The sequence below is a fragment of the Oryza glaberrima genome, chromosome 2 (genome assembly GCF_000147395.1).
Source record: "Oryza glaberrima chromosome 2, OglaRS2, whole genome shotgun sequence".
NCBI lineage: Eukaryota > Viridiplantae > Streptophyta > Magnoliopsida > Poales > Poaceae > Oryza > Oryza glaberrima.
The window spans coordinates 14,779,838-14,851,926 of record NC_068327.1 but is presented as its reverse complement, the minus strand read 5'-3'; the positions used below and the strand labels follow the sequence as shown (position 1 = coordinate 14,851,926).

Below are 72,089 nucleotides of genomic sequence, written 5' to 3'. Positions count from 1 at the left end.
TGTCGGATTCTTGCTATATTCGGTTAAAGAAATTGATCTACTAAAGGAAGTTTATCCAGAAGAGACCGAGTTCAAAGAGAATACGGCATGGCAAGTTATCTACTAATTAGGAATAGTTTGTTAGTTTCCTTTTATCTTTAGGAAGGTGTGTTTAGTGTCCTATAAGGACTTTATCTTTTACTTTTATATTTAGGAAATTATTTAGGAAATTTTCTTTCTTGTCCGACAAGGACTTGTATCAACCCATGGGTATAAATATGTACACTCAGGGTCTATGTAATTTATCTCTACGATCAATACAATTCGGCACATCGCCACCTTTTATCTTTTCTACTTTATTTTATCGTCCGGCGGGATTTGGCACCTGACGTGGGGCTGCATCGGTGTTCGATCTCTGGCTAAGAGGTAAGTCCAATGTTCTGTCGGTCCAGGCAATTGTATCGTCTACGTCAGCGTCATTCAAGGTTGCATCAGTATATTCGACCTATTGGATTGCTCTGGTTTGGATGATATATTTGCCTACCTATTTATCATATGTCTTTGTTAATATAGTCTTAGCATATCAATTTAGTTCTATCGGCTGCTTCTCGTTTTAGGGTTTCTGCCAGTATCGGCTTAATCGCGTTGCTAGTTAGATTAGCTTAGACATCTACCACCCTGAAAACTCAGTCAACGGCTTGATTGTCTAGATATTATGTTCCTTTTCATACTTAGTGCTGCATCAGTTAAGTTTGATCTACTAAGTCGTGCTTAGAACCATAATCTCTAGCATGCTTCTTGATTGCAAATAAGGGTTTCATCGGGGTTTCAGCCGGTGAGTTATCTGGACGTTGCATCGGCTCGTAAGGATTGCATATACATATAAGTTGGATTTAGCCGATGACAATAAAGGTTTCACTATTTAATCTAATCTTGTGGATTTCATGACATCGGACCTCCTGCCGTTGTGTGCTTTAACCTTCGGATCGATGCTTATTTATCATATCATTATTTGCCGATTAGTTTATACTAGATTATATTGTTATTTTATTACATCATCATCAATCGATTGCCTTTATATCATTATCTACATTGGACATATAGCCGATAGCACAAAACCCTATCACTATCGGCTGGTATCGGCATCGGCTATTATCGGCTATCGGCTGGAACTAATCCATCGGCTTGTCAGCCGATCGGCTGTTTTAATCTACTATTTGCATATCTTGTCAGTTGCAGGATCAAACTGACTGGCACGCCCGCATCTCATCATATTTGGACCTACACAGGAGCTAAGCAGATCTCTCAGGCCAGTGTGTTCGATTTTTTCATCAACAAAGAGCAATTATTCATAATATTTGCAACAATAATATTTCTTGTGCCGAGAAGAAAATCAAGCCACAAGAATTAAATTGGTGGCTAGATTAAAAGAAATGATTTGGATATTTGGATCGAGAATCAAAGGATGGGTTAACAAATAATTCCAATAACATTGGAATTGCAAGGATTTGGTTTGAAGGATTTTCCTTGGACCTCAATTCACAAAAATAAAAAAGGGTTTTCAAACTAAATTTGAATAAAAGGAATTTTTCAGAATAAGGTTTTAAATTAAAACCAAATCAAGAAATATCCCAAGATAATTTTAAATGAAAGTCACAAAAGCTTTTAAATATCAAAAAGGGATTTTATGCAAGTTAGTTTTAGGAGGTCTCTCTAATTATATTTTCCTAGGTTTAAAAGGTTAATAAGAACATAAGAACTGGCATGATGCATAATTAGAAAATTCTAAATTTTCAGTATGTTACAAAATGTTCACATCTACAAGGCACGATTGGTGGCGAAAGGTTTCAGACAAATTCAAGGTGTTGATTATGATGAAACTTTCTCGCCAGTCGCCATGCTAAAATCTATTCGGATTGTTTTAGCGATTGCTGCCTATTTCGATTATGAGATATGGCAAATGGATGTCAAAACAGCTTTCCTCAATGGAAATCTCGATGAGGATGTGTACATGACACAACCCAAGGGATTTGTTGATCCACAATCAGCTAAAAAGATATGCAAATTTCAGAAATCCATTTATGGGTTGAAGCAAGCATCTTGGAGTTGGAATATTCGTTTTGACGAAGTAGTCAAGGTGTTGGGCTTTGTCAAAAACGAAGAAGAGCCTTGTGTATACAAGAAGATTAGTGGAGCGCACTGGTGTTTATAATCCTATATGTAGATGACATATTATAGATTGGGAATGATATTCCTATGCTTGAATCCGTTAAGACATCGTTGAAAAATAGTTTTTCAATGAAGGACTTAGGGGAAGCAGCATATATTATGGGCATAAGGATCTATAGAGATAGATCAAAGAGACTAATTGGATTAAGCCAGAGTACATACATTGACAAGGTGTTGAAGAGGTTCAACACGCAAGATTCTAAGAAAGGTTTCTTACCGATGTCACATGGCATTAATCTTGGTAAGAATCAGTGTCCTCAAACGACTGATGAGGGAAACAAGATGAGTGTGATTCCATATGCCTCAGCAATCGGATCCATTATGCATGCTATGCTATGTACACGTCCAGATGTTTCATATGCACTTAGTGCAACAAACTGATACCAATCAGATCCAGGTGAGAGTCACTGGATAGCTTTAAAGAATATCCTTAAGTACTTGAGAAGAACTAAGGATATTTTCCTAGTCTATGGAGGACAGGAAGAGCTCGTTGTAAATGGTTACACTTACGCAACCTTCTAAACTGACAAAGATGATTTTAGATCGCAGTCTAGATTTGTGTTCTGTCTGAATGGAGGCGTTGTGAGTTGGAAGAGTTCCAAGCAAGATACAGTGGCTGATTCTACAACAGAAGCCGAATACATTGCCACTTCTGAAGCAGCAAAGGAGGCTGTTTGGACAAAGAAATTCGTTTCTCAACTAGGTGTGATGACTAGTGCTTCTAGTCCTATGGACCTCTACTGCGATAATAGTGGTGCCATTGCGCAAGCCAAGGAGCCTAGATCGCATCAAAAATCTAAATACATTTTACGGCGGTATCACCTCATTCGCGAGATAGTGGGTAGAGGAGATGTGAAGATATGCAAAATACATATGGATTTGAATGTTGCAGATCCATTGACAAAGCCACTCCCTCAGCCTAAGCATGAGGCACACACTAGGGCAATGGGTATAAGATACGTTCATGATTGACTCTAGTGCAAGTGGGAGACTATTAGTGATATGCCCTAGAGGCAATCATAGAGATGATTGTATCACATACTATGTTTACATATTTATTCGACTTTGTTCCTTGAAATAGATAAACTCATTATTGGTTAATGAATATGTGATTCTTTCATGAGACTCTTTATGTTATGTGTTGCTATTTCTAAAGGATCCCTAATCAAATATCATGTGTGGAACAAATATGTTTAGATGATCAGCACATGTATTAATTGATGATCATGTCTCAAGGATCATGGTATAGAGATACCAAATTAGTAATATGGACACATGTTAGTGAACATGTTGTTGGATAGACCCAACATGAGACACTGCAAGAGCCATATGTGTTGTGTCATCAGTGATCTCATTTAGTGTTGGTGTTGAATCCTTAGACCTGAGATTATCATGGTTCCCAACATATGTTGTAGCTTACTTAGGGACTGCTAAATGCTACTCCGTAATTGGGTTGTTATAAAAGTAGTTTTCGGGTATGCTATGAAACATGTATTGGATATGAATAATCAAGATGTGATTTGCCCCTCCTATGGAGAGATATCTCTGGGCCCCTCGATGTTGTAGATTATGGAAGTGCATGGCCATGCCAAAGGTGATTGAGGAGTCAATCACAAGTTATATAATCTATCAACATGTTCGAGTGAATGATTGAGCTATTAGAGGATGGCACATATCTAGCCTTGAGCTTAATCGATATCATGAGGCAAAGGGGTTCATACAAGTATACACTAGAGGTTCAGCCGATATGATCTTTATGTATGCCCGGTGTGTCAATACGTTCTGCTAGGGGCCGCTGTTGACGTGTGGACCGAAAAAGAGTTTTCGGGTTACAGCCGAGTATACATGAACCTACAGTGTCGGACGCTTAATGGGCCGGAATAAGGGGATTGGATGGAGATCCAATATGAGCTTAATTCGGATAGGGATCCGAATAGGAGTCCTATGGGCGTTGGAGGCCCAAGTGATGGATCCTATATATTCGTGAGGGGTGTGGCCGGTGGAGGCATTGCATCACGCGAGAAACCCTAGTCGTCACTTCCTTCCCCCGAGCAAAACCCTAGCCGTGCGTGGGTGCTAGCACATCTGCGCGTGGCGTTCCGTCCCTATACGTGTGGATACCGGTAGAGGCACCGCTGGTTTGCGGTGCTAATCGGCGTGGGAGTACGGCGAGGAGAACGCACGAGGAGGAGAAGGTCGAGCCGGTGTGCTTCTTCGCGAGAGTTCCTTCGACTTCTCAGCGTCTTCTTCCGCTGCGCAGCGCGTCGAGTGGTAACGATCTATAATCTAATACTTGCATGGTTCCTGGTTTACGCGATAGGAAATTTTGATTTATGCTATCGTAGCCTATGCGTATGCCAACATCTTCTGCTTACTACCTTTTTGCGTGGGCTACAAATCTATAGTATTTTCAACCACTTGTGTTTAGGCTATTTGCTCATGCATGCATACACTTGGTGCAGTATCTTCTCTTCTTATCTTTTCTCTTTTATACTTTATTAGCGATCTTTAAATCACTTTTTATTCTAAATTACTTATCGAATATGCTATCCAAGTGCGCCGTTAAATTCGTTATAATTAAATCTTTACAACAAGATCAGACTCGGTTATATTTCGGATAAAAAAATATATTGAAACATTTTTATTAGATACATGAATCATCAAGTTGTAACCATTGAAACATCACACAATATTTACTTAAACACTCAAATAATACCGTGTGCAATCGTTATAAATGAGCTTGTGAAACATTTCTAAATACTTTAAGCTTATCCAAAAACAACGCATGCATTATTTGCATTTGAAACAAGTGAAACAGCAAAAAGTACTTCTTGAAACATCCAAATAACACCATCACTACTACAAAAGTCATTTTCGCTGATGGCCAAAATGGATTTACATCGACGACTGACAGCAAAAAAAAAAAACTATTTTCACTGGCGGCAAGATAAAGACAACCACAAGTGAAAATATTTTTTGGATTAAAAAAATGGAAAACAGTATCCAGATTTCGAAAAAAAAATGAAAATCGAGCTACATGATACCATAGTCAGCGGTAGGGAGGACGGAGGTCAACGACGAGGTGGGTCACCAACTCCAGATCTGCTCTCCTGCTGGTTACGCTAGGCTGTCGCTATCAAGCCCGGCCACCACAGGTCTGAGGAGCCAAGCCGCCACCACCATGTTTACACCCAAATTTGGCATCTAGAGATAAAATAGGGAAAATTGCCAAAATTTGGATGTCTGCCGGTTTTCCTTTGTGAGAGCCGGTTCTGACCACCGTGTGTTGGCCGGTCAGACCGCCGACAGTGGGCCAGTCAGACCGGCGGTGTGTGGCCGGTCTGACCGGCAGAGCCCGAGCCCGAGTCTGTTTCATCGGGTTTCGAGTTTCCTTGCTAGGGAAGGCTATGTTTCGTGTTTCCTTTGGTTTCTATCCCGAGTTGGACGTGGAGAAGGGCCTGTGGAGGGCAAGACCAACCCCTATTTAAGGGATAAGGACGGTTCATTGTAAAGCCCCGAATATAATCTACTTGAATCGTTCCTTTACCATGTTTTCTACTTTACCCTAGTTTTAGTCTATCTTTATCGATTTGCGCTGTAAATCGTCCGCTGCCGCTGCGAGAGTGCGACACCTATTTGTAGGTTTGTCCTTCCGTTTTGCCCACGAGACGCGTAGTTATCCTCATATCGATCTAAATTGGCCTAGAGGCTGATTTTGATCTCTAAATTGGCTCCGCTAGCCGGTTTAGCCGTTTTTCTATAAAACCCATCTTGATTTGGCCATTTGGCTAGATCGAGGTGGTTGGCGACTCCATATCACTGCAAGACGTTTAGATGCTGCGATCGTACTTATCGACTTATCAAAAAAGTTGCCAATACGATTTTTGAGCACTCCCGGGGGAATCGATCAATTCGGTCATATTACGGCCGAATTTGGTTTACTCTAGTCATCTCGTCAAATCAGTTTGTTTCCGCCAAACGGCCGAAATTAATCTACACCTTAATTGTTATAGCCGCTGCACTGTTCTTATCGCTAGATTAATCTATTCGGCGGCAAAGCTATTTGGTAGTCATCAAATTCATATAGCACTTGCCGTGTGTACCGAAGTTAATTATCAGGAAGCAGCAGCCGGCTTAGCAACGTTTCCTTTTTGTTTCACACGGCAACAAAGAAAAGATCAGGCTACTAGAGTCGATCTACCGATCAACAGCAGCAGGTATTGCTGTACACGGCAGGAAAATTTGAATCTTACTCAATTCGGTTTGCTGAGTATACGAGTTCTAACAAAAAAAAGAGAGATCAGGCTATCAAAAGCCGATTTGTTTCTGCCCACATACCGAAAACAAAAAAAAAAAAAAGCATAGCAGCCGATCGAATCTAATAGATCGGTTGATTTTTCGGTATATTTGCTACAGTACCGAGTACCCTGTATCAATCAACAAAGGCTAGTTTTTGACAAAATTGGCTAAACACAGTGACATATCAAGAAATCAAATTTATTCGATCAAAGATTTCAGCTATGAGCTATATGGCCGAAATTAATGAAGGAATTTCTTCATCAACTATGACGAGCGGAAACGGGTTCAACAATATTACTACACAATACATTAGGACCGATCAAGGCGTCGTGAAAAAAAACGTCCCGCTACCTCAAGTTGTAGTTTCACCAAAAGTAACCTCCGATTCGCCCAACTCGTCCTTTGCTATTCAAAAGGTTAATAATCGTTGTGTAGATGCATATGCTACTTCTAGTTTTGCTCCTATACAATATGCTTATAATGCTATGGGGGTCAATGGATGTTTATACAGCCGATTACGCAGGAATCGGCTATATGCAGAACCTAGCTAACGACATGACCGGTCATGACACCGGTCTAACCGCATCCTATGCTAGTCAGACCGTGCCCACCATGGCCGGTCAGACCGTGTACTACGCCGGTCAGACCGTGCCCTATCCTGGCCAGATAGCGCCTCCTGTGGCCGGTCTGACCGCACCACTGACCACCGGTCAGACTGGGCCATGGGCCGGTCAGACCGGGTGCTTGGCCTGTCAGACCGGGCTACTATAGCCGGTCAGACCGGTTCCCTGGAAATTTCTCCAGGTTTTCATACCACGACTAGCAGTACTGATTTTAATTATTATAAACCTATTAATACCGTTAGTCATACTACTCCACACATCCCTAATGCTTACAATGATCCTAATAGAGGATATTCTCATGATACTAGGTATGGCCAGTATAATAATATTGTGCCGCAACAACCACCCCTTAGGCCACCAAACCCACCACTAGATTCACCGAGGCCTGAAACTGTGGAGGATTGGCTTAGAAATATTATCAGGGAAAATTTCGCAGTTGAGCCAAGGAATCGTGCTAGAGAGTACCAAAAGCCATATCCTGATTATTATGATATTCTCCCATATCCTCGTGATTATAGAATTCCTGAATTTACCAAGTTTAGTGGTGAGGATAGTAGGACCACATGCGAGCATGTAGGTCAATTTTTAGCGCAATGTGGAAGGGCTAGTAATATGGATACATGTAAATTGCGTTTGTTTTCTTTATCTTTGTCCGGTACTGCTTTTACATGGTTAACTTCTTTACCGGCAAATTCTATTCATACTTGGGCTCAATTAGAACAAAAATTTCATGATTATTTTCGCACTAGTGAAACTGAGCTTAGGTTGTCTGATTTAACATCGATTAGGCATAAATACAATGAATCTGTTGCTGATTATATTGAAAGGTTTAGAGATATTAAAAGCCGATGTGTTAGTTTGAAAATATTTGACAAAGATTTGGCCGACATTGCATATGATGGATTGCTTGATTTTATTAAAGAGAGATTGAATAGCCAGATATTTCTTGATGTTGATCATGTGTTGCATGAAGCTCTGGCTCAGGAAAGCCGAGTGGATGACAATAGCTTAAATGCTAGTTTAGATGATAGTGCAATTTCATGTATTGCCGAACCAAGCGATGGTTCAGATTGTGCTAATAATTTGTGCAATGGTGCCATAATAAGTATAGCCGAAACAAATGTTGGTTCGGATTGTTTTACTAACTTGGATAACAATGCAATAACCAATATAGCCGAACCAAGCGATGATTATGATTATGTTACTAGTTTAGACAATGATGGAATAGCTGAACCAAGTGATGGTTCGGATTGTGTTGCTAGTTTAGACAATGACACCATTGAGAGTATAACTAAACTAAATGACGGTTCGGATTGTTTCACAAGCGAAACTGAAATAGCATTGTCACCTAAGACCGAATCACAAATCGGTCATGTGGATGTTGGAAAAGATGATGACAATGTCTTGCGGTATAGCAGTGAAATAGAATTGTAAGTAGCTATGCATACATACCAAAGGCCATATCCTAAACACGTAGATTCGGTCCCATACCCGCAAGGATTTGAGGTGCCCAACTTCACGAAATTCACAGGTGAGAATGCTATGACTACAATGGAGCATATTGGCCAATTTACTGATCAATGTGGTAAGGTTGGTAGTAATGATTTGCTTAAGTTAAAGTTGTTTCCTCTTTCTTGGTCAAACTTTGCATTTACATGGTATAGTTTACTTGCTCCTAGTTCAATCTCTACATGGTCACAAATGGAGTATGAGTTTCATGATTATTTTAAAGATGCTAGCTTGATGGAGCAAAGGTTGATTGATGATTCATCGGTCACTTGTGGAACTATTTCGGTTACACCTATGCCTAAGATCGGAATTATTAGTGATCCTCTCTCTATTAGTCCTATTGATGTTGACAAAAAGAAATGGAAAAGTGTTATTATTAGGGATCCTCGGCCCAAGACAATTAGGATCAATAATGCAAAGGCCGAAGATCATAAAGTTGCAAAGGATGAGTCATCTAGTTCCCAAAAGACTAAAAAGCTGAAGTTCACTTTTGAGATGCTTATGGCTAAGTACAAGAAAGGATTAGCTGGTCAACGATTTCATAACCAAACTAGTGATTCAAAAAGATCAAGATCATCTCGTAGGAAGAGATTTGGACAAACACCAAAGCAATCGCAGCCATCAACTATACCAACTCCATACAAACCTCTGGTTGTGATGCCATGGTATCCATATCCAATGTCACCGTTTGGTTATCCTTTCATGTATTACATGCCATGGATGCCTCAATTCTCTACGCCGTTTCATCAAGGATGGAAGGAATCACCTAGGTCAGTACCAAGTCATTCATCTAATTCAAGACAAGACCGTTTCTCGTAAAATAATCGGTCTGGTGGATCAAAGGTGAAAAAGGTAAAGAAGGTGTGGGTGAGAAAAAAGCCAAAGCTCTGGCGGTCGTTACTATCAAGGAGGAGTCTCAAGATGTTCAAGTACTTACTGTAGATGCGGTGGAAATCATACAAGCAAAGGAGATCGAAGCCGACACCGTGATTACCGTGATTGTCAAAAGCGGAGGTCTGACTGAGGCGTCTGGCTGGTCTGACCGCCAGACTACGGCCGGTCTGACCGGGCCCAGAGGCCGGTCTGACCGGGCGGCATTAGAGAAGAGTAAGAAAATTGAGAGTAACACAGGAGCTTCTACTTTAACCAAAGATATCAAGAATCATTGCTTGGCTCCTGGAAAAACAACCACAGCCGTAGTGGATACCTTCTGGCTTATCTCGCTCTCAAAAGAGGAGGCTACAACGTCTTCGGGCCATAGGTAAAAAAGAAAAGGAAGCCAAAGATGTGGAGAACAAAACATGTAATAATCTAGAGCCTCGAACAGCATCTAAGCAAATGTGGAGACCTAAAGAAGTAAAAGTTAAGAGACTGGTGATTTCCCAAAGTAGTGATAGATTTAATTTGGTGAGAGAAGAATCATCGGTCATTAGAGAAAAGTTGCCTTCACATGATGCTATGGGTGTTAGTGCGGTATACATCTTGCCTTCGAAATCGTGCAATCAAGAAAGTCGATTTTACTCGGGGGGCAAGACATTAATATGGTCATGAAGAAATCAAGAGAAGATGAACGGTGATGGATGTAACATTTCATCTTTGAGCCGCCGTTTGTTGGATGCTAATGCAAGGTATGGGTTTATTGTGTTCATCATTATATTATATGCCTATGCCATGTTAGAACATTGCTTGCTATCTAGCACATGTGTTTGCTTACCAAATTCACATTACACATACATGTGTTTGCTTACTAAAACTCAAATAGTCATATATGCTAAGTGTAACTGTCATATATTAGAACCCTACACAATCTTATATGCTAAGTCCAATTACAAATCTAATAATCTTATACTAAAACTCAAATAGTGATATATGCTAAGTCTAGGTGACGTATATTATAGGACCCTAGCTAGTCAATTATTATATACTAAGTCTAATTACAAATATAATAATCTTATATTAAAACTCAAATAATCTTATACTAAAACTCAAATAGTCATATATGCGTAGTCTAACTGTCGTATATTAGAACCCTACACAATCTTATATGCTAAGTCTAGTTACAAATCTAATAATCTTATATTAAAACTAAGTCTAAGTGTCATATATTAAATCTAATAGTCTTAATTGCATTAAAAATATAACAATCATATATATAATTATGTCACTTGCCTGCGCGAATTCCTTCGAGGGCTAGCTACCACTCCGGCTTGAGGGACGACGACGATGTCTTTTCTGCAACATACAAAAAGATGTATTAGGATAAACGCGAAGTAACATATATTGCATTTGACGTTCACGTTTCGTTCACGATCGTTCACGTTCGCGTTCTCGTTAAGGTCACGTTTCATTCACCTACGTTCGTTCGTTCACGTTCATTCACCTACATATATTGCATTTCACGTTCACGTTCGTTCATGTTCACGTTCGTTAGTTCACGTTCGTTCACGCTCGTTCGTTCACGTTCGTTCGTTCTTTCACGTTCAATTCTCGTTCACGTTCATTCGCTCGTTCATGTTCTCGTTCATGTTCGTTCACTTGTTCTCGTTCACGTTCGTTCGCTCGTTCACGTTCTCGTTCGTTCGCTCGTTCACGTTCGTTCACGTTCACGTTCACGTTAATTCGTTCGATCACGTGGCGGCAGCGGAGCGGCGGCGGGGCGGCGCGGCGGCGGTGTGGCGGCGTCGTGGCGCGGCGGCGGCGTGCGGCGCGCGGCACGCGGCTCGGCGGCGGCGTTGTGCGGCGGCAGCGTGGCGGTGCCGTGCCACGACGGCGTCGTGGCGTCCCGGCGTGTCGTGCCGCCGCGGCGTCCTGGCGTGGCGTCGTGTCGTGATGACGTCGGCGTCGGTGTCGGCAACGAGGCGGCCGGCGGCAACCGAGAGGGAGAGAGAGAGATCGAGATCGGAGAGAGAGAGCTGAGAGGGAGGCGGCGGCGCGGCTCTCACCCCAGAGATGCGGCGGCGGCGGAGGAGGCGGAGGTGGCGACGACGACGAGCGCGAGACGACGGCGAGATACGACGGCGGCATCGACGCGGGGATGCCCTAGGCAGTGGCGGCGAAGGAGAAGCCGAGAGAGATCGATCAGGCAAAAACTTCTAAGTGTTGGTGGAGAAGACGAGGGCGCGCATCGGGAATATATATACCCCTAGATCTTTAGTCCCGGTTGATGAGAACAACCGGGAGTAAAGATATCTTTACTCCCGGTTGTTCTCATCAACCGGGACTAAAGATATTTTCCCGCTATTTCGAAATTCTTTTTAAACCCGGTTTGGGTTAAGAACTGGGACTACTAATAAGCGCACTGAATATTAATTTCCATTACATATGTGTTTCAAAAATAGAAAATAATGCATTAAAATTATTTAATGTAGAAAAATTAATGACAATTACTTCGAAAAATTATTGTTGTCTGTAATAAATTCAGTGGATAAAACGTAATAAGCAAATATATGATTTAAAATTAATAAAAATTCTAATAATCATATATACTTAGCATATGAATGATATTAAATTGTTAAAAACTCTAATTAACATATGTATATACATACGCCATGCATGATTTAAAATTAATAAAAATTGTAATAATCATATATAATTAGCATATGAATGATATTAAATTAATTGTTAAAAACTCTAATTAACATATGTAAATGCCACATGCATGATTTAAAAATTTTAAAAATTCGAATAGTCATATATAATTAGCATATGAATGATAGTAAATTAATTGTTAAGAACTCTAATTAACATATGAAAATGCCACCTGCGTGATTTAAAACTTTTAAAAATTCTAATTATCGCATATAACAAGCAGCATATACATGATTTAAAATTGTTAAAACCACTAATAATCGTGCGTAATTAACATATACCATACAACAATTGATTTATATGGATAATCAATACATCCAAAATAGTTTACATCGTGTACACAATAATTACGGCAATACATCGGCGGTGACGGTTGACCGCACGTACTTTCTCCTCACTATTGTTCCCTCCTTGTGATCGCTACGTGAGTAAGGGGTGTCTTCATTTGATAGGAGGATGCTAGGGTCAATCGTCACCGTGAAAGGGGATTGCCCATCCAACTGATCGTAATCCTCGTCAGTCTTGTCCTCAACTCCGACGATTTTTCTTTTGCCTGGGAGAACCACGTGACGCTTAGGCTCGTCAGGCCCTCTGCCCTTCTTTCCTTTGCTAGACATATCCTTCACGTAAAAGACTTGCGTTACATCATTAGCAAGGACAAAAGGTTCGTCCGAGTATCCAACCTTGTTAAGGTCAACCGTTGTCGTCCCACTGTCATCAATCATTACACCTCCACCAGTCAACCTAACCCATTGGCACCGGAACAGAGGGACCTTGAGAGGACCATAGTCAAGTTCCCATATGTCCTCGATGGCACCGTAATACATGCCAGTTGTTCCATCGTGTCCCATGGCATCGACACGAACAACGCTATTTTGGTTCGTGCTCTTCATGTCTTGGGCTCTCGTGTAGAATGTGTACCCATTGATCTCATATCCCTGGAATGTCACGATCGACCTAGACGGTCCCCTCGCCAGGAAGGCAAGTTGTTGGTTGATCGACTCGTTACCCATGAGATGTTGTCGTAGCCACGCGGGGAAAGTATCAATGTGATGCCGTGTAATCCATGCATCGGACTTACCGATGTTCCTGGCGCGAACTAGAGCAAGTGCTCCTCGATGTAAGGAGCTACCAATGAAGATTGTTGCAGAACCGTGAAATGGGCTTTACGGAATAAATTGTTGTCTACCGTCACTATTGCTTTCCTTCCGAGAGTTCCCTTTCCCCGTAGTCTCCCTTCATGGCGTGATTCAGGTACCCCGATTGGGCGAAGGTCTTCAATAAATTCTACGCAAAATTCGATGACCTCCTCTGTTTGTCCTCGTCCCACACGGGGACACCTTCCTTCTTCCACAACTGTCACGTCCCAAAACGACTCTAAAATATATCCTTTAAATTATGCCTAGAATAATTAAAATCCGTGTGAAAGCCTCCAAAAATTAAAATGTGCAAAGTAAAAGTCAAATAAGGCTTAGAGGATTTTTGTATATTTCCTAAAAGCCTAAAATGTGTAAATAAATTTTAGTGGAATTTTCAGAGCACAAATAATAATTATTAAGAAATAAACAAAGTTAAAAAGGTTTTATAAAAAGAAAAACCCTAAAAAGTCCCCCTTCCCTCCCTTGGGCCGGCTCGGCCCATCTCCCTCTTCCCCCTCTCTCTGTCTCCTCTCCCCCGCGGCCCATTCAGCCTCCCTCCCCGCGCGCGCGCCGCTGTTGGGCGGGCCCGCCCGCCACCCTCGCTGACGGGTGGGGCCCACCAGTCATCCCCGTCCTCCCGCCGCTCCCGCCGCCCCGCCCGCGCCAAGCGCCGCCGCCGCCGCCAAATCCGCCGCATCCCGCCGTCCCCGCGTGCAATAAAGTGGGGGGAAATACTCCCCGTGATCCCCTCTCCCTTTCCCCCCATTTTTCCCTCTCTCTCTCGCATTCAAACGGGCGGATTTGGCCCCGCAAATCTCGCCGGCGTCATTGATGGCGGCCGGACCTCCTGCGCCGGTTTCCTTCCTCCGTCGCCGCTGTCGCCTCGGGGTGAGCCGTGGACCGCCGCCTCGTTTCCCCCTTTCCCTCCCCTCTCTCGGCCGCCGCTCCGCCGCGCCTATGGCCGCCGCCGGCGACCATAGGGGCGCAGGCGCGCCGCCTCCCGCCGACCGCGTCGGCATGGCCGCCTTCGGGCGCACCGAGTGGCTGCCGCGTGGGGCCCGGCCGTCAGCCGCCCGCGCCCCCGGGTGCGGCTGACGCGTGGGGCCCACGGCGCCGGCCGGTGCGAGCCCGGGTGCGCCCGGTCCACCGTGGACCGTGAGGCTGCCGCGTGGGCCCCACTCCCGTGGACCCGGTCCGCGCGCCCCTCCCTCCGTCGGCTGATGCAATAAACCCTTTTTAAATTAAAATTTAAATGAAGAAATTCGCAAATATTCATTTAAAGAGCATATAAACTTCAAATGGCCATAACTTGGCCATTTGAACTCGGAATTGGACCGTTCAAGTCTCTAATTTTTCCTTAAGAAGTCAAGAACCCATTTTTGTGCTTTGTTCCTGCTTGTTATATGGAGTTTATTAGAGTAAAAGCCTTTTCTTTTCCGTTGGTCGTGTAGACGCTGCAGCTTCGGAAGATCCGCTCTTCGTGGAGGTTGAAGCCGACGTTTGGGAAAGCAAGCAAGGCAAGTCACATCATCCTTGAACATATTGAATCCCAGTTTATAAAATTATTTTGATTTAAAATTATTGCATTACCGCTTTACTTAAATTCCCGCATTATCACTGTTTTGTTTAGCCATGCCTATTTACCTTTGTTATGACCTTATTATTGTTGTTATTGTTATTATTACCTTGTTCACCCTAGAATAAACAAAACCTCAACTAGTGGGTACTCTATTTATGGTACCACTAGTATGAATTTAGGTAGATGCTTCGCTGGTTAATTAGGCAACATTAGGTGGTTTTACAACTCTAGACTTTGGGAATCTTCTCATCACCTGGACATTATGGAATGGTTGAACTATTGTGGAATTGGATTCACACCTCCCCCTCTATTCAAAACCCTCAAAATGGTTTTAGGCTGGGCTCGGGGTGCATGGTTTTGATAGTAGCACCTTGGGCATATAAGGACCGGTCTTCGGGCCTCTGTTGCAAAGCACTACCGTACTTCCACATGTCTAGTGGGTAAGGCTTAGTTTGTGGCTCAGTCTGGTTATAAACAAAAGTACACGGATGGAGATGGACGAAGTCGGGGGTCGATGGACATCTCTAGGGCAAATGAAGGCTACACGAGCTGCGGCTCGGTAGTCGAGATGTCATGGCACAGGGCTGGTGTCCTACTGCTAGGGGCTCAGTCCTGCCTACCTGTCCCGGAGGTTCCGGCCGTAGGTGGGGTTGGGTCGGTACTCTTGTCTATGGCTAGGATGAGTTGGAAACTATGTCACGTCTTCCGTCCGTATACCGTGGTGGTATGTGGCACGTGGTTACACGTGAGGAAGATGTGTCTTGTGGGTAAAGATGTACACCTCTGATCAGAGTATAATCTATTGGAATAGCCGCGCCCTCGGTTATGGGCAAGCCGAGCAATGTACCCAAGTTAGTGTTTTAATTCTTAAAACCTGCTTAACAACTAAAATGTGGAATGGTTGGCCTGGGTTAGCTTGGGACGAGCTGGGACCCAGGGTCGGGTTGCCAGTTCGGTCTGAATCATCATAGGCCTTGGGTTAAGGCAGGTTTGTGTGGGTTCACGGCCTTGATTAATAATCTTGTATAGCTCTAGGAGCGTATTTACAAAATAAGCTTTGAGCAACTAAGTGTCTTTTAATGCTATTTACTGCAAACCCTAACCCCTTATATTATAACTCCCTTGTACTCCCTTGCATTTATTCTGCACTTGTGGGTGTGTCTTGTTGAGTACGGTGGTTGTACTCAGTCTTGCTCAATTTTTCCTAAACCTAGAAGAGGAGTTCCTGGAAGATGAAGGCTTTGGTGTCTAGCTCGTGCCTGCCGTCAAGCGCCTGTGGTCGTCGCCCTAGTCTTCCGCTGTTTTTCGTTTGTCTTCTTGTGTGCTGGGCCTTCGCCGCCCATGTAATAAATTAATTATTTACGCTTCCGCTTGTTAAACTCTGAATTGTATCAACTTTTGGTGTACCTTGCCTCCTGGGACAAGGAATAATACACGCACGTAAGGAACGCCCGTTGGGTTATTTCCGGTCGTGACAACAACAATTTAAGATCTTCGACCAGTGGTCTTAGGTACACATCAATGTCGTTACCAGGTTGCTTGGGGCCTTGAATAATAATCGGCATCATTATGTACTTCCTCTTCATGCATAGCTAGGGGGGAGATTGTAGATACACATCGTAACGGGCCAAGTGCTATGGCCGCTGCTCATCTCTTCAAAAGGATTCATGCCATCCGTACTCAAACCAAACCGTATGTTTCGTGTGTCCTTTCCAAAGTCTTTAAATTTTCTGTCGATGTTTCGCCACTGCGAACCATCGGCGGGGTGTCTCAACATCCCGTCCTGTTGACGCTCTTCAGCGTGCCATCGCATCATTCTAGCATTCCCCTTGTTCTTGAACAAATGCCTTAGCCGTGGTATTATAGGGAAATACCACATCACCTTAGCAGGAATTCTCTTCTTTGTTAGCTGCCCGTCAACTTCTCCTGGATCGTCTCATCTAATCTTGTATCGTAGTGCTTTGCAAACAGGGCATGCTTCTAGGTTCTCGTACTCCTCACTGCGATATAGGATACAATCATTCGGACATGCGTGAATCTTCTGAACTTCTAGTCCTAGAGGGCAGACTATCTTCTTAGCCTCGTACGTTGTCTTGGGCAATTTGTTTCCCTCCGGAAGAATGTTCTTGACGAGTTTCAATAAATCGCCAAATGCCTTCTCACTCACCCCATTTTTTGCTTTCCATTGCAAGAACTCCAGAGTGATATCCAACTTTTTGTGCCCCTGCTCGCAACCTGGGTACAACGACGTCCTGTGGTCCTCTAACATCTTGTCCAATTTATGGGCCTCCTTTTCACTTTCGCAGTCCTCCTTGGCGTCCTGCAACATCTGACCAAGATCATCCGCAACGTCATTACCATCAGCATCCCTTTCCTCCTCGCCCGTTTGATTTCCTTCAAATCCAACGTACTGAGCAAAGTCCAGAATATTGTCGTCTTCCACTTCATCTTCTTCAATTTCAACACCTTGCTCTCCGTGGGATGTCCAACAATTATAGCTTGGCATGAACCCCGACTCAAACAAGTGGAAATGAATAGTCCTGGATGCAGAATACTCCTTCTGATTCTTACACTTATTGCATGGACAACAAATAAAACCCTTTTGCCTGTTAGCTTCGGCCACTCTCAAAAAATAATGCACGCCGTCAATAAACTCTTTAGACCGCCGGTCAGCGTACATCCATTGCCGATCCATCTACATAACATGAAAAAAAATCATACACAAATAATTATTCTTACAATAATGACAGTCATACAATAATTATAAGATAATTACAAACTCTTTCAACAGTCATACAATAATGACATATCTTTATTCATACAAAAATCATAAAATATTACACCAAATAATTCTTATTTACTATTTCTAAAGTTTTAAACTAATATTAATGTGTTTTACTTCTTTTAATTTTCATTTTAGTTTGTTTTCTATTATTTAAGATTAACTTTCACTATATTTTCCTTCTCAACTATTTTATAAAACCTTCTTTAGCAAATCAACTAAATTTCTATATATTCTTTCTTCCCCACACAAATTTTCTCTCTCATCAACTTACAACTAAATTTTGGAGACAAAAGTGTGCAAAACATAGCTCCAAATGTAATATGACAAAAAAAACATTGGAGGATGAAGTTGCAAACCTTTTAGGCACCTCCGATTTGTATGTAATCACCAAAATAAATTCATTAGAAATTTTGGCATGACCTCCCCTCTTTTTTGAAGAAATTTTGAAGCTTGCTCGGGCAGCTGGAGGAGGAAGAAGACATATATGTAGGGGTGGGACTTTAGTCCCGGTTGGTGTTACCAACCGAGGCTAAAGATCCCCGAGATCTTTAGTCCCGGTTACGATCTTTAGTCCTGGTTGGTGTTACTAACCGGGACTAAAGATCCCGGGGGGGCCTGACAGGCCCTGACAGCATTTGAACCGGGACTAAAGATCAAATATGCCCGTTACCCTTTTTAACCAGGACTAAAGATCATCTTTAGCCCCGGTTTTTATTGCATCCGGGACTATTGTGGAATTCGGCCGACCGACGAAAGATGGTTTCTCCACCAGTGTAGGCGCTTTTTCCCATCGATAAAGCTGGATTAATTAGGAGATCTCGAATATCTTTTTGTTAGTATATAAAAAGGCATGTGATGTGGGGTTGGTGCAAGATAAAAGTGAAAGTAACTTATCGACGTGTTATATCTTAATTTGCAATCAAAGCCGGATATGATGTGGAGTGGTGGGAACTTGGAACAGTGACGCCTAGTGTTATATATTTAAAAAAAAGTATATGTGAATGAGGCTAGCTGCTGCTTGTTAATTACTCCCTCCGTTTCAAAATATTTGACACCGTTGACTTTTTAGCACATGTTTGACCATTCGTCTTATTAAAAAAATTTGTGAAATATGTAAACTATATGTGTACATGAAAGTATATTTAACAATGAATCAAATGATATGAAAAGAATAAATAATTGCTTAAATTTTTTGAATAAGACGAATGGTCAAACATGTACTAAAAAGTCTATGGTGTCAAACATTTTGAAATGGAGGGAGTAACATATATAGATGATTGATCGATGAAACAATCACATTGGGGGCTCCATGCATGAAACAATCGATCGATTTGGGGCCCGGACATCAACTTTTGGCGCCCTTTCCTGAGCGAATCCATGCATCCATACCTACACTACAACAAATATACCTTATAGAGACATTTTCCTAATGCTATAGAGATATTTTTAAAATGCCTTTATAGTGTTATAGAGACATTTTGAAGAGTGTCTCATAAGTGCCTTTTGGTCATTTGTCTCTACGAACTAAGAGGCGTTTTATAAGATGTCTCTATGCAAATAGAGGCATTTTGTAGAGGCATTAATTAATATGTTGCAGCAACTATAGCAAATCAATATGAAAAAAAAAGAAAAATAGTATCCCTTACCAATCCTTGAACTCATGAACTCTTGAGTAGACCATTTTTATCTTCAATGCAGTAACCATCTCAACCTCATACAATTACATGTAAATATGTGATTTGTGTTACTTATATCTAGTTACTTGATATATATTAATATTTGGAAAAATGCCTTTACATCGTTTTAAATGCCTTAAGAAATGCCTTTACATATGAGGCAAATTTTAAACTGCCGAAAAGATGTCTCTACAAGATAAATTTAACAAAGTATGCTAAAAATGTCTCTAAAGTGTCTCTAGAGTCAAAATATTTTAGGCAATTTTGAAAGTGCCTCTAAAAGTGTCTTTAGACTATAGAGCTTTAAAACTTAGAGGTATTTTAAAAATTATCTCTACAAAAGAGCCCCTACATAAGGTTTTTGTTGTAGTGCTAATGAAGACCAAACGATTGAACACCATGATGACAACGATGGTTGATGAATGATGACGTTTTTGAGATGATGAATAATGATTAGTCTGGAGATGCACTTGATAGTGTAGTGACAAAAGATACACTACTGGAGAAGTGATCTTTAGAGGGTCGGGCGATTTCCACATTAGTCCCAGTTCCAAAAAGAACCGGGACCAAAGTGGTTTATTAGTCCCGGTTCTTAACTTCAACGGGACAAAGGGATCTTTAGTCCCGGTTGGTAATACCCGGTTCGGCCCCTAACAGCGCATGTCAATCCCCTGTTGGGGGGCTGGGGAACTTTAGTCCCAGTTGGTATTACCAACCGGGACTAAAGATCGTCTCTTTAGTCCCGGTTGGGGATACCAACCGGGACTAAAGTTGCACGACTTTATATACCCCTTCTTCCATCTCCAGCCCGAGCCATTGCTTCAAAATTAAGCTTTGAGGAGGGAGGTGCTACCAAAATTTTAATCGAATTTTTTTGGTGTTAATATAAAAGTTTGAGGTCTCCAAAAGGTTAGCAACTTCATCCTCCTGTATTTTTTGCTTAGCATTTACATTGAGACCTATTTTTTTACACATTTTTCCCTCTAGGAAATTTGAAATATATGCAATATGTTTATTTAGACTTTTATAAATATTGGTTTCAATAATTACATATATTTTTGTATGAATGGTTAATTATGAAACTAAGTTAATTTAAAATTAAAATAATAACAACATATTGAATATTTGTTTACAATGTAATTAAAACATAAATAATATGTATAATGGATTTAATAAAAATGATTGTATGAATAATTATATTCAGGTATTGTATGATTATTTATTTAGTTCGTCAATCTTGGATTTTTTATATTTACGATTTATATTCATTTCATGTAGATGGATCGGCAATGGATGTACGCGGACTAGCGGTCGAAAGAATTTATTGACGGCGTGCATTATTTTTTGGGTGTGGCCAATGATAACAAGCGTAACGGTTTTATAAGCTGTCCATGCAACAAGTGCAAAAACCAGAAGGAGTATTCCACCGCACGAACTATTCATGCCCACCTGTTTCAGTGGGGGTTCATGTGTAGCTACAATTGTTGGACCTCGCACAGAGAAGTTGGGGTTGCAATGGAAGAAGATGAAGTAGAAGATGATAACATTCCGGACTGGGCTCGGTATGGCAGATTTGAAGAAAACACAATGGGCGAGGAGGAGCTGGATGTTGAAGGTAATGAAGGTGCTGATGAACTTGGTCAAATATTGCGGGACGTACAGGAGGACTGCGAAAGTGAAAAGGAGGTGCAGAAACTGGAGCACATGTTAGCGGACCACATAACAGCGTTGTACCCAGGTTGCGAGCAGGGCCACAAAAAGTTGGGTACCATCCTAGAATTCTAGCAATGGAAGACTAAAAATGGTGTGAATGACAAGGCATTTGGCGAGTTATTGAAACTCGTAAAGAACATTCTTCCGGAGGGGAATGAATTGCCCGAAAGTATGTACGAATCTAAGAAGGCGGTCTGCCTTCTAGATTTGGAAGTACAGAAGATACACGCGTGTCCGAACGACTGTATCCTGTATCACGGTGAGGAGTGCGAAAACCTGGAAGCATGCCCTGTTTGCAAAGCACTACAATACAAGATAAGACGAGATGATCCAGGTAAAGTTGACGGATAGCCTTTGAAGAAGAGAATTCCTTCTAAGGTGATGTGGTATTTCCCTATATAATACCAAGGCTGAAGCGGTATTTCAGGAACAAATCACATGCTAGAATGATGTGGTGGCACGCAGAAGAACGTAAACAAGACGGGATGCTAAGACACCCCGCTGACGGGTCGCAGTGGCGAAATATCGATAGAACATTTAAAGACTTCGGCGAGGATGCACAAAACGTGAGGTTCGGTTTAAGCATGGATGGAATGAATCCGTTTGGAGAGATAAGCAGTGGCCATAGCGCCTGGCCGGTCACCATGTGCATCTACAATCTGCCCCCTTGGCTATGCTTGAAGCGAAAGTAAATCATGATGCCGATTATTATTCTAGGCCCGAAGCAACCTGGTAACGCCATTGATGTGTACCTAAGACCATTGGTAGAAGATCTAAAAGTGCTGTGGAGGAAAGATGGCGTCCCCATGTGGGATGAGGACAAGCAGGAGCAATTTAACCTACGAGCGTTGCTGTTCGTTACTATTAACGATTGGCCTGCACTTAGTAACCTATCCGGATAGTCAAACAAGGGGTACAACGCTTGCACTCACTGTATGGATGAAACTGAAAGTACGTATCTGAAGCATTGCAGGAAGGTTGTTTACATGGGCCATCGTCGATTCCTTGCTGCAAACCACCCTATACGGAAAAATAGCAAGCACTTCGAACAGAAGGCAAACCATCGTACTAAGCCTAAACATCGTAACGGGAAAGCAGTGTTCGAAACAGTGAAGGATCTGAAAGTATTATTTGGAAAGGGGCCTGGCAGCCAACCCATAGAGAGTGAAGATGGTCACGTGGCGATGTGGAAGAAGAACTCTATTTTTTGGGAGCTACTGTATTGGGAGGTCTTGGACGTCCGCCACGCAATCGACGTGATGCACCTCACTAAGAACCTTTGCGTAAACCTGCTGGGCTTCTAGGGTGTATATGGTAAGTCCAAAGATACACTCGAAGCACGCAATGATCTGAAGCATATGGAACAACGCGAGGGCCTTCATCCGGAACTGAATGAGAAAGGAAGCCATTACTTGAGCCCGGCGAGCTACACCCTGAGCAAGGAAGAGAAGGAGAGTATGTTTCAATGCCTAGAGAGCATCAAGGTACCGTCCGGATACTCCTCGAATGTAAAGAGAATAATAAGCACGAAGGATAAGAAGTTCACAAACCTAGAGTCTCATGACTGTCACATGCTTATGACACAGCTGCTTCCTGTTATAATTCGTGGTATCCTTCCTGATAATGTCCGGGTAACAATAAAGAAGCTTTGTGCTTTCATGAACGCAATTTCACAGAAAGTCATCGATCCTGAAAGTTTAGCCGCCCTTCAGCAGTACATGGTGCAATGCCTTGTCAGCTTTGAGTTGATCCTTCCACCGTCATTCTTCAATATAATGACGCATCTTCTATGCCACCTTGTGAAAGAGATCGGTATTCTCGGTCCTGTGTACCTATATAACATGTTTCCTTTCGAGAGGTACATGGGTGTTCTAAAGAAGTACGTTCGTAACCGTTCTCGTCCGGAAGCAAGTATCGCGAAGGGGTATGGAACATAGGATGTCATTGAGTTCTGCGTAGATTTTATTGAAGACCTCCCGCCAATCGGGGTACCCGAATCAATCCATGAGGGGAGACAACGGGGAAAGGGCACACTAGGAAGGAGAGCAATTATGACTGTAGACAACGATTTATTCCGTAAAGCACATTTCACGGTTTTGTAACAATCTTCGTTGGTTTCTCCTTACATCGAGGAGCATCTGGCGATTGTTCGCTCAGAAAACATTGGCAAGTCCGATGCCTGGATTGCACGCCATCATATTGATACTTTACCCGCTTGGCTGCGAGAACACCTCATGGGTAACGAGACGATTGACCGACAACTAGCCTTCTTGGCTAGGGAACCCTCTGGCTCGGTAACTACATTCAAGGTTATGAAATCAATGGATACACATTTTACACAAGAGCCTAAGACAAGAAGAGCACGAACCAGAACAGTGGTGTTCGTATCGATGCCATAGGACACGATGGTCCAACTAACACGTATAACGGTGTCATCGACAACATATGGGAACTAGAGTATGGACCCTTGAAGGTCCCTCTGTTTCGGTGCCAATGGGTTAGGCTGACTGGTGGAGGCATAACGATTGATGACAGCGGGATGACAACGGTTAACCTAAACAAGGTTGGATACTCAGATGAACCATTCGTTCTAGCCAATGATGTAACGCAAGTTTTTTACGTGAAGGACATGGCTAGCAAACCAAAGAAGGGGAAAGGGCCCGATGAGCCAAGACGCCACGTTGTTCTCCTAGGCAAGAGGAAAATTGTTGGAGTCGAGGATAAGACTGGCGAAAATCACGATCTGTTTGAGGGGCAACCTCCGTTCGCAGTGACGGTTGACCCGAGCATCGTACTATCAAAGGAGGACACGCCGTACTCACGCAACAATCATAACGAAGGAACAATAGTGAGGAGAAAGTACGTGAGGAAGACAGTGACATAGGTTGTTTGATGGAAGATGTAAATTATTTGTATTGCATTGAAGGTCGAACAATTTGGATCAATTTGTAATATATTATTCTCGACTGCTTAATTTTTAATGTATTATGATTTTTCAACCATTTAAATAGTTCATATGATATTTATAAATAATTACTTCTATTTATTTACAATTTGAATACAATTAAATAGGCCATAGCTTAATTATAAATGATTACTTCTATTTATTTACACTTTGAATACAATTAATTAGGCCATAGCTTAATTATAAATGATTACTTCTATTTATTTACACTTTGAATACATATAATTAGGCCATAGCTTAAGTATAAATGATAATTTCTATTTATTTACACTTTCAATAGAATTAAATTGGCCTTATGTTAATTATAAATGATTTTTTTTCTATTTATTTATACTTTGAAAGCATTTAAATAGGCCTTATGTTAAATACATACGATTATTGGTATTTATTTGGACTTTGAAAACATTTAATTCGGCCATATGTTAATTATATTGGATTTATTGGTATTTATTTGAACTTGTAAACAATTTAAATAGGCCATAACTTGATTTTGTGTAAACATCTTTAGTCCAGGTTATTAATAGTAGCTGTGACCAATATAAATTTGGTAATAGCGGGAAAATATCTTTAGTCCCGGTTCGTGGCTCCAACCGGGACTAAAGATATCTTTAGTCCCGGTTGGTAGTAACAACCGGGACCAAAGTGTTGTTCTTTAGTCCCGGTTGGAGCCACGAACCGGGACTAAAGATCCCCGGCTATAAATAGCCACTGCATCGGCTTCCCCGCGCCACATTTAGACACTTCTCTCCCACGATATTCTTCCTCGCACGCCATCACCGCCCGAGACGCCACCGGCCGCTGCCACCGTCGTCGTCGTCGTCTTGCTCGCCGCGCTCAGCCGCCCTCGCCAATGCCACTGGCAGCGTCGCCTCCCTCAAGATGAATCTTGCGCCTCCGATCTCTCCATCTCTCTCTTCACGTCAATCTCTCTCTTTCTCTCTCTCTCGATCTTGATGACGCTGGCCGACCGGACTTCACCGCCATCGCCATCGCCGCCACCACCGCTGCCACCTCCGCCGCCGCCTCGCGCCGCACCCGCCGCCGCGCGCCAACTCCACCGCCGCCACCTCGCCGCGCGCCGACTCCACCGCCACCGCCTCGCGCTGACTCCACCGACCTGCACAACACCGCCGCCGCACAAACGAACGAGAACGACGATGTTTTAGCGAGAACATTTGAACGAAAACATAAACGGTCGAACGTTTGAACAAGAACGTTTTAGCTAGCGAACGAGAACGTTTTAGCGAACGAGAACTATTAACAAACGAGAACGACGACTTAGCAACTTTCACGAATGACTTAGCGACTTAGCGACTTTCATGAATGACGACTTAGCGACTTAGCGAGAATGACGACTTAGCGACTTAGCAACTTTCACCAATGACGACTTAGCGACTTAGCGACTTTCACGAACGACGAAATGAGATCAACGACTTAGCGACTTAACGAGCACAATGACTTAGCGAATTATACATGTATATTTGTAGGGTTTAGACATATGACCTTTATATGTCGATTGTATTCCAATTTCAATGTACATGACCTCACTGTCTTTTTTTCTTTGCACACACAGATGGCAGACCGCGATGACGAACAAATCCTGTTAGACGCGATCGTAGAGGGCAGCAATCAGTACTGGGTGGATGAGGAGGGGAACGAGGATCCCAACCAATACCTGAACGAGGAGGGCCACGAAGAGGTTAACCAGGAGGCTAACCAGAAGGGGACTGATAGCCAACTGTCGGCCGGACAGAACAGCCCACGCGGGAAAAGAGGTCCCGCGAAGAAGCTGGAGGGAAGGCACATTGTTACTGAGATTGCCCCAGACAGCGAACCAGTAGCCCCGGCAGGTATAGGCCGAAAGTTTGTGAATCATAGCGATTGGGTCGTAAGAGACAACATCCCCATCAGCATAATGTACTGGCGTCGAACAAGGCCCCGCGGGGATGAAGATAGCTTTCTCCCTGACACAGAGAAAGATATGCTGTGGATAACCATGCTAGAGACATTCACGATCCATGAGGCAAATCGTCCAAGATGCAAAGAATGGACCCTCAAGAAAATGTCAGAACTGTTCCAAAGCTACAAATCTGATTTGTACAAGAGATACATCGTCAAGGGCTTGACACCTGATTTCAAACAGCATAAGAAGCTAAGGGATCACTGGGATGCGTTTGTGGCCTATAAGACTGGAGCGCAAGGGCAAGCACAAATAGAAAAGAACAAAGCCAATGCAGCTAGGACGAAATACCATCACCGGCTAGGGTCAGGTAGATATGGAAAGGCAATCCCCAAGTGGGACAAATTGGAAGCCGACTTGATAGCACGGGGTATCGAGCCGGCAATGGCTAAATGGCCTGAGCGATCAAGGAACTGGTTCTATGCACATGGTGGATCTCTCAATCCAGTTGATGGCTTCCTCATATTCGGCGATGAGATCCGAGAAGCAGCCCACCAACTTCAGGATGCAGTTGAAGCCTCTATGCAAGGGACTTTCAGGCCAGACAGAGAGAGAAGGACGAGCTCACCCATGCACTACAGAATCCTGAGCATCCAGGACGAACGCGAGGCAAAGGCATCGTTCCTTGGAAATATGGATTCAAAGTGGACATCCACACGTATAGGAGTCAGATTAGGAGCAATAGGGATACCGAGGCTAAGATCGTTGATCTTGAGTACAGAGTGTCCACCTACGAGGCAAGGATGCAAGAGGAGGTTACGAGACAGGTGGACCAACGCTTGGCCGAGCAGAGCGAAATGGAAACACAGGCGCCCGTCATGTAGAGCCCCTCAGGCAACCGCAGCAGCTGCGCATCAACGGGCCATGTTGGATCTGAGGGCATTGAGGCCGTGGCAGCTAACGAAGCAACCCACTTCCCCGTTGATGAGATCACACAGTGGACACCCTGCAATATGCATACTCCCTTCAGGAACTTGTCTATCAAGGTATGCGAGATATATATTTATAAACTGTGAAATTTTTTACATGTAAATGTTGATTACTAATTAATGAACTCGATGTCTTAGGTGGCGTCGGGCATGGCCATACCCACGGACCCTTCGGGTACATACCATTGCAGGCCCATTCCACCTGGATACGCGAAGGTAGAGATAGAGCTGGTGGAATGAACATACGAGGATCTCGAGCTTGACATCCCCGGAGGTGACAGGGAGACGAAACTTGGAGACACAGCCCACGCCATCATACTCTGGCGGAAGAAGTACATCGTGTTTCCTGGGCAAGAAGGTTCGTCCGCTCCTCCTTCCCCACCGCAAGCACCGTCTCCTCCGCCTCCTCAGTCTCCTTTGGCTCCTTTGGCTGCACCGTCACCTCCCGCTCCTCCGCCTCCACCACCTCCTCCATGTGTACCTGCTGCCAAGTCTGCACCGTCGGGTCCGCGGAAAACGACTCCTCGGCCTGCACTAGCTACCAAGTCTACACCGTCAAGGTCCCGCCCGTATGAGCCCATGCTGTCAAGACCGAAGAAGAAAGCCAAATCTGACGAGCCAAGGCTCCCCGCTCTCAAGAAAAGGGCATATGACTTGACTCCGAAGGAGCTCGATGAAGCCGTTAGAGCGGAAGTTAGGGAGCAGTTGAAGCCACAGAGTCCGGAAAAGAAGATCCCTATACCCCCGGTGGTTCAAGATCACTTTATTAAGATGGCCGAACCGAGCAAACAGGTCGTAGTTTCTGACTACGATCGAACATTGAGGAAGGCTCTTAAAGCCAAGCCAGTAGCAGTGAAGTGCAAAAAGGAAGTCCCTCAGCTAGGGCAGCAACCACAACAAGAGGTTGAACCGTTCATAAATCCAGAACAACTTGAGATACGCAAGTTCTTGAGAGAAACTAGACTAAGGATGGAGCAGTTGCTAGAGGACACACCTATCGAAACGGCTCCGGTGAAGTACATGTTTAAACTCGGTGAACCGCTAGTCACGGCTGATAAGATAAGAGAGCTACCTACACAGATGTACCGGTTTCATCAATGGTACTTGGACAAATCAGGGATGGGTAGAGAGATGTTCGGAGCGAGGGTGCGAAACTCAGTTTATTACCAAGGAGATGATGTTCTTTGGATCCATTACAAAGATGTCTTTGACTTATACCACCGGGACGCCCTCGACGTCTCTCTTCTCAGCACGTGGACTTTGTAAGTATTGTTTATTGCTTCATCCTTTGAATGTAGCTCATACAAATTCCTTTTATGCTTTTGTAGAATGGAGATTCAGTTGTGCCGTTAGCACAACAAATTCAATATAGGATTCATGGACCCCCACAAAGTGAACACGCTGATGCTGCAAAACTACGAGAAACAAACCGAGGACAATATCCTCCATTTCCTAGTGCAGCAGCATTATAAGACGTTCATACTACTTCCCTACAACACATCGTGAGTTCCTACAATCATAACTTCAATTATGTTCCTTCCTATAAATATATATCATCTAATGCAAATTGCAGATTCCACTGGGTCCTTCTTCTTTTCGACCTTGAGAGATCCAAAATCCATGTCTACGATTCAATGGATAAACCGGAGAAAACTTTCGCACATATTTTCGAAGTAATAGATAGGTATTATCATATATTGCACTGTCATTATGAATAATTCTACAAGTACTATATGGATCTCGGATAATAAATTAATCCTTCCTAACATGTAAATAGGGCATGGATTCGGTTCCGTACATTGGTCCGCGGGATTTGGAATGAAAAACTCACCCGGATGTTCAATTTTCCGGTTAGTACATGTTCCAATATTATATTGAATACTTCTTTGTTCTAAATCAGATATGCATATTTAATCTCTCGTTGTTTCTCTTTTAGTGTGCAAAGCAAGAACAGGGGACTAACTTGTGCGGCTACTACGTCTACCATTACATGCACTGCTTAGCACACCAAATCAGGACTGGCCAGGACCTCGAAGTACATAAAATTATTCATCCGTCAATGATTATTTACTGGTTTCATATATATAATCCCATTTTTTTCCAAATGACAGATGATTTACGTGATAGATAGCCTCACCCACGATGATTTCATAAGGGCTGTTCAAGAACAGATGATGGGATTCATCAATGAGCAGATTATCGATCCCACGGGAGAATTCTATTACGATGGAAAGCCTATTCATCAAACCAGTCCTTCTTCCGATGCCACGAAGTCGTAGTAATAGAAACAAAGATTACAAAGTCCGAAGGAATTGTACTACATGTATATATTTATATATGCACACATGCATTTACTTTTGTGTACTTGTTTTGGTAATATATGTGTATATTTACTTACTTGCAAACTCATATTTTGTTAATATTTGCATATGGCCTCTAATTACTTAAGTGCATAATATTTGTATATACATATGTATTTCTACATATGTATATATTGACATTTCATATATATGTAGATATATATATACACATATACATACATATATATATACATATACATACATATAGATATACATATACATACATATATACATATACATACATACATATATATATATATATATATACACACACATTAGCATAAGATTAGACCGCCGTTGTTGCCCACATCCACCTGGACAGCCACCCTCGTCCACGTCTGTTGCGGCTGCCATGCATAATCTCCCGCATCCGCCAGGCCGCTGCCCTTCCCCGTCACTTGCGTCCTCCAGGCCACTGACCATGCAGCTGCCGCCTTCACTTGTTGCAACCGCCCTCACACACACCTGCCAAATCGTCGCCCTCGCCTCATGCATCTGTCACCGCGTCTGCCAGGCCACCACCTTCAACCCTTGCATCCACCACGTCTGTCGTTGTCGTCTATCGCGGCCTTCACTGGCTGTTCGAGTTGGCATCGAATAAAATAAGAGATTGTAATGAAAAGAAGGAAGAAAGAGAAGAGATGGGATGCAGAAAGAGAATAGATGGGAGAAGATGGTGGGGCCTATGAAGGTAATAGAATATTTGTGTTACAGTAAACATAAGATATGTTTGTTATACATATTGGCAATAATGTTTCATGTAGATGACATGGCCATCCATTGCAATTAGTAGTGGGCTCTCTTATTTATCTTGCTCTAATCAAATGGTTCATAAAGTAAGGTAACAACGGAAAAGATACATATGGGCCAATATGGGTCAAGTATTGATTTAGATATTGGGTAGAAAGTTAGATTTATAGGTAATTTGTCCTTGGGTTTTGCCGGCAGCATTTTCACAGGCCGTCGTAGGCAGCCACCAGTGATAATACATATTATTGGTGGTGGTTGTTTAACGCTAACCAGCTACGAAAATGATGTCATTATCATAGGCAGATGTCCTAACTAGCCCCTACGGGAGCATTTTCACATGTGGCTACATAATACCGAGCTTGTTATAATGTCACCCACAATTTATTCCTGCCCGAGCCAGCTCATTTCCATCCCGAGTTCTCTCTATTGTAAAAGTAAAAAAATAGGGGGGATTTTTAACTTGAATTCTTTGGTGGATCTTGGCTATGTAAAGTTAGATTCTTCATATCCTACAATGTTTTCAAAGTTTGTTTTCAAATTTATGCATTCAATGCGGATAATTTTGTTGAATTATCTATGCTATCTAAGCTTCTTTAGTTAGAGCTAGAATTTTTAATTTGCATATTGGAGCTCAAATTGGACCAAATTTTCAAGGCAATCTTTGTGCAATGTTAAGGTATCACATACACCTAGGTGGGCTGGTGCTCCTTTTTAACTCAATCGGAAACGCCCCAAAATGTTTGGAAACTAGCCGTGCCCCCCGCGCGATGCGCCGACATCATCCAAGATAATCTTAATCATAAAAGAAAAATCATAATAATAAAAAATAAGCATGATTGAAAACAACATAGCACATAACAGAGCTACACAATAATAATAATAATAACTCGATCAGAAAGAGAATATCACGATGTTCTCAATTTTGAGTGATTTAATTGGACCATAATATTTTTTATATAATCAATGTTACACGAACAACGGGTATCTCGGTGCATAATACAATTACATCAACAAAAGTAAAATAAACAACATTAGTATTTCAATACCTAGCAGAGTAGCAGTTCCCAGGAAGACCAATCAGTGGGCGATGATTAATTTGGAAGGATAGTCAAACAAAACTATGTCCACAGCACATCACAGTTGTGCCCCCTGCGCATTGCGCGGGCATATGAGGCAACCTATAATAACTCAAGATCAGAATTGGGCATATCACAAGATAACATGCAACACTGTTCCACAGTAATAGCGCAATATCAAAAAGGGCATATAATCTAACAATGTTCTCAGTTTTGAAGTGATGTAATCAAACCAAAAGTTTTTTTAAGAGCAATCTTACACTAACAAACATGGATCTCGGTACATAGTAGACAACATTCTTAATTCGATACCAGCAGATCCTAGGAAAAACGAATCCTTGGGCGATGATTAATTTGGAAGGACAACGGACATCACATCATAGATATGGCAGTGGCAACTCATATTGTATATGTTTTACAATCTATACAAATTGGCCATTAGCAATAACAAATAGAAATTAAGGTTTACTGCTCCATGACCCAGAACCAGTGATTTTATAGCCAATTCTGGAGATATGAGAGTTCAGTATTCTCGCCAGCTTGTCATTAATTAGCATCGATCTATTTTAGCCACCAATAAGAAAAGGAAAATACATCCACATTTTAACCTTGATGAAGAGCATGCATATCCCACACTGTACAAACAACAAAGCATAATTTCAACAGAATAAAACAGTTTCTAATTTCCTAAAGCATGCTGAGTAATATAGCATCAGTATATAATAGCATGAGAAAGTTGAAATTACCCGGACTGGCGGTCACAAAAGCATCAGTGAAAGCCTGTAGGAAGCCATAAACCCATGAGCTATATAAAATACGCAACAAACCACTAAAATGCCATCACAATATTCAGTTATCGTGTTAGCTAAGGTCCAATGTTTGCCTCATATTGTGGTCTCTGCCATGCGCCCATGCCTGAAAACGAAAATGGATGAAAGTGGTCAGTGAGATGCTGCCAAATATAAATATTGACCCATGCAAAAATATATGCTACAGTTTAGCCGAATACCGGTTTATATGATAAAAAATAGAGTAGGGAAGGTCGTTTATCAAAACAACTAATTAAATAATGATCATGCATAGGGATATAACAATTGGACAACAAATAAGACTTCCCAAGGAACTACCCAAAAAACTGAAATAATACCAGGCAATAACAGGTAGAGAAACCCTAAAGAGCAATTGCCAAGTAGCTGGAAGCCTTGAACCTGAAATATGAAAAACATAGGAATTAGCAAACGAAGCCACTCAAAGAAGCAAGTACACTATTAGAAAATAAAAAAAGATAAATGAAACGAAATATGCCCATGTGTTGTTGTGGATGATTGAAAAATCGTATAGATATATTTGAGATAGGATGATGGCACATAAATATGTAGCTAGGTATTTAAACAAAAGGAGAGGGAAACTGTGTTGCATATATCTGTTTTAGTAGTAACTGAGCTACTCATCATATAGTATTGGGATCACATGTACCAAAACAAAATAAAGTTACATACCTGAGGCAAGGAAAATAGAATATGCATTTAAGCGTATGGCAGGATGATATGAAAAATAGCTTTTAAGCAATACTACACTACAACAGGAAGCAAGTGGATTTGACAAACTTTGGTAGAGATAGGACAGTACTCTTCATCAACTTTACATTGAAATCATCCATGCATTTCTTGGGCATAGAACAATGGCCATGTAAATTATCAATGGTAGAGTAAAGGATGGTGAAATAAATTAATTGGACAACATAATGATAAAAGGGGATCAGGGAGCTGACGAACCACTGTCCTGGATTAAAATGAAGATATGCAAGGAAAATAAATAAAATATTCATTAGATATTGATGCCAGACATTAATATTGTTTTGGCAGTGAGAAGTGGCCAAACGGCAACAATCGGAGGACTTCTTTTTATTGAAAAATCGTATGACTTCTGGCTGGATGGGCCTAGCCCAAACCTGAATCAAGATTAGGGCCTAATCCAGATAGAAAATAATGGGGAGATCATACCTCACTGTCCCAAGGAAGGTGACGGCAGCACAATGGCTAGAAGAACACTTGCTCCACTCCATAGCTTGTACCCAAACCCTAACTGACTCACAAGATAGGTCATCCAAATTGACGCTGCAAAGGATAGAAGCAAGGATGCTGAAGATGGAGAAGCAGATTGAGTTAGGGCTTGGCTTGCTCTGCTCTACTCCATACCCATACCCTAACTACAGATAGATTCATCACAAAATAAGTCATCCAAATTGATCACTGCAAAGGATAAAAGCAAGGTTGCTGAAGATAAGAAGCAGATCAGGCTAGGGCTTGGCTTACCAGACTGCATATGTTGTCAACACCGTGCAAAGAGGTGGACGAAGGCAACTATGGCAGCGGGCGTGCACCCTTCGTCCACCTTGAGAAATTGGCCGGTCGAGCAAGCGAATCAAGCAGAACGGTGGCGGCGCTTGCAGGTGGCTCGCAAGAAGGCGACGACCCCGGCCGCTAGCTCCGCAAGAAGGTGGCGGCGGCGGGCTTCGCCACTCGCGAGGGGAAGATGAAGATTTGAGTATTTTGGGAAGGGAGGCGCAGAGGATGTCGAGGATCGAGGGGATTGGGGAAGCTATGCCGTGCGCAGCGATGTGCATGTGAGGCGTGGACGGTTGGATCAAATCAACGCGTGGATATCGGACGGTGCATGCTGGGTGATGAACTGTAGTACTGTAGCATCTTTTCCTGGGCTGTGGTTGATCAAATCACTGCTAGTAGTGGGTTGTAAAAACTAAGGATTTAATATGATGTCCATGCATGTTTATGACCTTACCTGCAAAACATGCTAAACCCACAAAACTCATGCAAATTTATTAGTCTAAACTAAAATGGTGTAAATGAACTAGGAAATCACTAGTTTATTCACATATGTTTGGTAGTCGAAATGGTATTTAACAACAGCCAACACATGTCATAGGGGAGAATAATATGAAAGGCTAATATATGTACTGTTTAATTGTACTTTCCATGTGCACTTGATCTGCAATGTGAGTGAGATTTGGGTGAATATGATATTTATATGAAGTAGTTATCAATTTACCCCTTATTGTCTCAAAATTAATCACTAACATGTGAGCACAATGATCACGGGAAGAACTCACGTGGAGATATGAAGGAAAAATAATTAAAACCAACTCTTTTAGAAACAAAATACTCACTTAATTAGAAATGTGTCGAGCGGCTATTCCTGATTATAAACCTTGACCTCCGCTTGCTACACTCACGACTCTAGTTGACCCGATCTTTCGGTGAGTTCACGATAACTATGTTTTGGGAAAAACATTGACGATTCGACTACAACTGTATAAGACGTTGTTGTGTTGCGTCTTAGCGATTGATAAACCTCTTCATGTGTTGTTGATCTTGTCAGTTCAGATCAACCTTATTCTTACAAGCAAATTGAAGAAATAAGCAAGAAAAAGATAAAAGCAATCTATTATTGCAAATAGCAATCAAATAAAAATGGTAAGCTAAGGTTCTGAAGAAGAGTAATTAGGTGGTCTGGCCAACACACGTAACTACATGGTAAAGTAGCAATGGCTAAAACTTTAATCTAACAAAACTCGAGAAACCCTGAAGGGGTACATAGTTATTTAAAGAGGTGGGAGGATGACCAAGGGGTCCCAAGGATTGTGCTCCACCAGGTTGGAGCGCATCCCACATGGGCCCCATTTGGGTTGGGTCCCAAATGAAGGTATAAGCCCAAATGCCCAAGACAGGTGGCACAACACCTTGTTTCTTCAATTGCGGATGACTGAGATGGAATTTGGCAATGAGGCTGGATCTGTTGGAAAGAGGATTCCGAGCTAGAACTTTTCATCAGGTACTGATGGCTCACAACGGAGCTTGTATGCACATTTGGCTACCGTTTGAAGTCAGCACTATAACAGATTGCCGGATTGGATTCCAGCACTTGGGCGGCTTGATCTTGATATCTTCTTTTTTATGCATGATGTGAACAATGGTTGTATTTGTGGTAGTCATGGTCACATCATCCTCCCCTTCTTCACGTTAAACCGTCTTCGGTTTTTCCATATGGTGCTTGTCGCGTAGTGCATGATCTTTCCCATAGAAATGTCTACATGAAACATACGCAACAAACTTTCATTATGTATTATCATCAGTTCTTTAGCAAACAAATTTAATATCCAATGAAACAAATGTACCTGATATGGATGCACAACAGATAACATGGATAGCACATTTGAATGTTTCACTTGCTGCTCATTTTGCTCTCCCCTTCTTCAAAAGCCAAGTAATGACATGATACTTTTTCAATGGCATAAGTTCAACCCACATCTACAGGAGGATTTTGATTAGTTGCAGCACCATTTAATTTTCCTTTGATGATTTCTTCAGATGATGGAGGTGCATCGAATTTGAGTATGAACAATGGAATGGCGGCTCATTCATGTCTCTCTCCTCCTTTTCATGATTATACACTTCCTGCAAATGGTTAGTAATAGGAGGCAAAAATATAGCATGTTTCTTTTTTATGTCCTTCTCTATTTTACTTTCAATATTGCAAGTAGGGTGTAACAAATGAGAAAGAGATCTATATCTTTGAGAAGAAAGCATGTCCTAAATTTCTTTGTTAAGCCCGCATAAAAAACCTCAGTTCTGTCGCTTATTCGCATTCATATAAACCACAGCGTAATAAACAAGCATTCATTTCATGATAGTATGAAACAACAGATATGGTATCTTGTTTTAAGTATTGCAGTTTGTTGAGCAGAATGACAGTATAATATATGAGAACATAGACATCTCTCAAATATCGTTCAAGGTCTTTCCAAGATTGTGGTTTTTTTTATGGCTACAAAGATATTTCCAATCAGAATAAGCATTTTTAACTAAAACACTATAGGCACACATAACCATATGTTTCTCAGACAAGTTATACTTTTGAAATTCTCTATCAACCGTTAATTCCCTCAGGGCCTTAAGCTATAGAGGATATCGAAAGATGACATTAGATGGGTCGCCAGACAAGCAAGAAATCAAATCACCGGACATCTACATTTGAAGGAGCTGACCTGCGGGCCATAGACGTGGTTGGAGGCGATGAACTTGTCGACATTAGTGTCGTACCACTTTTTTTTTTGGGGGGGGGGGGAGGGGTTGTCCCGGGCGTACACCTTCTTGAAGTAACCGAAGTTGTGCGCCTTCACGCCCTCAAAGTGCTCGCCAATCCCCATCGCTGTTGTCGTTGTCGCCACCGCATTTGGATCGTTTCGACGGTGAGGTGTGGTGGTGTCATGTGGCGTTCGGTTTCGCTTCTACTTGGACAAATTGAAATTGAAATTACCTCAAAGCAATTCTCTTTTTTTGGGAGATTTAATTATAATTAAATGTTAACTACTGAAGTAAACATCAACTGAACTAGTCTGCCATTGCGAACGCTCACGAGTGCAATCGAATCCCAGGTTTCGCTTCTACTTGGACAAGGATGAGGAAGAGTAAGTGGGCAACAAGCCAACAGGATGAGCCCCGCCGCACGCAGAACCGGCCGTTGAAGATTCGCGGAAGCCCATACCAGACCACCGTCGGGGACCCGACGGGCCCTTTTCATCGAGACAGCAGCGCAGGCAAGTGAGGATGGAGGCAGACCTGGGATGGAAGATGTACTTTCACCGGTCGATGGGAGACAGCGGTGGCGTCGATTTGGCGAGGAGCCGCCTAGCGGCTGTCTATTTTTGGCCGAATGTCGCGAAAGAGAAGAAACGGAGAAACATGCTGCATATACACTTCCTCCCCCACCCACCCACCCACCCAAACAAGTGATAACTTACTAATACTAAACACATTTACAGTCACAACTCACAAGTCATAACTTGCATCTTACTAATACTACTACTTCATAAGTTCACGTTTGCAATTTTAAATGTGGATGGAGGTTCGTGGGCAAATAGAGAACATCTCACATTCCGTGGAGAAGGCAACCAATCGATCATTGGCCCAATCGAGAAAATCGTTACATAGTTACATCTGCCGGCCACTGTTATGTACATTCATTCCGTTAAGAATCACCTAATGTTGTGCGGACTCTCCCTAGCAAATGAATATGATGCAGCCCCTCGTATTGACAACCTGCGGTATAGAGATCAACCCGTGCATAATAACTAGTCCTACAGATCACAGATTAAAAAATATATATATAGCTACAAATGGAGCAAATCTAGATAGAGCCGCATAATTCCATGTGTGCAGTGTTGCTATTTATATTTGAAGATCATCCAGCGTCAGTTCATCGACTGACATCATCTTCAGTTTCTGCAGGCAGTAGCAATATCTTGAAAAGCTATGCAGTCGAGCTTTCAGGATGAGATTAGAAACAATATAAAGTACTTACCGTGATGAACTGGGGAGGATCATCCAGACTAGATGAACCAAGTATGACTTCCCGCTTTAGCTTGGATGTAAGCTTGTGCACAGCACGTAACTGCAGATATATATTACCGGTTAAACCTTGCTATTTTTTTTAACGAGGTTAAACCTTCCAAATTGGAAATTCTTGTAACGAATGATGAATATCCAAATTACGAAAGCAAAATAAATCTCAAAGCTACAACTTAAAAGAGGAGAGGCATGCAATTAATAATATACCTCCGACCGAGTGGCGCCACCAATGACAAACACAAATATACGCTGACCAAGCTTTTTGAAGTCACTCGACGAATGCTTCAGCACTGAATCACTGCAAATTTTCCATATACTAGTTATATGCCCGTGAAGGAAGACAAACAGTGGTTATGTACACAAATGCAAACGGTGTGGAATAGCTTCTCTTGTTCCAAAAAAACGTGATTTTGTTATGGAGATTAGTACGGTATCACTGACATTACATTGTACCACATCAAGATGATTAGGAGAGTTTACCTTCCTAACGTAAATAATATGTATTGCCTAAATATTATTTAGTGTCCTAAAATAGAGATAAGTTATTTGATATCATACCTAATACCTCCATCCCACAGGCTTAATTTCAAGCTATGAACTTGGACAAATACTTATCCAAGCGCATAGCTAGAAATGAAGTCCTTTTAGCACAGAGATAGTAGTGGTTAGAAAGTTATCGATAGTTAGGGATTAGAGATCAGGTTTGCTAGGAAGTAGAGATTGTATTCTTTCGGGACAAGTTGTTCATGTAGATAGTATCCGTGGTACTATAGCATGATTGCACGAGGACCCTCACTATATAAGGGACACATGTACTGATGTACCCCATTATAATCAAGCAATACAAAATAAAAATGTTAGGTCTAGCTTGATCTGAATCTCCTAGCAATCAGGACAAGCTTGGCGTCAATAAGAGTGATGTCGTCTTTATCCCGATCTCCAGACCCTTACCCTATCCATGAATCGACATGCGTAACACGTTTTCCCTTATCGATAACGACTATCTCGGGAACACAAAACACAGACAACGAAGAGTCTCTACCACTGACCTTGAATACCCATCATCAGAGCCACGTGGCCGAGCCCATGTACCACCTGTCCGTCTGGATCTCATAGAATGAGCTGGTTGGTGAGCTGGGCTAGTTCTGACTGAGCTGCTCATTGGCAGACCGTGGAAACTTGGGCTAGGGTCGTTCATGCAATAGTATTCGTCTTTTGGTAATTCTCCCTTGCTAAGCTTCTCAATCAAGTCCTGTATAAAAGGTACAAGTTAACTATCGTATATTTTAGTCAAATGAAGGCAAAACAAAATATATGCATTAGTACATCCTCGCTTTGGAGACTATGCCAATATCCAAGATGCCTATTATTTGTGACTTAATGCATCTTGTTAGGGGCATCATTAAATATCATCGACAGAGACCAGATGATTTCCCTAGTTGTCAAAGTTATATTTGAGAGACTATGGCAATATCCAGGGTAAATATATGGTGGAAACCCCAACTTAGGTGAAAACCCATGTAAACCTCAACCAAAAGGTCATCTGAATTCAACAAAAAAGAACCACACATGTAGATGAGATGATACTACACAACCATGTAAAAAATCTTGTCCAAACGAAGTCAAGTTTGGACAAGATATTTTACATGGTTGTGTAGAATTCTCATCTACATGTGTGATTCTTTTGGTAGATTTAGATGACATTTTGGTCAGTGTTTACACCCAGAAAGTTAATAATGAGATCATCATTTCAGGAAATGATACGGAACTACATAGTGATATTGATCCGGAAGAAGCTCAACAGGCACTTGAAATAGCCGAAGCTAACATGAGTAGAACTGAGGGTACGAAAGAATTGGTTGAAGCGAAGCTAGCTCCCAGACGAACTAGGATACGAGTCAAGGCTGTTAATTGGATTCCCCCATCTAATTGAAGACAACCCAACGGTTTAGTTGATACAAAGAAAAAGGGAAGAGGGTAGCGAAGCGAAGTAGGTCCAAAGCTATCTAGTAATTTTTCTACCTACCTACCTACCTACCTACTATTGGATTTGAATCAATGACTCAATTCAAGCAATACTTCAACCACTGAGTTAAGCACGCAAGAGTTTTCACCTAAGTAGAGTTTCCACCACATATTTACCCCAATATCCAAGACTTCTTATTTGTGACTACAGGTATCTTGTCAGGCGCATCCTTTCTGAAAAGTACTAATCAGACATGATCATTCCTGCAAGTAATATCAAAGCCATTCTCCTTATATGTATGTCTAGCTTCCCTGGTGCAATCACTGCAATCCTGGTCGTGCCTTCAGGATGCACCACCAGGGTCACAGGGAACGACAGCCCATACAGAAATTCTATCCACACCAAAATTTATACGGAGAGGAAAATATCGATGAAAACTATTCAAAAAAAATTGCAGATATCACTATAATATTGCTCTAATATATTTATACCTCTAGAACAGGATAAAATCGGGAAAGTGCCCATGTAGATTCTTCCCCAGTTCGCTCCTTTCTAAGTCCATGCTTCTTCTGTTATCAGTAGGAATAAATTAATACATCATGAGATCAGGTTGGTAGCAGATAAATGTTCAGAAAGAACCAAAAAGAAAGCAATAATTCATTTACCTTGTGAACATCAAATTTAAGCGTAAAACCTCCTCCCGAGGACTTTTTGGTGTCAGGGCCACATAAGCAACGCATATTACTCACAGCAATCATGTCATCAGTGGATAATCCTGCCAACTGTTAGCAAGCGAAATTTCTTACTGATTCCTGGCCAAGCATATACTCAAATCCAAATAATGTCCAAAATGGGCTCCTATCAATAATTCTGCACAGTTGCTTTACGAATTACTCCCTCCATTCGAAATTGATCTACATATAATTTTGTTGAGGTTATTCCTAAATGATCTACATATTTGTGTTCATTTATTAAGTCTATTCGTTATTTGTGCATTGGAGTAAATGGACATTGATGCATGAATCCATACACACAAGTATTTATAACCCACATGCAATATCTTGATTTGCTATTGGCTAGGAAATAGTGGGGATGGTGCATGCATTGAGTTTGTTGCTAGAGTAAATATAGTATGAGAGAGTTATTAGCTTTTCTTGGTCTTGGTGTACCTATGAAATATGTAGATCAATTTGGAATGGAGGGAGTAAAACACTATGTCATATTGTTCACCTGTGTTACACCAGATATTTAATGCCAGCATAGAAGTCACGCTTATCCAATATGAAAAGAAACTGCATGTTTCATTCATGCACGTTTCATGTATTCAATTATTATCGCATTGATGATAGAGAGTAAAGGGTAGACATACTTGGTGATATTTCATGAAAAGAAAATTTACAATAAAGCAAAAGGGAAACAGTGGAAGGTGAAAAACAACAACTTATCTAGCCAAAAAGTTGCACAGAAAAGTATACAGATTAAGCATAAAACATCTTGGGTTTGTTGAGTACGAATAGAAAAACAGAAAATTTTACCTGCATCAATTTTTCACCCTTGTCACTTTCGAACTTCTCTGGGTTGATTGCTGCATAGATCATCAGCAAACGCAACTTGTTTTCACGACTTACACCCTGCATTAAGTAGAGTAAACAATGTCATTATTAAGTCAGTAATATCAAAACACAATGTTGAAGAACAACCAATGTCATTCTAAAAAGTAATTCAAATATTAAATACCAATTGTGTCCTCAAAAAATTGATTAATTCTTTAGTTCCAGCATCACCAAATACAAGATCTTGCTCTAGCTGTCCAACATCTCGAAGACCTTGCTCCCTTATTATGCTATTGAGTTTACCTGCAATCTGTACAAAACTGAGTAATACAAATAGAATGTCCAACTATTTGATTTATGCTTCACATAGTAAACAAAAATAGAATACTCATGATATGTGAGGCAATTAATAATTAAAAAAAATAGCTCAAAAGCAATTCAGTCAATCACAGAATAAACACAGCAGCTTATTTAAAGTTTTTAATAGCTTGGAGCAAGCAAAAATATATAGGTACCATCCTTCTGGCCATGCCATTGTGGCTCACATTGCAAGCACCACAGATAATACTGCTGTGCCAGAACTGTTGCACCAGCAACAGTTGTTTGCACGCCAGCCACAGTCAACCCATTGCAATGGTATGCCTGTGGATGTGTCCCGCGAGATAATATGGTAAATATGTTAACAGCTTGCGTTTAGTAACAGTCATGCCATCACAGTTGTTACTGTGTACTACATCCTAAATAATGTGTTTCGCAAGGGGCCTCATCTTTTCGCTTATGCTCATCAGCTAAAATTTGAATTTTCAACCTTAAATTTGAAGCTGATTTTGAGGTTTTTTCGTCGAAGTTTATTTTTCAGCCTCTCGCTAAGAACACGTATATAAAATTTTTATTCACAAATTACTTTTCATTTGCAAATATGCTGTGAAACGATGGCTCCGAAGATGTTTTACAGCACAGAAATAGTCGTGTTACAGATTCATAACAGCATTGCATTGCCTCTACACATGGTAGAGGGGTGAGAAAACCTAGGGAATCAGCACATAGGATGACCTAAGGTGGATTGTGAAGAGTTTACTTTAACTGAGGTGGGTCCATGGGAGGTGGGTTAGGGCACACTCGGGAGGGAGGTGGGGTGTAGTGCTTTTCTTTTCTTTTCTTTTTCTTTTTTGGGTGATCATATTAATATTTTATTGTCTAAAACCAATTTGAAAACCTTATAAAACAAATGGACACTTAAGGCAGGGAAATTAAAAAATACCATAAAAAACTATCTGATGTATGACCCTCTTTATTTTGTTATTTAATCATTTTGACTCATGCAAATATCTACCTTCCAGTAAATCTTTTAAACTTTTAGGAAGACATCTCTAATCTACACCCCTCCTATAGAATAACTATTCTACACCCCCCACCCCCTCCCCTTCCCACTCAGCCCGCACCTCCCTTCCGTTCTCCCGCGCGCCCACACTTCCTCCACGCTCCACCCCCCCTTCCCCCTCTCGCTCCCTCCTCCCGACGGCCCCCTCCTCACCCTCTGGTTTTTCTCCTCCCTCCCTCCTCCCGGCGCCCCCCGCTCCTCTGCCTCCCTCCGATTTTTTCTCCTCCCTCCTCCCGAAGCCTCCTCCACCTCCCTCCGTTTTTTTCTCCTCCCTCCTGGTTTTTCACTTATGCGCCTCCCTCCTCCCGGCACCCCCTCCTCTCTCCTCCTCTGCCTCCCTCCGGTTTTTTCTCCTCCCTCCTGGTTTTTCACTTCTGCGCGCCCCCTCCTTTCTCTCCCTCCGGTTTTTCTCTTCTTTTCCCGATCTCTCTAATCTCCCTCTGGTTTTTTCCTCTCAAGAAATCTCCTCCCTCCCTTCTATGCAAAAATGAAAAATAATATTGTTGAGAACAAGATTTGAATTCATGACCTCATAATCCCTACGTTGTTGCCCTAACCAATAGGACTTGTAAGATTTTGTGATTGAGTAATACTTTCTATTTGTTTTGTACCTTCTTTCAAATCAAGAATTAGGAACCCAACCCTAATCATTTTCATTACCACAATAGGGGTTGTAGTAAGAAATCAACTATGTTACTGCAAAAGTTATTGATCGTTACTATGTTCCCGTAGTAACATCATTATGGAATTGTAGTAACAAGACATGTTACTACGAAACTTATAGGTAGTAGACTTTTTGCGGTAACATCGGGATAGAATGGCAGTTACACTGAACAATGTGGCAACAATATTTCTGTAGTACTGCTTTGTTTAGAGAAAAAAACTTTAAAAGTTTCAATCTTTAGAGAGTAATATTACTCGCATCATATCTTGTTTTTCTAATCCGTTTGCACCATGATGTTCATAAAAAAGTGCTTAACGAACCTAGATCCATCATGACTATATTTTAACGTCGTTACTGTAGAAAGCAGCCATGTTACTACACATTGACCATCACGTTACTACAATGTTCCTGCGACACAAACCAAAAAGGGGTGGGCGTGGGGGGAGGTCTCTCATGGGCCAACCCACCTCCCCCTCCCTAGGGCCCAAAACCCACCTCCCACTTCGGTCAAAGAACGGTCAAAGCCCCCTCCCACCGGTCAAACCCGCCTGCTACCTCCCCCCACGCCCACCTCTTTTCAATTCTCGTCTCTCAAGAATGGCGTAGTAACGCGATGGTCAATGTGTAGTAAGATGAGTGCTTTCCGCAGTAACAATGTCAAAAAATAGTCATGATGGATTGGTGCAAACAGATTAGAAAAACTAGATATGATGTGAGAGATATTGCTCTCTAAAAGATTGAGATTTACCTCTTTTCAGTTCTCGTCTCGGACACGCTTGTCAAATGTGTGGTAACACGATTGCTTTCCGCAATAACGATGTTAAAAGTTAGTCACGATGGATGTAGTTTCGTTAAGCACTTTTTTACGAACGTCATGATGCAAACGGATTAGAAAAACAAGATATGATGTGAGAGATATTGCTCTCTAAAGATGAGATCTAAAAGGTTTTAGCTCTACAAAAGCACTAGTACTATAGCTCCATAGTTACTATTACATGTTCTCTGTTCCTGTAATTTTCATCAAGATGTTACCGCCAAGAGTGCAGTAACCCATAAATTTTGCAGTAAATTATCATGTTACTACCCTTCTATGATAATGTTACTACCGAATCATTGTAACAAGGTATGATTCCTACAGTAACATAACTGATTTTGTTCACACAATTTGAACAGACATTCAACGCAAGCAAACAATGATCTCTAATCACATAGCTCATAGGGTGAATCGTTTATGAGAGCTTGCCACGAACCATGAGATCAAATTTATTTTTAATTTTTCTAGGTTAAGCCAGTTTCCTTGAGAGAAAAAATCGGATGAGGGAGGGAGGAGCGCTGATACAGGAGAAGAGAAAAAAAAAAGAGAAAAATAAGGAGGCAGAGGAGGGCGATATGGGAGGAGAAAAAAAGAGAGAAATAAGGAGGGAGAAGAGGGCGCCGATAGAGGGGGATGGAGGAGGGAGATCAGGAGGAGGGGGAGCGAAAAAAGAGGAAGAGAGAGAAACGCACGGAGGGAGGAGGGAGGGCAGGGTGCACGAGTTCAGGGGAGGGAGCGCGGGGGTGGGGAAGAGGAGCGGGCTGGTATGAAGAGGAGGGAGTGGGCCAGGATAAGCGAGGGTGTAGATTAGTGTGTGTGACAATTGGTATATATACCAGTTGTTTTATTCATGAACCAAGGTGTGGACATCCTAATCAGTGGAAAATCCAAAAACCAGTCCAAATTATGAAATATGTATGTTAAAGAAGGGCCACTTTCATCAATTTTTTGTGCTGCTATTAGAATGCAAATTTTTAAAGAAGATGAGGTGTTTAGAAAAATTAATGAATTATGTGCTTGATTAATCTGGAACCTTAAGAATGCCTTATTCTAATCAAATATGCATTGAATAGCATGTGCCCTTTTTTACTGGTGAAGAAAAAGTTGACATTCCATGGTTTGACACTAACAAAATTAGATGAAATTTGCAAAGTATAAGGCAGAGATTTTAACTTCACCATTTTGGAATAACATGAGCAGACAAACAATTCTTGAGAAGGAAAATAGTGAAAAAGTAGGGAATTTTTTAAGCTAAACAAAGAAAATATAACCAACCTCAACATGAAGAGAAAGCTTCTCAATTTGATCGCTGTACTGTGGAAGAGCTTGAACCATTTTTTGCAAATCTCTATTGGATATCTCTCCCCCAGTTCTGGTAATTTAAACATGAAGCAATGACCATTAAAATAATAAGTCAAGAACATTACAAACAAAATGGACTCATGCAACTCAACATACATGTCCAAATAAATATATAGAAAACTTTATGAATTTTTTTCTGGCATTCACTTTCCTAAAGAAACCACTCATCCATTAACATATTTGTGTTTCAGGGTTAACTCAAAAATTGTGCAGCTATACACAGCTATGCAGATCATGTTGTATCTACAGTAGTTCTCCCTCCATTCCCAATTGATAGCTGCATCAGGTTTGTGCAGCGATACCAAGGGAGAAATAAATCAAGCAGTAATTAGCAGCGATACTGGTTCGGTGGCCCACACATGGCGCATGACCATTCAACTTTTGATGGTAGATTTAACTAATCTTGAGATAATCACTCAGCATGCATGCATGTGATAAAAAAAGGAGGGGATTTAACTAATTTCCAGAAAATCTCTTCACATTAAATCCACGCATACATGCACCGGATAAACAAGGAAATCCACTGGCTCCCAATGTTGTGCGACAATCAAACCAGATTTTTTTTTCGTTTCAGTAATATGATGATCAATTAGGAATGGAGGGAGCATTTAAGAAACAGCACAGTCAACTCAGAAGGGTTGCGTTACAACTAACTTTTGTACATATATAAATCAGTAATCAACCTAACACATTTTGGACCTTTTAGTTTCATTAGCTTACAGTGTGTACTGGTGTAAGATTATGATTTCTCAAAATGACATACCCACCAATTTTATGATATTTTCTTCTAAGCTCCATTGTGATGCATGAGTATTTTGCTAATTGTTTATAACAACGAATGGTCAAAAATCACAACAGAGCAATTTCCCTACTTGGTTGAAACAATGCACAGACCTTGCTTGCTGCAGTTGAGCAGCTTTATTCTTGGACACAAAATTGCTCATCTTGTCATGCAGTCTTTCGCTTGCCTGAAAGTATGATGGTTAATTATAAAGCTATCAAACACATGAATCGCAAAGAAAGGTACTGAGGAGTAATCTCACATCTGCTATGTGGGCATGCCGGAGCTCAACCCATATTGGATCATGATCCTCCAATAGGACATCCTTCTTTTCAGTTGATGAACCATTTTTACTCGGAACCTTTTCTTTCAGTCACACATAAGAATGGAATAACCATCAAATGAAACAACAGGGAAGAATGTTACATAAAAATATATAAAAAAGAAACTCTCTCACCTCATGGACATACTTGTTGCCATCCATACATAGAAGATCATGGCACATCGCGTCATATGTCCATTCATGAATGATTGGTGCAATCTACGGTGCCAAAGAAATTATGAAGCAGCAGCATATATAGACCATGCTCAATGTAGCACTAGGATAGATGTCAAAACTGCGTATACAGGTATGTTTACAATGTACCTGGTCTACTGAACGATCAACTATAAGTAGCTCACATGTCTCAGTTTGAGGATAATCCGGTATTGATGTTTTCAATTTTGAAAGGCAATTCCAAACAGCAGCAGCAAGTTTTGTAGGCACTAAATCTCGTAGTGTTGTCGTTACAGAAGCATCAATTGTCTTGGCGACACGGTAGTGCACTCTAGGGAATTCCTGTAATTTGTTGAACAATACATAAAAAAAGTGAATTGTTACCTAATAGTTACTCTAGAACGACATGTGCACATCAAGCACCAAAAGTTATTCATTGTATGTCCATGGAAAGTAAATGTATTATGTATACAGAAATAACCCAATATGTGGAGCAGAACATCAGTTGAGCATCAAAATCATTTGGTATTGCCCACCTTCTTTTCCAGTACTCACTAGGGATACAAACGGGTCAGGTCAAGGGCCAACCAAATTGAGGCATTGACCTTTGCTAGTTCTTTTTCTTCAGAAACAGCTCAAGGGCATCTATGGGGGCACATTTAGGACTATCGTACTGCATACTAAGGTAAAAAAAACCCAATTAAGTGGTAAGTGAGCCATCAATAAGTATGGGCTAATGGGCCAGACCACTGGCATCCCTAATTTTTTCACTTGCAACTGCATCATTTATCATCTGAAAAAAATGCTGTCTGATTATACCAGGAGTTCACTTCCTACAGAGATAGTTCCTTTTTGTCATACAAATCACCTACTTTAGTGTTGATGAATGTAGGCCAGGTCAGGTCAAGATGATGACCTACCGGAACTGCATAGCATAGTGCCAACTGTCAACTGTCAACCACAGTGCATCTCCGACATTGGATCTGCAGGCAATTTATATAACAATCTAGGAGGGATGTGTTGAGCTCTGCCTCTGCATTCTTATTGCAGTCTTTGCTCCTCACGCTCTCCTCTTCTTCATTGTCCCACATAATAATTAAATATTCCCTCCATCCCAAAATATAGGAAAGTAGCTATATTTTGGGACAGAGGAAGTACATAGAACCACCTTTTTTTTTTTTGGGGGGGGGGTGGGGGGAGGGGGGGGGTTTACTTCTTGTGACATGGATACTACTGGTTTATTGTTTTGACAAGAATTATGTGTGCTTGTGTAATAAAATAGTAAGTACACACAAACCAAATGCTTATTGTTTTAGGCCACTAAATAGGCTGAGATTACACCATGACTATGAACAAAAGGAAGTTAGCAGAAATTACATAACAGAGGTTTCAGGTGCTGGCTGAAGAGTCCAGGATGTGGGTATAGCGGACAGCATATGAGAAGTGGGATCAAACCAACAGGGGGAAACACAGGAGGAATTCAAGAGATCTTCGCTCCCCGTGATATGGGCCTTACAGATAGAGGGTCTAGAGGCCGTATTATGTATTATAGTTAAGAAGGTTATTAGTTAGCTAGGAAGTTGGACATAGTTTGTTAGGAAGGGTCAGGGTATTTCCAATGCAATAATAAAACTAACAATCTTGTTTCTGTAAGCTGCCACATCATTGTTTTTGCTTAGGAGAGGGAGAGGAGATAGAAACAAGAAACAATTAGATAGAAATGAACATTACTGAGAAGTCGTATCTATCGTCAATTAGGAATTCCATGCAGCAATTAATGCTTGTGGGGCCTTGTGAACGTACCATGCATTCTAAGGGCTATTACTACTGTTGTTTACATATGTCATTTCTGTATTTGGAATGTCCTTAAGTTAATCCTATCGATAAAAGGACACCACATACCCCGTTATGAAACAAGCAATCAATCTATATGGTTAGTCCAGTAAGCCTAAGAGTCACTATCACAACAAGTGAAGCCCTGCCAGCACTAGTAGAGGGAAAGGCCTTATCCCATCAGTCTTTGGACCAGTTTCACATTTCGTGGGACAAACCAAAGGGCAATCCTGCCCCACATATATCCCTAACTTCATGCGATCATCATAAAGCACTTTGTTTAGAACTTTAGATCTAAAGCACCCTATTTTTCAGACCTAAAACACTTTGGTTTGCATTAAATCAGGATATATTAACAGGAAACACAAAAAAAATGTGCAACAGCATCTTTCACAAATAAGAAATGTATTCATACCCTCATTGATGCAAACACTGTAGATATGCGAGTAGCCATTGTGTTCAAACAAGCATTGTACTTGTGTGAATCCAAAGCATTTTCACTAAAAAGCTCCTCCAATGCTCTTTCATGGTCAGTGGTGAAACCCTGCATGCAATCACTAGCAATATAACGTACCAGAGAAAAGGGATTACCATGTAATGGTTGGTACTTTGACTAGCATCTATGTCCTCTCTATAAGATAATAAATATGGTATCATCATTCAAGTAGCACGATAAAATTTACCGTTTACACTAACTTGTAACAGTATTAGATATAATTAGAAAATAGGTTACCAGTTGACAGGCAAAATTTCTAAAGTTGGTTATTTATCATTGCAACTACCAGCAACCAACCAAAATGACCAGAATCAAATCTTAGAGAATTTCCAATAATCCTAGCTGTGTATCATGGAAGTATTGAAATTTACATTAAAGGCAATTCAAACCATTCTTGTCACTGCCAATGATTGGGTTTTTCCCACGTTGCTCATATCATTCGCTCATAAGGCGTATCTATTGGGTCCCTTTTTCTCCTGACCAAGCCAGCTGGCTTCCTTCAAACAAAAAAGGATCCAGCTGATTTGCAGAAATAGGAAATGAACTCCTAAAATCATGCACTTGTTTAGGGAGGTCCACGATTTAAGATAGCCTATTGTAAATGTGCTTCCAAGAAATTCAGAAATATGCTTTAAAATTTAATATGTACAGTTAGGGCTTATGTAAAAGTCAAACAGCAAAAAAAAAATTAATATATGTTCTGTATAGAAATTATTTTTGAGAAATTTTTTTGGTGGCAGTTCAAAACCAGCTTAACAGAGCTGGCAAAATGACTAAACCAGAGGCAAAAGGACCCTAGATGTGGGATCCACAAGCAAGAATGATTGAATATAAGCAAAGTGGCAAAATCAGTTCAGATATCTTTGGAGTGAAATCAATGCCATTACATCTTGGGAGTGGCATTTTTTCAAAATGGCAAATTTCAAGTGGTATGAACCCGAAAAGCCCAAAATGGGAACAAAAACTCAGAAAAATATTTAGTTATCATGGATCTGTTTACAGTATAACATTGTTTTCAAGTTCTTTAAACCGAAAAATATATTAGGTCAAAAGGAAAATGACGATGTGTTTGTGAGCTATCCTATATTATTAACCAAATAACACCAAATGCTTCTCCTTTTTTAATTGCATGAGAACTTCTCAAGTTGTAGAGCAAAGTATCAGGGCTCAATTGCTCAAATACTCAATCCTATGCGTAAATCATGGATGAACAAAACAATTCCTATAAAAAATTGCATGAAATTATTTATGCTTCAAGAATATATGTAACAGATACAAACTATAAATGAAACACTGAAATTTCCGCAAGAAAAAAAAAACAGATGTGCCATGATACCTGGGAATCAATAGCAAAGTACTCCAAATTCATCTGGAATACAACGAAAAATAAAATGTGAATAAATAGTTAGCATAACAGTCTTTTATATTTAAAACATTCTGGAATAAAATATAAGAGGATAGCATAATCCAAGTAACCTCACTAAGTGCACCAATACGGGGTAGTACACTTGAATCTTTTTTTATTTGAGTAACTAATTCTTTCTGTATGGGAGAACTGAAAAACACATACGCCCTACAACATGATCAACAGTCTATCAGTGAAAGAAACAGAATAGAGATTGTACATAAGAGGAGATTCAAGTGGCGGTTTATGTTAATTCAGACATACTTCTTGTATAACGGATTTCTTCCGGACATGTCATTCAGGAACATCCCAATGCTGCAACATGATGATTAAAAATCAAACAAGTGTAATGCGTGAAAAAGTTGGAAAACGAACTACAAGCACTACTGACAAGTAAATAGATTATGGCTGTGTTCGGCAATGGCAGTCAGGAACTAAACCCTTGTGCATGCAAAACGGAGTGAATTATTAGCGTATGATTAATTATATATTAGCTAATTTTTTTTAAAAAAAATGGATTAATTTGATTTTTCTTAAAGCAACTTTCCTATAGAAAACTTTTGCAAAAAAATGCATTGTTTAGCAGTTTGAAAAGTGTGCGAATAGAAAAGGAGAGAGATGAGTTGGGAAAGAAGGTGGAAGAACACAGCTTATATGTGGATGATGAGTGCTGATGATGAGAGATGAGCAGGGCTAATAGCACTGATGAGTGCTGATAGTGACAGGAACTGAACTTCTTTCTATAGGAAAGGAAAAACCTAGTTGATCTCCACAAATTGTAGTTAATGTTAATTCTCTTTTCTCTCATGAAGCCATACCACCTCAACTGTTTCTAGCCTTTGGATCATTTATCTATGGTTCAAATTATCCATCTTCTCTCATGAAGTCACGCACATGCAAATCATCTCAATTATTTATAGCTTTTTCCCACCACAATCACCTCAAATTATTTTTAGCATTTGATCGCTGATGCATTTAGGGAGAAGAAATATATCAATGCGATGATAGTAAAACAAAGTTGGCAGCCACCAAATTGTGACTTAGGGAAAGGGAACTAATATGAGAGATTATATCGATGATTAGGAGACTGAACCAATACGATACTCCCTCCCGTCCCAAATATAACAATTTCTAGCATTCAAGATTTGTCCCAAAATATAACAACTTCTCCAACATTCTCTACCCAACCAATCACAACCCTCCACCTACCTCTACTTCTAAACCAATCACAACCTTCCCCCATTTTATTCTACCTACCTTCCCCGTATACCCGTGTCCAACCCTAAAACTGCTTATATTATGGGATGTAGTACATTATATCGATGAGATGATCGGTGCAATTTTATTTTGCACTTAATGTTTTCTTATTATCATACGATGATGCGACTTTCCCGCAGCAATGTACGTAGTTTCATCTAGTAGAAGAAACAGATCTACAAATTAAGAGAGTAACACATCATCTGAACCTTTAGTAAGCAAAGAAAAGGGAAAGTTATACATTAGCTACAAATTGTTATACAATGATAAGAATGGTCATTGTCATGTAAAACATAAATGTGATAAAACCTCACCCCACAATAGAATCCAATGACTTTAAGGGCCTGTTTGGCCTTGGGCATCAGGTGTGAGCTCTCTTATTAGTCTTTGGGGCTGTTGTTGCTTTCTTCAGAGAAGCTAACTTCCTAATAGAATCCCAAAAATTGATCGGCTGGGTAAGCCCAAAGGCTAGCTTATTTTGGAATTACTGGGAAAATCAGGGATGAAGTGGTAGGGGATAGAAGGAAGCAGCTTTTTGGCTTATTTCTTTGAAATAGCTTTAACCATCTCCAAAAGCTAAGTGGTGATAGCTCTAATCTAGCTTCAATTGGCAGCCAGTCGGGGCAGAAAAGGCCCTAGACATGTTCAGTACAAACTAATTAAGTGATTACTTCCCTAACTTATTGCAATGTGCTTAACAACCCCTGTCTGGCATTGCATGGTAAATTGATCAAATATAATCGTGCAAGCCCATCATCGTGCACAACCACAAGCAGATCTTTTGTGTGATTGCACTCCATGAGCTCATGCTACAATCATATAAGTGTGTGCACAGATATCTGGAACTCCAAGAATTTTTGGCAGAGGTAACTCCAAGAATTTTCAATTGCTATGTTTACATTTCATATTTCGAGTAATTTCAGAAAGCCATATGTATTACGGATTGTGGCACATGACCCCCAGGTTTATGGTCTAAAGGTTATATAAAACCCCATCTTTATTTAAATCTCAGCTAATTTTCGTATATTTGAAACAATACTGTTCAAAGTAATAAGGAGTTACATCTTAATACAGAAATCATATAGACACTTTATGACATGAAAACTTAAGTAAATGTGTCCCCAACATGTTTTATAGAAAGTGAAAATAGAGAGTGGCTGTGTGCCATGTTCTTGAGTGCATGCCTATCTCTATGCCTAATAAGTGTCACCATCTTGATGAATCCTTTGCTTCCTGGACCCCAACACAATGTTCACCAAATAAGTGAAATTACTCAGACGCATCAAGTTTAAAACAAGCTATGGGAATATTTGGATTTTGAACTACAACTTACTATGATTTATCCCAAAAATCATGAGAATTTTGTAGGTCCTACTTTTAATTGAAGGACTTGGGTAGCATTTGGGTCTTCTGGTATTTCAAAACCTTCAGCAATGGTAGGAAGGCAAATGTATACGAGAAGCATCAGCATCGACATAGGCATCAGATCAATACATCTAAACTAGCATACCACTAACCCCCACGTTCCTGCAAGTTCAATGGCATATAGCAGAATGCCAATTCTCCAACTATTTTCATATTGGCACACAGCTGTTTTTTTCCCAAAAAGAAAAGGATATGATCTAGTTTTACAGTAACACATAAACGGATTGCACAACAGAATCATTGCAAACAGAAGTTGTATAGATTTGCTTACTTTTCTTTAGTTGGTTGAATGAAATATATAGCATCTAGTGAAGGCAACGGTTGTCTCCGTTTGTACAAATCTTCAACCACTGCAAAAGAACTAGCATAGGTGAGACTTTACAGATGATGCATCTACTGGAAGGCTTTAAAATATACAGTGAACAAATATTTCAACAAATAACAATTTAGGAATTCGAAGGTTCCAGAGCACGAAGCTAGAAAAAGGATACAAAATGGCATGTAAAAATCAGGATAACCATATAAGCATAAGGTGATATACACAGAAGCATATTTGAATCAGTTGAAAGAGATGATACTGTAGAAACAAGACTTTGGTGGTGTCAGCTGAAACACATAAGCAGGACCACAACTCATGCACCAAGCAGCCTAAAGAAAATACTCGGTCATAATATTTGACGCAGTTGACTTACCATGGAGCTTGACAATTTGTCTTATTCATGGTCTTATTCAAAAAAAAAATGTGTAATTACCATTTATTTATTTTGAAGGTACTTAAAGCATGACTTAGCATTTTTATAAGACGAATGGTCAAACTTCATGGTCAAAGTCAAACAAACTGATCAAATAATGTATTTCCTTATAAATAAAACAAAATCTGAGAAAGAACAAAATGTGTGTCACTACTTACATGAAACCCCTTCTTCTGTAATATCTGCCATCTTACATGAACATGATATTATCTTGACTGTAAGTTTATCCATAATAAGAACCTAGAAGAAATCATAACAATTTGTGTAAGATGCTGCACAAATTACATAAGGGAATTTGTTAGAGAAGGGCATAAACATATTGTAGAAATTTCGATGTTTTCATAAACAGATATATCTATAGACTCAAAACTTCTTCAAATAAATATAGCCTCCTCACGAACATATCTAAAATGATCATTAAATGCAACATGCGAACAATCATGTCAGCGTGTGAGCTCAGTGCCTGTGGGTGCCTAGACTGCCATTTCAAATATGCTCACTAGATGTTTTTCATACTACAAATTAAGCAATAAGCATCATATTCCAACAAGCTCCCAGTTAATGGAATTTCTAGTAATCCCTTCAAAGTTTATGTTTTCCTAGCAAAGTGAGTTGAACCAGCAAATGCCTGTAAATAAATTTAGAATGCTGCATGTTATATTTCTGTAAGAGTAAGTTGCACCATACAACAAGATGTGAGGTGAGTGCAAGTAGGGAACTAGAGGATTGCTCATTTACACTAACAAACTTGTTTTGCTGGTACACAACAGGTCAATTTTACCCTTGATGGCATTTTCTATGCATATATGCTGTATGTGATGTCATATAGGAAGGAAACGAGAGATACTTTAAATGAGCTAAGTGGGATACCTAAAGGTAGTCTGGTAGTGTCATAATGGCCCAAAATTTATTTTAATGCAACAATGCGTGCAACACAAATTGCTCGCCCATGTATAGGTACCTCTGTTTCCCTTTTTCTTTTTCTATCTATGTCTCTCATTGGCTAGTAACATCACCAGGCCACCAGGCATTCTGAGACCTTTCCTATAAAATAAGATCCTAGCCCTAAACGAAATGGTGTTTAAATTACACTCTATTAAGCCATCACAACCACATCGGAGTATAGGGAGTCAACGAGGATGAAAATTGTCCTCTTGGGCTGGTGGGTATGAGCCAAACAAGATTGCTGACACAAACGAGCAAATCTCAAGTTCCACACTTGCACTCACCCTGCAAGTTGTTGTACATATGATGCAATGCAGACTATAAATCAAAAGAAATGTCATATTTACATGTTTTCCGACTTTATCATTATTCAATGTATACAGCAGGGACCTCAAGTAGTTTTTTTTTCTTAAAAAGATGCATACGTGTTTTCCGACTTTATCATTATTCAATGTATACAGCAGGGACCTCAAAAGAAACCATGTCAATCTGAAAGGTGCCCAGGATTCCTTACCTTCCATGTTGATTTTGAATGTTTCCTAGTTGACCTGAGCATTTCAAATAATAAACCTGCATGGTCACAGCAAAAAAAAAAAAGGTTAAATGGAGGTGCTTTCTATATGAAAGCAGATAAGCTTGTGCAAAAACAGACAATAACAGTGCTCCTTGAATGAATATGAATAGAGAATTGAAATGTGTGGTTTGGTTGGAAGTGTGATGAAGCAGAAATATACAACATGAAACTTGCCATGCAGAGAATTACACGGTAGATTAGTATACCACATAAGTCGACAAGACAACCAAGTCAAAGTAAGGTAACTAGCGCTCCATGGAGCAGAAGAATAAATAGATGAAGAATAAATAGATTAGTATACCACATAAGTCGACAAGACAACCAAGTCAAAATAAGGTAACTAGCGCTCCATGGAGCAGAAGAATAAATAGATGAAAAATAAAAAGGTAAGCTTCTGTCAAGATTAGTTGGCCATAGAAACTACAATCATGAGCGAACCTTTTGCTCACAAGTCACAAGACAAACAAGACAACCAAAAATTAAATATCCTGCAGTTAAAACAATTATAAGAAAAACTGTGATTCAGCAATTATTTCTCACCAGTAAATTTTGACATCATTAACTGTACAGAACAGAAATGGTTTTGACTACCACTAAATAAGCAAGCATGGCCCAATTCATTTCATCGTCGGGCATCCTACCAGATATGGCTTCCATATATCAAAGAATAGTACATTCCAGAAATATGGAAATCAAGAGCACAAAGAAGCCATTGCTGCATAACAGACTCGTCCAACTAGACACCAGTAGTACAACGATGATGCAGCAGTGAAGGCATCTCAGGTAAAAACCAAATAATCCTGTACGATTTTCTACTCCGATAAGAGCTCTAAGCAAACAAATTCGCACAACCACACGGATTTTTCCTATCTCCACAAGCAATTGTCCCAGATCCATCCCCAACAGCAGCATCAGCAGCAGCAGCAAGCAAGCAAATCGGGAGCAGCAGGGATAGAGGAAGCACAGAGTGGTGGCCTTACGGTCTCGCGTGATTTGGCGGAAGCTCCGGTGGTCCCCGCCCTGGGAGGAGGTGTCCGAGTCCATCGACATGGCGCCGGAGATCTCCCCCGCCTACTTCCGGCGACGCCGCCTCGGGCTGCGCTAGTAGGGTGGAGAGAACCACTAGCCTTTGACCCGCCCCGCGTAGAGGAGGCGGTGATCGGCGGGCGGCGAGCAAGCAGAAGAAGGGGAAGTCGGAGAGAGATCAGAGGGAATGCTCCGTGTGGCCGCGTGCCGGAGAGAGGAAGAAGAGAATTGGGGGGAGGAAGCGCGTGCGCGTCTCCAAGAGGTCGTCGGACGGTGGCGGCCGAGGAGATTTTACCAGATTGCCCCCCCTCCTCTGTGCTTCGTTGGACTTTTTTTTTTTCTTTTTGACGCTGTGCTTCGTTGGACTTGACCTGTACGACTTCCATGCTAAGAAAAGGGGCAGGCGGTGCGGTTGCTCTGCAAGCTTTATTCGTATCTATGTGACATGTGGGGCCCACTTGGTACTAGACCCACCGGTCATTGGTTATAGTTGAGTGAAGCCGACGCCACTCGCTCTCAGGCCTCTCATAGTGCGGTGAGCTGGACCGGGATCTCGTCGCACCAGGTTGGATTTTTGCCGCCGTGTCACTTGGACCCGCGCCTAAACTAGGTTTCTCGTCCCCTAGGTGAGCGACGCAAAACCTCGCGAAATCCAGGGCGCGCAGCAAGGAGAAGACCCGGGTCGCGCACGCTGTGGGCGGCGTAGCCTCGCCCTCGCGTCGAAACCGTAGCGCGAAATCCCCGATTCACCCTCCCAAAACCCACTCCCGCTGCACCGATTTCCCTCTCCCGTCACCAATTCCTCTGCTCCCGCGCCGAGAATCCTCAAAATTAGCAAGCAAAATCAAGAACACAGATCGTCACGGCGATTACCAGAAGAATCACACAAGAGTCACACAAAATCATAGAAGAAAATCAAGAGTCACACAAAATCACACAAAAAAAATCAAGAACGTCGCCGCCAAGAACGCCAAGGAGGAGTGCGCCCTCCTCCCGGCCGCCACCGAGCTCCGCCGCCACGCGCGTCATGACGCCGAGCTCCGCCTTGGCCAGGTCGACGCCGAGCCCGTCCACCACGCTCCAGGGCGGGGCTAGCGCCGCCACGCCCCTGGCCACGCCGACCCCTCCCTGCCTCCGCGCTGCCCTGGTGGGGGAGATGAGGAGGCGTCGCGGGGGAGAAGCCGCGATGCGTCGATGGAGCGGTGAAGTTGTCGAGGTCGTCCGGGAAGAAGCCGCGACGCGTCGGTGACGACGTCATCCATGGGAGGCCGGATGCGAGACTCGCCATGGCTTCCTGCGAGCTTCTTGAGCTCGCGGACAAGGAGCGAAGGCGCGAGGGGAGGTGGGGGAGGAGCGCGAGGCGTCCCCGGCGTGCCGCCACGGCGTGGGAGGCGAGGAGGCGCGGCGGCGGACCGGGAGGAGGAGCGGCATGGGAAGCGAGACGAAGGAGGCGTGGCGGTAGAAGGAGAGAAGGAGGAGGAGCGGTGAGGAGAGAAGGGTAGGTGAGGAAATAAATTGCGTTCGGCTCCCGTGTCCCACGCGCGTAGGGTAACGCCCATTGTGGGATTCTTTTCCTTCCATAGTATCTCCATTCAATTAGGTCACGTAAAATAGAATCCTTGCACTGTGGGAAAGAGTGTCTTTGGGTCTTTTTTTGGGGCTAAGACACGGGCTCCGGTGCTTGCACTGTGAGTGCCCTCAGATTAGACGGTTTCCACTGCACGCTTGAAAAATGAAATGGACCACCAACAATCTATACTAATATAAAAAGGAATAGTTATCTTCTTCCAATCCGATAGGTAAAATCAACAGGTGAAATCCCTACCGTTTATCCGCATCGCTCTAATCCCTATCGTCCACAGGATTTCACCCTCCCGCAATGACCGCGATTTCACTCCCCTATCCATCCACCGCGATTTTCGCCCGCGCTCTCGCCACCACGCGAAGACTCCGCCTCCGCGCTATTCTCTCCTCCTCACGTCTCCCCACCACCACTCCACTCCACCACTGGCCCCGCCGGAGACGGAGCCGAGGTCTTCCGCCGCCACCGCCGCCGTCGCCACACTCCACCGCTGGCCCCGCTGGAGAATTCTGCAAAATTATCGTCGTCCCCACCGTAGCGCTTGCTCTTCCCAGCCACCGCATCACGCACCACGGCCCAGCCATCGAGCAACAGCACCTCCTCCTCCCCGCTGCCTACTCCACCGAGGGAGACCTTGGCATCACCGTCGCTGCCCTCAAACCGGTGTCCAAATGGGATGGGGGAAGGGAGAGACAGTGGCGCGTTTGGGAATGGGAAAGAGTTAAGAGGGGGAGACCGCGGTGGTAGTAGGGGACAATGGAGAAGGTGGCACCGTGTTAGGAACTCTTGTGGGCTGCAATGTGGGCCAATTCAGTGGCCTTCTAAGCCTAGCCCAACCAAGACAAGGAGGAGAACTACAAAACAACAAAGCTGCACTTTCAGGGGCTATCACAAGATCAATTGGCAAACGGCGACGGCGGCGGCGACCTGGTGGCCGGTTGGCACCTTGTCGATTTCCTTCCTCCCTACCTTCCTTCTCCCTCTATCTTCTCCATCTTCCACCACTTGTATCCCCTTAGTTCATCCTCCTTCCACCTCTATTTATTGGAGTATGGTTGCTATTGTATTGGATGCTTGCATATTTGAGTGGAATTGAGATCAGAGGTTGGGGTTCCTAACAAATTGGTAGCAGAGCTGCTCGGTTCGTGGGATTTCTTGTCATTGAGGTCTTGGGAAGACAGCAGTGCAAGGTGGAAGAAGAATTGGGCAAGGGAGGTGTTCAAGAATCTAGCGCACACAACCTGTTCGACAGAATGACAAGCCAACATAAGGTGTTCAAGGATGATGAAAGGATAGCAGAGCCCGTTCCCATCAAGTCCACCATGAACAAGGAAGGAATATTCATGGACGAAGCTTTAGATCGGATTCTTGAGAGGTTTGAGTTGATGGAGGCCAACCGTAGACAAGAGGAGTTCAATCAAATACTACAAAAGCTAGAGGAGGTAGAGGCTCGTAGGAGCAAGGCTGCCGAGGAGACAATTGCATCCATCAGGGCAACCACCGCTGTCCTCAAGGCTACATCACCTACAGCACCCATGGCACCACCTACTCCAGCGCGTACCAAGTGTTTGACAGAATGCCCCAACAACAACCTCACTTGGGCGACGGCGAACTCAAGTCCCATTAGTGAGGATACTGCTCCAACAGTTGCCTGGGAGCTAGGAGACAACAAGGACAAGGGCCACGCCCCCTGCGTCGTCACAAAGGACTCACTCGAGGTCACGCCCACCATGTGTTCGACGAAATGCTCCGGTCCTACCGTTGAGCCTGATCTCACTGTGGCTGTAGTGGTTACGTCCGCCACCACTGCCGTGGCCTCTATGGAGTTGGTAGCTGCTGGGAACGCAATCGGTGCCACTTACATCAACAATCTTGACCACCCCAAGGTGACGCACGCCAAGTGTTTGATGTTGGACCTTGGCTCCAATAGTGGCGACAACCAAACCATGGTCACGTTCCAGACCTTAGTGGACATGACTAAAGGCGTTTTTGCACCTGATGCAACAATTGAAGTCAGCTCACCAAGGAAGATCGCTGAAATGGACTTGGTCATAGTGATGCCTACAGGGTGTTCAATGCTATTCTTTGACAAAGGTGCCAGTGAGTTGCTGCCTGTAAGGAGACATGTTATGTGGCAATAGTTATTGGAGCAGTGCAAGCGAAACCCTTGGTCGCCTCCTAACTCAGTTTATCAAGTTAATGGAATATGGGAGTTGTGGCATGTGCCCTGGCTAGACTTCAACTATTTTAGAACAAGATTATGTTTGATGCCACCTTGGCCACCATCGACTCAAATTGGAACCATAATGCTTTGGCTGGTGGCAAACTCATGGTTGAGGATAGTAGAGCTAAAACTGTGGCCTGACCCACAATCAAGTCAATGTAGCATAGGCGGGAGGTGGACTGAACTGAAAGTTCCATGGTCAGCACTTGATTGTGAATGTTCTATGGGAGATGATCTTTGCAGTGCAAATTGCATAAGAAACGAAGCACTTTCTGTTGCATTATCTTGTGCACCTAAAGGAGATTTAAATCATAAAAAAATTGATGGATCTCAGAAGGATACCTTGGTGGCATTACTTATTGTAATGACCCTAAAATTTTAATTTGCTTCGCCGCGCTGTTGGCAACCTAGTTGAGCTCACTGTGTTGAGCTGAACGACTAGTTGTGTCACACGATTGGCTTGGATTTTTTTTTTTTTGCGTTAGAGGATCGATTCATATGCATATATCACAGTTGAAACACAAATTAGACACATAAGTAAATTCTTTATTCTTCACATATACATTATACAGTGTTGTTGCATACATCAAATGCATCTCATACTTTATTCATCTAAAATAGAAATAGTGAAAATTAAATAAAAATGTTGGTGTGATCTGTGACCACACCTAATTGCTTTAGGAGATTTCAAATATAAGATTTAGGCAAAAGAGAAAATTTAGAGTTGCTTGATGTCACATATTTTGCAACCAAACCATTTTGGGGCACAAAATTTGTAACATTAGCCATCTCTTAGTACTTTCCAAAACTATTTATTTCTTAGGTAAACTCTGAGTTTTTGGGCAATTGAAAATCAGTCCCTAAATTCAAAGTAATCTCCATATTTTTAAAGTCTATGGTACTATAATGCAAAAGTTACAAATATCATACTTTTCACTAGATTTTTATTTAATTGCAAATCTGTGAAAAATTATGCTGAGCCTCCACCGAATAAACCATGCTTAGGTGTCAAATAGGGAGACCACTAGTAAAACCTTAGTAGGTGAGTCACCTAGTAGTCAACCATGTCCATGTGACAAAAACTATATCAGTGTGAACTCCATCCTGACCGAGCCTCGTTTTCCTCGTAGAGACCAAAACCAGTTAGCAAGAAGAACCACCATAACCAGAGAGTGGAGAAGAAAAGAAAAATACAAGAGGGCAAACTCACCCAACATTAGGTGGAGCAGGGGCTCCAGCTCCATTAGGAGCAGGTACCCCAGCTCAAGGAGGAGACGCTGATTCAGTAGAATCAACCAACCAATAGAAGCTGCAGTAGAAAAAGAGGAGTTCAACCATATATTTTCACAACCACTGAATAAGCAACAAAGAGGTAAACTAGATTAAGAGCATCATCCATGGCATATAATCATGATTAGAAGTCAGATTATTTTACAAATCAAGAATCTAGAGACCATATTATTTGCATTACAAGGTTACAGTGGCACACATCTAACCAATTTTTCTATTGTGGGACATTATGAGAAATAGAAAAGAAAAATAGAAGGGGGAAAAGGGATATGGAGTTACTGGTGAGGGTTGTGGCCGGCAGAGTTGCCATTTGAGGCATTGGCCGTCTCCACGGCGACCATCACAGGAGTTGAGTACCAATAGCCATGGAGGACAACAATGCTCAGATTCCTTGAGAGAGGAGAGGTGGTAGTAGAGGATGGAGGTAAAGCAGGATATGAGTTTGTGGGAACTAGGGGGATCAAATCACTGCAGGGGCAGCTGCTAGGGAGATCGCCGGAGTGGGGCGTGGCAGCCGGCCTGAGGGAGAGCGTCGGTGTTGGCGGCGCTGCTTGGGGATGGCGGCACAGGAGAGAAGGCGTGAGGGAGAGAAGGAGATAGCGAGAGAAGAAGATGAGAAGAAAGAAAGTGGGCTGGTTGGGCTTTGGTTTTGTGGGCTAGACTAAATTAATCATATATAGTCTCCAGGAAATTAGATTTAGATTTAGAATAGAATGTGAGCAAGTTTATATAGCATACAAATTGATGATTCTAAATTTTTGACATTAGTGCTAAAATAAAATCTGAGCAGAGCAAAATAAATTTATATAACAGTACCTGATCATTATATTTGCCATTCATAATACATCATTCATATGCATTGCATGCGGTAAATTTATGCGTTCGGAATATGTCCTTATTCGGACTTCCGTATTTTTTTCAGAAGTTCGAGTTCCCGAGGAATCATTCATTTCGACTGAATCTGAGGGTATTCGTGGTGTTTTCTATCCAGGCAAGTCCATCTCTTGATCATATTGCTTAGTTATTTCAAATATTTGCAACCTATATAACTCTCACCATTGCATAGAAAACCAGAAATTTATTTCTGAATGTTAATATTGTGCATGTGGATCTGTGGATCAGTTCTTTGGTGATCTTAATAATTGGCAGTCTGAACTTGGTTGTTGTGTAGTTCAGCTGTATATGCTTAACATCATAAGGTTAATTAACAACTGCTGTAAGGTATGCAAGCGCCGTAGCGATCGTGTCGACCATATGACCTGGAATGGGACAGGCTGGCTTAGTAGTTCTTTCTTAATGGCTTTATCCTGCGGGCTTAAGGACTTCCGCGAATCCCGTGAGCGTGGGCTAGCGATGAGGGTTGCCGTTGTTGTGGAATCCGATTAGATGATGTGGATCGCCATTGTTGCGGGATCCGATGATTCGCCGTTGTTGTGGGAATCACCCGCAGAGATAATTGACAGATGGGATTGATGAAAAGCTTGTGACCTTAGCCTTGCCGGCATACACCATGAAGTGTGCTTTAAGCACCGACGGGCATGGGCATTAAAAGGTTTAAGGCGTCTATGGGTATAGCGACACACCTCTACAGAGTGTATGAATTGTGATATGTCACTCCCTGTTTCGGGTAGAAACTGCGAACGCGGTAGGAAAGGGATCTATCGGAGATTCTACCCTGTGGTACTTTATATGCAGTAGTGTTTTATAATTAAAATTTGAATTTTTGCAACAAATATTTGTCAAAAACATTATGAATTCTTTGAAGAATCTTGAATTCTAGAGATAGTTGCATTCACACATTTTCTTGCTATTGATGGGCTTGTTGAGTACCATTTGTACTCATCCCCTATGTTAATTCCTTGTATATAGATGTTGAATCATTAGAATCTGTTGAACAAGAATATATGGCTGGAAGTGAAGGAACTCGCGTTATGGATGACAACCAGGAAGGACTCTACGATGATGCTGAGATTGACTATGATAATTAGTGTATAATATGCATGGATCATATAGTTGCTGTAGTGGTGATGGTAGTAGCTGTGGCAGCGGTAGTATTTGTAGTAGTAGCAATAACATTAATATGAGTAGTAGTAATATCTGTAGCAGCACTTGTGAATTTTCTTGTGTGCTATATATGTGCTGAGTTTTTGGGGTTTGTATATTATTTTGCTGTTATCGCTCGAGGCTTGTCTTGAGCTGTATCTATGGTACTGTAATAACCGGAACCAATGCGATGTTTCTGCTATGCTACTCTGATGTGCATATCTCTGAGTAAACGATGTTTATGAAGATATATGCTATAGACTTATATTCTACTCTTGTTGTGGAATATGTGGGTCGTTTCACTTATCTTGGAACATTTCCATTATGTGGGTGATGAAGAAAAAGTTACACAGGGAATGCTAAATGGTCTAATTGCAGTGGGCTGCAACTACTTGATCCTGATCATGTGTGCTGCTATAATCACAACAACATTTCATCTTGCTATGATTACAACTCAAGGCAACAACGTATATGGGACAAATCAATTGCATGAGAAGCTCATTGCCAGATTGATTCCTTTGACCATGAGAGGATTGCCCCTGCCAATTCATGGTAATGGCTCAAATGTCAGAAACTATTTGTATTGTGATGATGTTGCTGAAGCTTTTGAGGTGGTTCTTCACAAGGGTCAGGTCAGCCATGTGTATCATATCGGTACTGCGAAGGAAAGAAGGGTGATTGATGAGGCTAAGGACATATCGGTATGAGATTCTATCCTTTGGCCAAAACTGAAGCATGTTGATGTACAGGAGGATGGAAACAACAGGTGGACTAGAGATTTTTCAAGTAGAAGCATTGTATTGAAAGGGCGAAAAGATTGTGGACTTTGTTGGTGTGCACTGGATGTTATCAGGGACGTGAAAGTTGATCGGGTCCTGCAACTTTTGAAGCAATATGGTTCAGCAAAATTGGTGATCATTAATTCCTTGAGTATACCATGGGATCCAGGCGGCTCTCGTGTGACATTGGCTGGGCGTTCTTCTTGTCACATTGGCTACATTACAAGAGAAGCATTCATAGAGGAAATCAAGTATAAATCATTGCATCAAACATATCCGTTGGTGAAGTTTCCACAATTAAGGTCATCGATTTGGGGACAAGCCGAATTTTAAGAAATGGGGATTGTTAGGAACTCTTGTGGGCTGCAATGTGGGCCAGTTTAGTGGCCTTCTAAGCCTAGCCCAACCAAGACAAGGAGGAGAACTACAAAACAGCAAAGCTGCACTTTCAGGGGCTATCGCAAGATCAATTGGCGAACGGCGACGGCGGCGGCGACCTGGTGGCCAGTTGGCACCTTGTCGATTTCCTTCCTCCCTACCTTCCTTCTCCCTCTATCTTCTCCATCTTCCACCACTTGTATCCCTTAGTTCATCCTCCTTCCACCTCTATTTACTGGAGTATGGTTGCTATTGTATTGGATGCTTGCATATTTGAGTGGAATTGAGATCAGAGGTTGGAGTTCCTAACACACCGCCAATGTTCGGCCCTGCGACATGAAAGGTAGGTTTCCTCCAAGACCAGCAGCAACGGTGTATAGGCTACACAGGTGATGTCACAACCATGCCACTTGCCTGCTGCTGGTGCCTCCATCTCCCTAACTCACGGAGCATTTCTTCAGATCTACAGCCATGCCATGCTGAATCAGGTCCGATCTACAGCCATGCCATGCGGAATCAGGTCTGATCCAATTACCTACTTGCTCCTCTCCTTTTATCCTGGTTTACTCTTTCGCTCTTCGATATTTGATTTATGGCTTGTTCGTGATTCGTTTGGTTAATCACGCATTAGTTTGTTGTTTGCACATTTAATCCTCTAAGCATTATAATTGGTTTATTTCAAATTTTGTAATATAGAAAGATTCTGCTGACTTGAAAAAAAAAGATCTGTAATAAGATGGCTGAAGTCTTCATTTCTGTCAGCAACGCGTAACTAGGCTGCACATGCTCCTTTTTCTTCCAATTCTAAATGTGAAGTTAAGATATGTGATTCACTTCCATCTTAGTCTTGAGATGCAGCGGTTCGTAGCTTCCCTTGAAAATCTCATTTGTTTTTTAATCCAATTGCAGGGTGCCGTTGCTCTCCTGGTTTGGAGGTTGGACCATTTTCTAAGTCATCTTTAGATTTCATAAGAATAATATTAAAGTGATTAGAAGAAATTAAGTTATCCTAATTCGTGTCTCAAAGTTGGTAATCGACAATACACTTCGTTAGAAGATAATATGTTTTTTTTCATCAAAATCAACAGCTCTCGATTCCAAACATCATTGGAAGCTTTTTGGCTCCATGGCAGATTATTTTTTCTTTTATCCCATAGTTATTTTTCTGTGTCGCACTGCTCTACCTCTGGAATTTTCATAATTCCATAATTCAAGCAAAAGTGTTTCAATATTTTTTTATACTATTTTTGGTAATAGCATCGATTTCATGCCAGTGGCAAGCCTATCAAGTATTTTAATCAAAGAATGGAACGCTTTTTGTAGATGTACAGGGAAAATGGAAATGGTACAGGTATTTCATATTGTCCTATGAGGTAATATTTCTTCACTCGGTAATCTGTTCAGTCAATGAAAAGTTGTGCAACAAGAGATGTTTGAAATGTTTTCAGATGATTTCACCATATTTTCAACTGTTGTTGAGTAAAATATATAGCAAACATGATCATCTCCTGACTCTTTCAGGACATCGACATAACTACTACATGGACAGGGAAGAGTTATGAGGTATTAAAGGCCTGAGATTCATGGAAAAACATATCCTCGGGCAACATGTTCATTAATGTACCAATGTGCTTGATAGAATCCCACTGCAAGGAAATTTGTATTGTTCTGATCAAGGCACAAGTACAGGAGAAAATTGACGTATTTTTGGATATGCAAGCACTGGGCATTCAAATAAGATCTTTTTGTCATGCTTTCTATTTTCTATTTAACTACTGGAGTATAACGTCTATTTTCCCCTGAGCCAAAATACAGATGAATTGTTCTGCAGAGTGTAAAATTGGGCACAAAAATGCTGAGTAATTGCACCATAAATCAATAAATCACTACGTACTTATACAGATTGGACTTGTTTATTTTCCTTCCACTCAGGCTTCTTGCTGTTGGTGCAAATGGACTTGCAATCAAATCAAATGCCCTGTCATGAGAAGGAAGAGGTGGCCTGGCCAGCCGAGGTCGCGACCGATGTGCTTGCAATCAGCGGCAAAGTGGAAGCTAGAGCAGCCGGATGTCAGCGAGAGCATGCACTGCCTCAATCATGAGCTTGCATCGCCGAGCTTAATTCGGAGTCTGCCATCAACATAGGTCATCTTTCCTAACCAACCTCAATTTGTTTACTTGGTCCACATCTTTGGCTTCGTACCTCAGGTTTGATGTAATTCCTTCATTTATGCGCCGGTTAAGTTATTGCTTGGTTTGCTCTTGTTATTAATGAATTCTTACTATTTATATGAGCATCTTACATGACAAATGCAGATTGCTACTTACTTTGTCTAGGTATATTCACAAGGTCATTTTTCTTAAAAGTTGAATTGTTCCCTCTAAATGAAGGCTTATTCAACCTATAGGAATAAGTTTTTAAAAGTTGAATTGTTCCCTAGCCTGAAGCAAATCTCTTTCCTGTTTGAACTCTACAGGAATGAGCAGTAATGAGGCTTGAAGGTGATACCGTTATCGACTTGAAATTGTAGTCGGATAAAGTATTTGATTATTTGCCTCCACATTTGATTTGTATATATTAGTTTAACAAATACATAATTGAAAGTGAAGGGATCTGACCTATAACTGACGCCTAATGGTAGGCATTTAAAGGAATCTGAAATTGTAACTAACTTTCTTTTGTACGAAAGAATTCAAATACATAAATGTGCAGATGCAGCGAGGCTTTTTCAGAAACAAATATGATTCTTACTGTTAAAATATCCTCTACCTGGCAGACATCTAAGGAAGTGTACTCATTTGAATTCTGATTTTGCTTTTTCTCAGGGTTGTTTCATGTTCTAAAGAGTGTCATCTGCAATGCGATAGCTTTAGAGAGATGAAAGTCCAATTATGCTAGATTATCAGTTTTTTTGCAAGGATGCTAGAATATCACTTTGACTTGTTTGGTACTGTCCAATGCCAATAGTGGCAATGAAGACAACTCTTTATACATCATCAGAGGAAATGCTGACTCCATTATTTGTGATAGAAAATGTTAAACATGGTGGAAGCAGGGGAGTAGAATGTGGAGCAAATATAAATATATTTTGAAGCTAGGCAGGACATGAGGGTGCTCATACAAAGTGATTTCTGAGAGCTCAGATTAATTTTCTATCTATAAATAACCATCTCCATAAATGGGGTATATATATGTTTTTTTAATAGAAGTTTTGCATACATTTTTTTGTGCAGTTTCTATACTCTAGCTAGCGTTGGAATGGTCCTACTTCTTTCATTTACAACATATCAGCTTGGTTTCCCATTTGGACTTAAAACTGTAAATATGGCAAGCATGTAGATAAAGTTGATCCTACATGCATGCCACAACTTATCAGACATACCGTCTGCATACTCTGATTGTACATTCATGTCCATACAGGGGAGTAAGTTCGGTAAATTCATCTTAGTGAACAGAACATTTGTGCATTTCATTCAATTTTTTGTTTTGTGGTGATGAGAAGACTATGTCATTTGTTATTCTTCTATAAGAAAATAATTTGTTATTCTTGTGTAAGAAAATTGTTTGTTATTCTTCTATCTATACTAATATAAAAAGCAGGAGTTTACCCTGCAATCCAACTAGTGAAATCACCTATACCGTGTCTAATCCATCACCCACGCAATCCTTGCCGCTCCATCCTCCTGGCGCAAACAATGCCACCAGCCACCACGCCCTCCTCCCTGAATGAGCCTCATTACTCCAGTATATGCTCCTCCCTATTAGCACCACTCCATCGCTATTCGTTGCGTTGGTCGATCATCGTTGCCACTCGCTAAGCGTCTCGACCGCCGGTCATTGTTGTGGCGCACCGACAGCTTTCACCATGACCCCCGGCCACTGGTCCTCGCTGCACGCTGCTGCATGATGGCCATGGTGGCTCTCGAGTGTGGAGACGACAGGGCGAAGGGTGGAGTGATGTAGAGGCTAGCGGAATCAAGCAGATCTAGAGGCCACGTCGCCGGCCGGCCTGTCCGTCGCCACCTAGGCGCTCGCCTCTCAGCCCTCCCGTCTTTAGCTGCTGCTGCGTCGACTGCCACCTTAGGATTTGAAGGTGGTGCTCTACAACAGGGACGGCGCCACTGTGCCACCATGGTCGTGATGGCCCTGGTCCCTGGAGGTCAGGAGGGCAGGGAGGAGACCTCGCTCCGTGACCCCGACGCCGCCGCCGCCGCCGCCGGTTCCTGCACCATCGTGGGCTCGCGGCAATGTCGCCCCCTTACATCTTCTGTGCCGCACCATCCATCACCATTCACCACGGTCACTCTGTTTCCATATCTATGTCCACGGTTCATTTGGGTTCTGGTAAGGGAGTTCCTACTCATCCGAGTCCACATTTCGGTTCTTCAGTTTTGTTCCGGTAAGGCAATTTCTAATTTTCGTTGACTGCCCCGCTTGCTGATTTCCCTTCCTACTTTTCGTGGACATCAGGAAGAGGAGGTCCACTGCCATGTGTGTGAGAGCGACTTGATCTAATTTTTCATGCTTGTGGTGTACATTGAAATTTTCTTCACGATTATCGTCCTTGCTATGAAATGCTTATGCTAATGATTTGATTGGTAATCTTTCGATATGGATTGATCACTGAATACTGATGCATTGGATCCTTGGAGTGACCGTACAATGCTTTGCATTTCTAATCGTTGTCCCCTACTTTATACTTCATTTAGTTCATGGTATATCTGATTAATCGAGAAGAAATTGATACGGTACCAAACGAGATAAGACAAACAAGTTCTTGGACTTAATGTGGTTATAATTTTAATAGTATATTGTTATCTAAATAAATGCGGTGCGAAGGTCATGGGGTAGTTCTGAAATTTCAGAGAAATCTTCGAAGATTTATATTTGGAAAATTCATAAACAGAGATAATGGCAAATCCCTGGTTTTTGACCATGGAACTGGAGAGTACATTTATCACCAATGTTTCATTAGAGTTTGTTTTCAATATCTGGAAATTTTCTTATTAATTATTGGCACCGTGTACATGAAGCTTTTATTGTTGAAGTCTCAATTAACTTCTTACTCCATTTTGTGTTCCATGGAATATTCTTCTCCTTTTCATCCCTGAAGCTAATTTTTGTGTCTTCTTTTTATCAGGCGAGTGAATGATTTTTCTTTTAACTAGAAAGGTTACCCCCTCCCATTTCTACTAAATTAAACTGATATGTTTACAGCACAAGAGTCATCCAGGCTAACAACAAGAAAACGAAGAACTGATTTTACTTCTTCATAAACAGGTGCAGAAATTAGATAGAAAGATAACACAATATTAAGATTGCTAGAAAAGAGTTCTAATTTGCATGGAGCAATAACCCTTCCAGTCCGTCAGTTCCATATTACTGAATGTAAATTATCGGTAATAAGAAATATCTCATAGTTTCTTATTACCGAATGCTAATCCATTGATTTAATTTCAGTTCTGGGCTTTTGTCATCATGTATAAACAAATAATACCTTCGAGGATTTTATTGCCTTCTTAGTTCAATTTTGGTAATATATTTCTCCCATGATGGGAATCATGTCCCTTTTTACAGCTTACATCAAGATTCTTAAACTAGACTGTTCATTTTACTTCTGTAGATTATTTCACTACTTTCTTGGTTTTATTTCCTGTCATCAGATTTTACATTCACATGTACAAATGAAGTAATGGTTACCATTATTTTTGCTTGCTCTATATGTATGCACCCATATGGCTCTTTACTAACCAAGCCGTAGTATACTGGTATCTGATCCGGCTAGCTTGATCCTCATATCCTTCCATACATTATGGCATTTCCATTTGCCAGCCAATGGAGTGCGCCTTTTTGCTCTATCCTTTTTTTATATAAAGTTTTATTGTGCTCCCCTGTATTTTCCAATATTGTGATTCCTTCAACAGATCCACACATTGCTTACGACACATGACTTTAGTTTTTTTGCCTGAAACTTGATGTGCGCTTTTCTTTTGCAGTATTTTTGTTGAAGTCAAATTTCAATGGCAAATCAATTTAAACCATCTTATACTTAAATGGCTGGGAAGTTAGCTATAAGCAGGTGATGGAGATAATTTTGTTGTAGACATAGGATTGAGCTCACTTCTGTTGACATCAATATAAGCACACAAGGTTCAAGAAAGTTTCAGTAAGAAAATTGTGTTTTAGTTCACAATAACGATGTGTTGATCTCTTTTGAGATTGTTGTTGCAACTCCAGTCCCGTACATCACACGTAGTTAATAGCTCAGTTATTTCTGAATTTTGATACTACTTTTAGAGCTACTGACCTAAAAATTCCTAAATTTAAAATATGATTATGAATTTCCCATGATATATTTTATGGAAAATGTGCATTGCATGTGCACGCTTACTAGTATTGAACAAAATTATTTTGTGGTTTATTTAGTAACCATGATTCATTGATTCCATCCAAGTTCCCGTTAAAATTTTCTCCTTTGTGCGTTTACATAGAAATTGTGTTGAGAAATATAAAAAAATGTATGCCCTTTATTATCATTTGTACTCCAGGTTAATGGTGTAGATCCTCTGGTCAACCATTTCCACCATCACCCTCTGGATCAAGCAGTTGTCATCCTCAAGATTGCCCCACAACTATTGAGGTTGAGTTCGCATGTCGCCACTACCCTTGAGTTCCCCCGCTAGCTACTATTTCTAAACGGGTGAGAATCCTATATCATAATGTCGCTACCATTACAGTCATTGGTACACGGGTCTCAACTTATTATTGCCCCACACGTCAGTTTCTATAATGATAGTGTTATTATAGTAGAGGATGTGAACCCATCCTAAACAGTGACATTGATACATCTTCATCGTTGTCACTGTCTCCAAATCCGACAAATGATATACTAGCAGCAGCGTAATGGAACTAGAGATGGCAATGGTTCCCTAGTCCTTGGATTCCCCGCGGTGAATCCTCCCATTAGGAGGAGGGGGTGGTATAAAATATGTCTCCACGGAACATTAAATGGAGTAAAAACACTCTCCATCGGGTCTGGCGGGGGCGGGTGTGGTTCACCATCCCTCGTCCCCGCTCTCCGTGGAGGTCCGACGTAACAGTGTATGTGTAGTATTATCATGTATATTTGGCCCATCTAGCCCATAGAAACTAGGCCCAAAACGTAGAGTATATAAAGTATCTACAAAACCCTAGCCATTCCAATCCCTTCTCCCTTTCGTCCCCATTCCCCACGCCGTCGCAGGCTCGCAGCCTAGCTAGCGGCGTGCCGGTGCCGACTCCTGATCTCAATCTCGTAGGGCCGCCGCGCGCCTGCCGCGTCAGCACCCTCGCAGGGTCGCCGGCTTGCCGCGCTCGCGTCCGCGCAGGGCCGCTGCGCCTCCAGGTCTCGGCACTGCCGCACCAGGTCCCAGCGCCACAGTCGTCTCGGTCTCTCGGCAGCACTGAGGACGCCAAGGACTTGGCACCGGCCACAA

At 41.7% G+C, this 72,089-nt stretch overlaps 2 protein-coding genes, 1 long non-coding RNA gene and 1 pseudogene across 7 annotated transcripts; 2 read left to right on the top strand and 2 right to left on the bottom strand.

Moving 5' to 3' along the window:
- Positions 1 to 29,605: 29,605 nt before the first annotated feature.
- LOC127764190 (uncharacterized) lies at positions 29,606 to 33,754 on the bottom strand. Of its 3 annotated transcripts, XR_008015822.1 has the most exons (7): positions 33,475 to 33,754; positions 33,163 to 33,368; positions 32,307 to 32,367; positions 31,906 to 32,074; positions 31,130 to 31,261; positions 30,771 to 30,875; positions 29,606 to 29,911 (listed from the first exon to the last, which is right to left on the bottom strand). It is a non-coding gene; the product is annotated as an uncharacterized LOC127764190 (long non-coding RNA). The 3 variants fall into 3 exon arrangements; XR_008015821.1 differs by lacking the exon at positions 30,771 to 30,875 and having other exon boundaries at positions 29,607 to 29,911; positions 33,475 to 33,751; XR_008015820.1 differs by lacking the exons at positions 29,606 to 29,911; positions 30,771 to 30,875 and having other exon boundaries at positions 31,014 to 31,261; positions 33,475 to 33,751.
- Positions 33,755 to 37,085: 3,331 nt separating this feature from the next.
- On the bottom strand, positions 37,086 to 56,596 carry LOC127764189 (probable protein transport Sec1a). The gene is made up of 21 exons (XM_052289030.1): positions 56,272 to 56,596; positions 55,232 to 55,287; positions 53,931 to 54,012; positions 53,292 to 53,370; positions 50,603 to 50,653; positions 50,410 to 50,506; positions 50,270 to 50,302; positions 48,853 to 48,981; positions 46,755 to 46,946; positions 46,566 to 46,649; positions 46,371 to 46,469; positions 46,222 to 46,295; positions 45,241 to 45,337; positions 41,291 to 41,416; positions 41,089 to 41,184; positions 40,219 to 40,335; positions 40,045 to 40,122; positions 38,637 to 38,839; positions 37,795 to 37,885; positions 37,541 to 37,630; positions 37,086 to 37,461 (listed from the first exon to the last, which is right to left on the bottom strand). The coding sequence occupies exons 1-21, from the start codon at positions 56,339 to 56,341 to the stop codon at positions 37,408 to 37,410; spliced, it is 1,998 nt and encodes a 665-aa protein (XP_052144990.1). The 5' UTR covers positions 56,342 to 56,596; the 3' UTR covers positions 37,086 to 37,407.
- An 8,105-nt stretch (positions 56,597 to 64,701) lies between these two features.
- On the top strand, positions 64,702 to 69,216 carry LOC127761299 (uncharacterized). Of its 3 annotated transcripts, none has more exons than XM_052285571.1 (6): positions 64,702 to 64,956; positions 65,075 to 65,133; positions 65,523 to 65,548; positions 65,937 to 65,986; positions 66,135 to 66,176; positions 66,546 to 69,216. In XM_052285571.1, exons 2-6 carry the CDS (start codon positions 65,090 to 65,092, stop codon positions 66,756 to 66,758), a joined length of 375 nt encoding a protein of 124 aa, XP_052141531.1. In that variant the 5' UTR covers positions 64,702 to 64,956; positions 65,075 to 65,089; the 3' UTR covers positions 66,759 to 69,216. The 3 variants fall into 3 exon arrangements, with proteins under 3 accessions (XP_052141531.1, XP_052141530.1, XP_052141532.1); XM_052285570.1 differs by having other exon boundaries at positions 64,702 to 65,002; XM_052285572.1 differs by having other exon boundaries at positions 64,702 to 65,133; positions 65,937 to 65,964.
- LOC127761298 (uncharacterized) lies at positions 68,518 to 69,216 on the top strand (annotated as a pseudogene).
- Positions 69,217 to 72,089: the final 2,873 nt, after the last annotated feature.

What these genes read in the sequence shown, in the direction of transcription:
- LOC127764189 (XM_052289030.1), bottom strand. Translation starts at nt 56,341, where the DNA reads ATGTCGATGGACTCGGACACCTCCTCCCAGGGCGGGGACCACCGGAGC. An exon ending in ACTTTGCTATTGATTCCCAG is followed by an intron (nt 48,982 to 50,269) that starts GTATCATGGCAC and finishes GATTGCATGCAG; the next exon opens with GGTTTCACCACTGACCATGA. An exon ending in ATCCTCCCCAGTTCATCACG is followed by an intron (nt 37,462 to 37,540) that starts GTAAGTACTTTA and finishes TACTGCCTGCAG; the next exon opens with AAACTGAAGATGATGTCAGT.
- LOC127761299 (XM_052285572.1), top strand. Translation starts at nt 65,017, where the DNA reads ATGCCACTTGCCTGCTGCTGGTGCCTCCATCTCCCTAACTCACGGAGC. An exon ending in GGAAAATGGAAATGGTACAG is followed by an intron (nt 65,965 to 66,134) that starts GTATTTCATATT and finishes TGACTCTTTCAG; the next exon opens with GACATCGACATAACTACTAC. An exon ending in GGACAGGGAAGAGTTATGAG is followed by an intron (nt 66,177 to 66,545) that starts GTATTAAAGGCC and finishes CCTTCCACTCAG; the next exon opens with GCTTCTTGCTGTTGGTGCAA.